At 38.2% G+C, this 72,089-nt stretch overlaps 1 protein-coding gene across 1 annotated transcript; it reads left to right on the top strand.

Moving 5' to 3' along the window:
- The first annotated feature begins 35,232 nt into the window (after window positions 1-35,232).
- On the top strand, window positions 35,233-71,791 carry tshz3b (teashirt zinc finger homeobox 3b). Its single transcript, XM_087784781.1, has 3 exons — window positions 35,233-36,142; window positions 36,380-36,779; window positions 66,635-71,791. Exons 2-3 carry the CDS (start codon window positions 36,740-36,742, stop codon window positions 70,276-70,278), a joined length of 3,684 nt encoding a protein of 1,227 aa, XP_087640907.1. The 5' UTR covers window positions 35,233-36,142; window positions 36,380-36,739; the 3' UTR covers window positions 70,279-71,791.
- Window positions 71,792-72,089: the final 298 nt, after the last annotated feature.

The following is a 72,089-nucleotide window of genomic DNA, read 5'->3' as shown; positions in this document are numbered from 1 at the left end:
TTTTTGCCTGTTAACTCTGCTCCACAGTTCCGTGTGACCGATAGTTCGGACGGAGCTAGGGTCCCGGGACCTGTTCATCACTGTTTCCCTAAAATATTTGTGCCTGTTCAGCTACAGAATGCTCTTTTTGTTTTTGTGCGTCATGATGCGCACCGCACACCACTTCAACCGCCATACGATGGACCTTTTAGGGTTCTTGAGCCAGGCCCAAAGTATTTTGTGTTGGACATGGGGGGCCGAAGAGAGCATGTGACTGTTGACCGGCTCAAGCCTGCTCACATGGTGGCTGATGAGATTTTGTCCCCGGCACAGGTTCCCCGTCGGGGCCGACCGCCTTCCAAGAGAGTGACTGAAGCTGCTCAGAGTGTGGACACTGGTGCTGAAGCTCACTCTTCAGCAGACGGACGACGCAGCCGTTTTGGGAGGCTTATAAAGGCACCATATAGACCCTGAGTTTTCCCTTCTGGGTGTTCTGGGGGGGGGGTAGTGTGGCGGGCACTAGGACCTGCGCGGTTTCATCTCACCCATCAGGGTGTTGTGTCTGGGCAAGACACCTGCAGTTGGTTTTGCTGAGTGAAGAATAAAGTTGTGTTCGACTCCTTCTCTGCTTCTTCACTCTTACCACAATGTAACCAATCTGAAAATAATAGGAGGGACCAAAAGATCAAATCTTTAGCCTAAGACTTCTTTTTTTAAATGATATTTAGTTTCTCTTTGCTATCTTATTCAAAGATGGTTACCCAAGCGCTCCAATGCCATTTAATACAACATTAATAGCCCCTGAAACTAGACAGATTTGACACCTTTAAATACCCTGAAAACAAATAATTAAAACAGCTGCTTGTATCTTCTATGATCGTTGCATAGAAATAATAGATAACATGTCATAAATTTGAATATGAGGACACCAGAAATAGTGGTAACAAGCCAAAAATTATCTATATTACCTACGTTTATTGAAAGAGTTGAATAAAGATCATAATAAATACATAATAAATGTAACCCTATGAGTGGGACATGTAAGTCCAGAGCTACTAAAAGTGAAAATGGACTGATCACACTTTCTTTCTTTTGACCTCTTTAAGTTATTACTTATTTTCTAGGACATGGTTTTGTACCACATTTTTTTTCACAACTCTGATATTAAGGATATATCCACTGCATGAGTTCATGGGACATCTTTGACCTCTTTTTACTCTCCAGTTGCCTAACTTTTGAATCTTCTGGATCATGTTTGGTCATCTTCTTCTTCTTCTGGAATCCATGTTTCCAAAGGTTTTGGTCCATTGATAGAGGATTCGTGCGAAAAGAAAAATCTCGAAAGATGTTTTCCATTGGTTGTATTTTTTTATTCAGTGAGTTATTTGCAGACACGTACAGTTGAAGCTTACAGTAAAGCTGCACATGGCTTTAATTCATTCGTAGCAATACCAGAAATGGCAACAACTTAGAACGAATTCAGAATTACTTAGTAGTTTTGCAATTGTTCATCAAGTAACTTTTCAAAATGAGTTGCTTGCATGGCTCTGGTAAACCAGTTATTAAGGATTTAAACCATAACAAAAGTATGCAAGTTGACTTACTCAAAAAGCGGGACTAAAACATATTTTCCAGATGTCAGTGGGACCAGTTTGTAAAAAGTGTCAGTCGACAAAGTCAAGATTTGTGGATGCTGCCTGCTCCCTCACTTAAAGCTCGCACATTCATTTTTAGGAGCGTTGACTAGAGGACATGTGTAGAGAATGTGTTTGCATTTCCACATAACTCATCCATAATGGCTGCATGAATGACCGGACACTTTAGTCGGTCGAGGCGACGGTGTAGTAATGCTGCGCGGGCGACATCGGCCCCCTTTTTTGAGTGCGGCGGCGCTAGCAGGTGATTTGTAGCCCAGGGAGACTAATGAAGTGGTTGCTCTGCCACCCTGCTTCTTTTGCAAGATCAATTCAGCGTCAAGGCGTGTACGGCGGCCACGCTTTATGAATGATGGAAACCTCCTTAGGCCATCCATATACCTGAATCCCTGGCATCACTGTGCACCCCACCACCCCACCTCCTCTCCAGGAGGCAGATGTTCAGCAATCTGTCTTATTTGGAGGGAAATGCATTAAAAGTCAGCCTCGTCTGCATCTACAAATAAACATAGTAGCTCAATTTCTTTGTCGAGAATTATCCCCTCCTAAGTTGGCCTCGTCAGTAAATGATTTGATTAACTTAGAGAGAGGTTGACTCATTCTCTGGGTGTCCAAGCATCAAACCAAACATGGCCTTCCATTCTTAATCATTTTTAATTACCTTAATAATAATGCTTTGTCTACCATGTACAAGAGTGAAGAACGGATGGAAAATCCTCTTTTTCTTTAACACTACATTAAATAACATGGAGATACAGCAGAATGTGTGTGAGACACAGGTTGATATTTGCTTGAGTAGAACTCCAAACTCAAAGCATTATTGTAAAATCAGATCACGTTAAGCTCTGAGGAACGTAAAAATTGAAAAAAGGTCACATCAAGAAATTAGATTCATTGAGGTGTAAGAAAATATCAACACACTGATACATAGTGATATTTGTTGGTCACGATATTGTATCGATATATTTTTTTTTTGGGGGGGGGCATCAAATCAGAATCAGAATCAGATTTAGAAAACTTTTAAAGCCAGTGTTGCAAACACAATGAAGGAAATTGTTGTGGTGACATTACAGAATATAAAAACGAAATGATACGAATGGAATTAAAGGAGATCATTCAAATAAATACATTACCATAAACGAAGTATAAATAATGAATAATTAATCCAAATAAAATACAATACATTGAATTAAACAATATTCATGATCCGAAGAGCAAACGGGTAGAAGGAGTTCTTGAACCATCATTTGTATCATAGTAATTATATGGTTATAATTACTAACTACACTTTTCTTTTTACAAAATTGTGAAAATATTCAGGGAATTTGTTCATTTGTGGCAATTAAACTACCAACCGCTAGATGGCAGCATTACGTTCGAATCTTACATAAACAATAAAATCCTGCAAGATCCCAACGATGACTGAGGATGAGAGGATACAGTCGACTCCAGCAGCTTTTAAAGCTGATGTCTGGACATATTTTTTTTTCAAAGCAAATGAAAGCAGTTACGACTTTGTCAAGAGTCATGTGGTCTGTAAATTATGCCACCCCAGAGTCAAGTACTTGGACAATACTTCTAATATATAATTGTTCCTACAGTATCACAATACATTGTATGGTTTCCCCTGTATTGTGTCGTATGGTATGGTATCGCCAGATTCCTTTCAATACAAACCCTACAGATTCATAATTACGGTGGATAGTCATAAGGCATCCAAGCATAACCTCCTTATCAGCTGCCATGTCTTACATACAGCCTCTTTGAAAACCCTCTGTGAAACAAGTGTAGCTTTTTGATCATAATGAGGTAGAGGTTAAAATTCCTTTGGTGTTTTCCCTCGGGGATTGTAACAAAGACGGCCCAACACTTTTGCAATCGGTCAAAATACAACCAACGTGCTATAAGGAATCAACATAACTACAGAGCAAATGTAGATCTTTGTCTGGCTTTACTGGACAATGGAATTGGTTAAGCATATAGAGGTAATAATTATTAGGATAGTCAAGCGACAGAGTAATACTACAAGGATCTGCCATAAGGATCGGCTGGAGATGAGATGTATTAACTTCCCTTTAATGCTAGGTCTGTGGTTGAAACTGAGGAAGAAGCTGGAGAAATTAAGAGCTTCAAAACTGTTCGGAAGAGTTTATTGTGGTTTATGCGAAATCAGACTTTTGAGAGTTAATTTGTTATTTGTCTCTGAGATCAACAGTTGTCTTGTTCTCCAGGACATCATCATCATCATCATAGAACAAGAGAAAGAGTGGTTTTTATCTAGTTAAATTATGGAAACTGAGAGCATTAGAATGGTGTTACATTGTCCATATATTCGAAAAAATATATATATCTACATAAAAAATTATATATATATATATATATATATATACATATGTGTATATATATTTGTATATCAAAATGTCTTCTTATTCTCAGATCCCCCTGCTTAACACGACTTAGATTATCATACATAAAGAAGGCATGTCGGGAGGCCTCCAGCAGGGAGCTTGAAAGGGAAACGTGGAGCGACAATAAATATATGCCAGAATTTACCAGCCTCCCTTTTTTTCATTGCTTGTATTAAAACAAGAGGATGAGGGTTTTGGTTTCAAGGAAGGATGTAAAGACAATATTACTGGTAGAAAAAATTGTCGGTAGAAAGGCAGAAACTTTTCAAATGGATTGTATCGACCTCCCTGCACATCAGCACCTGCCCTCTTCTTTATGATAATCTGTGTTGGAGCGGCGCAGAAGGGAATAGGTGTGAGGATGGGTGGTCTTTCCAATGAACTTGGCTGATAACCTTGCTCTGCCTCACCTTCATCCTTCATCTGCCGTGTGTGAGTGGAAGATGAGCAGGGGTGGTTTAATATTTTCCTTTGAAGCCAGACCAGAATGAGTTTTTTTTTTTTCTCCAGCAAAACACCAGGATAGGATTGAAGTTCATGCATATGATATTTTAGTTTGGAATAATAAGGAATTGTCAATATCTGAATTATGTCCACAGTTTTGTGTCAGGAATGTTATGATCTGATCTTTGTGACATGAATGGTGCGTTCTCCTAGTGAAAGTAAGCAGAAGCCAGTGAAAAATATCCCCCACACCTTTACACAACTACGGTAGCCTGAAGGCAGGACGGACCGTTCCTTTTTGTTTACGCCATAGTCTGACCATACCTAATGAGTGTTATCTCAAAAATCGTTGTCAAGAAACAATGCAACTCTAAATCATGACCATATTTTGTCCAATTTCTGCCAGTGTGTCCAACTTGATTCCTCTTTTTAGCTTACTGTAGTGGCACCAAGTTTGGACTTGTTGCTGCTTTGGACGGTCAGGATCGGACAGGTTATGTGTACAGAAAGGGCATTTTGCAGTTGTGGGGGTTTTTGAAACATTGTCATTATATTTAGCGCTTAGTAGTAAAATGAGACATGGTTCCTTTGAAATAGTGGTTAAGGGCCCAATCAATTTCCATTCTCTGTAACCTCTAGGTAAATGATAAGAACCAATGGTCAATTGTATCCAAAGTCACCTTTATATTTTATATGTTCTGTATGATTCTCGGTTGATTGTTGTATTGAACTTTTAAGTATATATTTTATTGGGTATTGTTTTGAATGTTTAAGTGCTTTGTGACCCTGGTCTGGAAAAGCGTTCTACAAATATAAATTACTTACTTACTTACTTATATTTGTGTATGAGGACACCGTTTCATGACCCTCTTCTATAGTGGGCCCATGAAGCTTCTTGAAATAGTGAGCCAATTTTAAGAAGTCATTAAGTGGAGCTCTTCTAAATACATTTTTGTGAGGATTCATCATAATATCTGTAAAAATAGTAGATTTAAAACCAGAGAGGGTCATCTATTGGGCTCTGAAAGTTAACACACTGCTTTATGAAGCTTCATCAACCATTGGCATTGTCAACCTTTACATGCCTGAATTCAAATTTCACTCATTTTCTGCTAACCCTCATTTTGATAAATGGTGGGATTGTTTTGAGAGTAATGCGTTCCTTTTTATAGTTATAGACAAAAGTGTCAGTCTTTTTCGGAACAATCCGTCACGTCAAGTTTTAAACACAAGATGAACATTACAGACGAGATGAAGCCTTTAATAGGACATAATGAAGTCAAACGCCGGCCTGAAGTTCTATGACAGAATTTGTACTTAGTTGTAGATATTCTAAATATTTTTTGCACAAGTAGCAAATAATTTTGAGGCAACTTCAAATATAATCTGGGCCAAAAAGGCCAGGCACATATATATTTAAATTGCTGTTCAGAACATTCTGAGTAAATGTATATATTTGTGTTTGGCTTCTACATTATTTTTCAAGTTCTCGTACTTCTACTGTATAGGTTCAAAGGTTGGTATGTCGATGATTCTTCCGACAGCTGTGATGAAACCAAATCAAATTCACTTCTTGTCACATCTGCTTAACCCTTCAGTAAAAAAAAAGACCCCACACTCTGACATCTAAATATTGAGGCTTAACCGCCTTAATCGCATTCTTCCTTCCGTTACACTCAGGCCCGGCAACTACATACATGTGTACCTTGAACCCTTTTCTTGCTGAGTAACGGCTGGAAGTCGAAGTCTGCTCCCTGTACAGCGGCGGCTACAGCAGAAGCTCTCAATCCATGTTTCCCCCTGAGTGTTCTACATTTATTTTTCCTTCATATATTATTCAAGTTCAAATAATTAATTCAGGATATCAAATCAAGATGTAGGAAATCAATCAAGAGCCTTTTGCAATCTGCCTTTCATTACGCCGAACCCCCGGCACTGGCTGAGCCTGCAGCAGAGCTGGCCCGGACTTCTATGGAGACAGACTGAAACACTTACGTGGCATCCCGTGCACTCGGCCATGCTGAACTACTTAGGCAACATCCGATTGGGTGGTTGGAATTATTTTTTTTAGCACTGATATAAAAAACGAACCACATGGCAGGCTGGATTCTAACGGTCCACTTCCATGGTGTCGTGAACACTTCCCTTTTTTTTCTGTTAATGTTCAAGCGCTAATTTTACAATAATATTTGTGGATGTATTAGAAATCCTCCTGAGTTTTAGAAACTTCAAATAAAACACAATCTAGTATAGGACATCAATAAAAAACAACAAAAAAAACACTCATTAGCTGATTCATGAAGCAGTGTCCTTATTTTCAGATTACACTAGGTGGCACTCTCAGCTCTATAATCAACTGCTTTGAGAAACTAATAAAACCTCACATTATAAGCACCACCTACCTACCTCTTCTACCTCCACGTGTATGCACCAAATACTGGACACCTCTTAGAATTTAGTGGCAAACATTTCAAATGGACGCACCAAGTTGGAGACCAACTTTTTAAAAAGAAGAGCACATCTTTCCTGCTTTGCAACATAATGAAATTAGGCAGGTATAAGTGGACTAAGCAAGCAGAATAGCCAGAAGGTCGACTATAACATTATAGAATAGGTGTCAGACCATCATTAATCCTCAATAAAACTTTAGTCTGTGTGGCTCAAACACACCCATTCAGAAAAGGATCAAGCTCTTTATTTTGATTTGCTGTCCACCCAAGACATAACAATAAAAGACAACATTATAAATTAATTATTAACATAGTTAATTATATAAAAAAAATTGAAACGAGAATGAAAAACGTGCTTAGACTGTTTTCTTATATTGATGTGATCTCTTGCAATGTATTTGCAATTACACAGTTAGGCAGGTTGGGCAGATGGTTAGTTGACAATCGTTCAAAGGACTGAGGTTATTGGAGTGATGGGAGATGAGCTACAAGTTAAGCCAGTTTTAGATATACCGCAGTTCGACTGATCTCCCTTTCCAAAATGAAGGGTTCCAGTGACCTAGCCACAAGCATTCTTATGTCAAGTAGCAGTGAAACATCATCAGTCACACCTGCTGTCTGAGCATGTCTCCTCTGGGATGGTTGGAACAAGGCAGGACTGAGTGGCGACTATGCAGGCGGGCATTGGATAAAATGCTGCCTTGGAGGCTTGTCCGCCCTGCAGGACCTGGTAGAATGCAGTACAGTACTCCAGAAAAGTTTCGGTCCAAATTGACCTTCCTTGGCCACCCCTGGTGTAATGAAGCACCTCTCTCTGGTGAGGGGACTAGTAGCTTCCTAGTTAGATCCACTTGATGAAATTGTTTCTGCCCAGCCAACAAGAAATGGAGAACTAAAGGTGACTCTGCCACAAGCCCTGGAAGTATTTTGAGTCGTTGAGATATGTTAAGTTTCTATTCTTTACAACACCTTGACTTCTAGATATTTTAAGTGAGGTTTTTTCCGTTGTAGATGGCTCAGTTTTCTCAGTTTTATAGATATTACATACATACTGATGAGTACAATAGAGGTCCATGATCAATTTAAGAGACACTTAAATCAACACATTAGTTTCCCTTTAAAGTAAGTAATTTGTGTTTATATATCGCTTTTCCTGACCAAGGTCACAAAGCGCTTAAACAATCAAAACAATACTCAATAAAATATATACTTTAAAGGTCAAGATAATACTGAAAACAACACAGGAGTTCCAGAAAATCAAGGAAAAACCTGCACAAATAAAAATGTCTTCAGATGTTTCTTGAAGGTGTCAGTAGACTTGCAGAGAGAGGAAGATCGTTCCAAAGCTTAGGAGCAACAGCCTGGGAGGATTTCTCTTCTCTGGTCCTGAACCGTGTGTGAGGAACCATCAGTAGATTCTGATCCACAGACCTCAGAGCCCGAGCTGGGGTGTTAGTCTGGATCAGATCAGTGATGTAAGGAGGAGCCTGACCATGAATAGCTCTGAAAGTAAGAACACAAATGTTAAAGTTGATCCTGAAAGAAACTGGAAGCCAGTGAAGAGTTTTGAGGATCGGAGAAATGTGAGTTCTTCAGAATTCTCGCTGCAGAGTTTTGTATTAACTGCAGGCGAGACAGATCCTTCTTGTTAAGACATGAAAACAACTGTAACAATAGTCCAGGCGAAAAGACACAAATGCATGGATTACAAGCTCCAGATCATGTTGTGACAACATTTTCCTAAATTCAGAGATTTTTCTCAGTTGAAGGAAAAAGTTTATGTTCAGTTTTCTACAGTGTTGAACTAGAAACATGTCTTTGTCAAATACAACACCCAGGTTTCTCAGGCTCAGTTTGACAGACTGACCTAAGTCACCCAAGTACTGACTTAACCCTGGAATCTTATCATCAGGAGCAATAACCAGAGTTTCAGTTTTGTCCACATTTAGCTGCAAAAGAAAACATCTAAAGAGAGCCAAACATCTAAAACAGTTGTGTTATATAACATCACAAGACAGATTTCCCACAAATAAGTTGTTTGAATATATAACCAATAAAACAAACAATAAAATAAAAACATTTAGTGAAAAAAGGAGTCAAAACTAATAAAGAAAATTTCGCTCTTTGCTTGTATCTTAGACCTTGAAATTAAATTATAGATTTTTTTCAAGAATAATAAAATGAGACCACATTGTCATTATTAACTGCTAAAAATAAGATGAACCTACAACAGTGATGTCACTAGACCCTACTAGTGTTTTTTTTTTTTTTTTTTGTCCCTGTCTGCAGTCATTTAGTTGCTCGTCGTTATGGGGAAACCGCTGAGCATCCGACTTCATGCTGAAAGAATCAATAACTCCGTTCAAATAACACCAAGAGGTGAAAGTCATCTCACCCTCTCTTCGGTAGACGTTCGGCTCTGGCGATGATACAGCGATGACTCTCCCATCTTGATGCAGACGCAATAATGCCACCGTTAAAGTGTCAGTCAAACAATGCGAGGTTGTGGACAGGTAATGTGTGTGTGCAGCGATAATTTATGAAAGGAAATGTATCCATGTTCTCAGAGAGTCACTGTGAGGCCCAGATCTCAATCGCGGTGATAATTTGCGGTTGTTAAAGTGACATGGTGTTGGTCGGCCAGGAATGTGGGGGCCAGACCTGACAATTAGAGCTGTGTATATCACACACACTCTCAAAGGATAGTTACTGGAGAGAGAGGGAGAGGGCGGGAAGGGTCGGGATGTGAACACACATACGCTCGAAAATATACTGTACCAGGGATTCTAAAGTACTCCCAGACTCTGCTTGGAAATATATCTTTTTAGCAACAAAAAAGAGAATGATCTTAAACATTGTTTTACTGAAGCTACGAAAAAGAAAATAAGTATGTATTTGTCATCCGGCAAATTTTAGAAAACTTAGGAAAAGTCCAAAAAGGACACAAGGGTTTATTTTTGATCTAGTTCTTACAATGTGCAGTTTCCAGATGACAGAAAGAAAACTTAATACATAGTTAGCAATGGTCTTTAGCAAATAGGTATGGTTCAGGTAGGTAATGATGTCTTATCTTTGGTAAATTTAGATAGATAGATAGCTGGTCATTTTCCAGGGCGGAACAAAAGTACACTTGTACACAGCCTTCAGTCAACAGCAACGATTGATGATAGCAAGGGGTAGGGCTGTCCCAATTCTTAGTTGGATATTTCGACCCCCTAACCCTCTACACTCTAAAAGGGGTAGACGAAGGGCTAAAGTCCGGTACACACCAACCCGATTGTTGGCCGTCGGACGCTGTCGGGCAGTCGGACAAGGTCGTTGACTTCCATGGCTCTGGTTTGTCCCCCTGCTGTGGCCAGTTGGCTTTACTTTTGGACGGGTTCACACGCAGAGTCGGGCAGTGTCCTTCGGGCTCAATGTCCAATCCGTCGAGTTCTAGCTTTGACTAGCGAATCAGTGCAAGATGATACACCAGAAGTGACGATAGTAAACACTAGATAAGCAGCGTTGGAACAGATGATGGCACCACACCTGGATCATGACTCTCTGGACGGAAACCCTTGAGGAGGAGCTGATCAACATGCTACTCTACAACATTGTTGAGAAAAAAAGTAGTGAAGGCGGACTGCTGGCGGCAAATAAATGAGTAGAATTGTGACCTTACCTTAAACTAGCCAGTAAGCACTTAACCTGTAGCTTTCAGGAGATTAAACTTAAAAAAAATGTTATACTAAAGTAAACAGTTACATTTAGTGCAATGGTTTTAATCTGTAAAATGTAGGATACTTTGAGCAAGAAACCTTCTCTAAAAGCCACATAAAAGAACTACAGATTCAGTACTAAACCAGGAACTGCACATCATTTCTACCCCGTGGTTTGGCAACCTTAACTGCATTTAAAGGAATGTATTTCCTAATACAATATGTATTCCAAGTCGATGGTCTACAGCTCTTTTCATGCCTCGATTCAGGACTACTACTACTTCTCATACTACTACTATTGTTTTATGTGCTGTCTCATTGCTGTCATTCCCAGCCCTAATAAACTCATTTCACTCTATTCATATTACATGAAGTGACAATAAAAAAATAAAAAAAAGTTTTAGTCCTTAATACCACACAAACCTGAACAGAAGATCCGAACGGAAGTTTTGCATTAGCAACATTGTGATCTGGGGTTGATCAAATTGTTGGACGGACTTGGGCACTTTAGAAACTAGATGTCCTTGTGAGCAAATTACATTATTAGGGAAATTTTGATTTGTTTTTTTGACAATGATGGAAAAAATACCACTGAAATAGATTAAGAAACTACCAACTATTTTTTGCAGGTATTGATAAACATTCCTGTGTGAATCTTTTAACCCAATAACTTTCCAGATAACAGCAAACAACAAAATACGAATAGATGGATGTAAAACTTCTCCCATTTAGGAGACAAATACATTTCCATAGTCCTGTTTGACCTAAAACTGTTATTTTTCCCTTTTATTTTGGCTTTACTTTGGTAGGTTGTTTGCCACTTCCTGTTTTTCCTTTTGTCTCCTAATGAACTTGACGAATGGCACATGGCTGGAACTGATTAAGCAATCTGCACTATTTCTAGCACCTGCTTCCAGACCAGCGCGCCTGACCAAAATGTTTTCCATGCATTTGTTAGTGTCTGTGTAGCTTCTGCTCTAGTCTGAGTTGTTTCTTTTTCCCTGAATTTTTTTCACCTTGCTTATTTTATATTCTACTTTCAGATCTTTCGTAGCCATTTAGTTTCCTTTTGGTGGATGTTTCGGTGTTTGACATTTTGTGGAGATATTGGTCTCATGGTTTCGTGTTAGACATTGGACTCTTTGTTGATTGTTTTGTTGGACTTTTTTATTAATATTAAATTTTATTTTCATTGTCTCTTTTACTGCATTTGCTGAAAACTCTTACTTGCAGTTAAATCTGGACACAACCAAATCTGGGATAATAATAAATAATAAATAGCTGGTCAGATACAGGAAAAGAATAGCAAATATTTGGTAAAAACAACTTTATTTATTTGAAAAACTTAAGAAAAATAACTTGGACAATCGCTTGAGAAAATATATTTACAGTACAAAAGCCTCAAAATGAATAGGAATTATAACAAAGACAATAGGTGTTAAAGAAAGAACTCTACTTTATGTCAAATTAAGTCAAAACTTATGAATATGATTTTTTTAAATGCTTTATACATTTTTTTTACTCTCTACTTGGAAACAAAGGGTTGGAAATAATCGATGAATACATAATTAATCTCTAGACCTTTTAACCTTAGACAAAAACTACCTTTAAAAAAAAGCTTTTTTTCAATTGTTCTCGAACATGTGTCTTGCATTGGCACACGGGAAACAAGAAAACACTTCCCAGGTAAGTGCAGAACACAAGTTAATTTAATTTCCTCTAGCTGCTCATTTTTAAGTCATGAAGCTGAGAGCAAATGGATTCATATCAAGTGAATCATGTTTTTACATCATTAACCATCACTTTCTCTGACACTGCCGCTATGTAATGTCGTCTAATTGGACAACAGAGGCCCCAGTACGCTCCGTACTCTACATAATAAACATTTTCTTTCCTTCTGCAGGTAACAATCTATTTTCATCTCCGACACTCAACAAAAAAGATCCCGCACATGCTTAATATACTTGCTTTATTTTCCCGTCGAGGCTTTGGGGCGCCTCGTCAGACAAGCGGGGTATGAAATCAACAGTCGATATGTGTCTGCGATATGAGGGTGAATAATTGTTGTAATTAATGACCTGTGGGTATTAACCGCAGCCGTCGGACGGACCTCAGAGGCTAATTGTGCAAGTGAATCTTTTTTGCTATTGGCCACATCATTCATGTCATCAAAACAGCATATTTAAGTGTTTTTGCAAAAAATGTGCAAACGAGTGTTTTCCCTCGTGAGTTCATCGCCCGCCACTTTGTTGGTCCAAACTAATGTTGGATAGGTAAGTTATGTTATTAAAAGTTCTTCAAATTAACCTTTTTCTTGATTTGTTAAGGTGTTACAGTGTTAATGTTGTACTTTTCCCTCATTTTCTGTTTGTCTCATGTATCTTGGCCTTTTAAAGTATATATTTTAATTGTGAAAGGTAGAGAGGCGCTTTAAAAATAACCATTACTTACTTACTAGGCAAAGCGAATAAGACAGTTGTCAGCAGATAGCTGTGTGGCTTTTTGCAAAAATGTTTGAACTTATTTAAACTCGCATGTTTCAAACTTTGAAGTCTTCCTCTCTAAGATGCAATAAGTCTCTCATCATGATGATGTTTTGAAGTTATTACTTTTATAAAGTTCTCCTACTGAAAATCTTGTTGAACGAGAGTTAACGAGAGTGGATTCCATTATGATGCAATAACTTTGATTATACAACGAGTCCCTTGGAGGTGGAGACATCAGGGATTGATGTCTTGCGAAGACGAACCTTGTTGTTTGACCAATCACAGAAGAGTGGGTGTGGTTATAGTAAACACTATCTCATCTCCAGAAAAAGGAAGTGTTTTCAGTGGGCGGGGCTTAAACACATTTTCTAATGTAAATGTTTCAATAAAAAGAGAGTTTAGTACAAACAGACACATACTGATGAGTACAATAGAGGTCCAAGATCTTTTTAAGACACACTTAAATCATCACATTAGTTTATTCATTTGGTTTCCTTTAATAGGGAAAATTGAAGTGGCGATGAATCTGTCTTGATCCACTTACCGTAACCGTAAGTTGAATAAAAAACAATTTCTGACTCAAAAATAAAACTTTGAACTTAAGTTTCAAAAGTGGATTTTACAACAAATACACAAGACTACTATCTTGCTGAAGTAACGTACTAATGAGCAATAAACGGTGCCTGGAACCTTTTCAATGAATCTTTGTGTGACAGAAAGTGAGTAGATTTAAGGTGCAAGAGAAATCAGGAATTAAACTAACAATAGAAAACTGTATCAAACAAGCTGATTTATTCCATATTTTTTCCTATATTTCTTTGTTTAACGCCAGAAAACACATTTTAAACTTTTAGGAACAAAAACCTGAGCCAGATATAGGATCTTTGAGTTTATACATTGTAACTTTGTAAAAAAAACATTTGAACTTGGTTGTTTTAACTTATTTAATCATGTATAGGTTATTATTTTAATGCTTCTGATTACACAATTATTTCCCCATTCATAATCATTTCATCCGCTTTAGAAATGGTATACATTTTCTTTTTTCTAATTATGATTCATTATTGCTTGAATTTGTTGGATTAGTTTGATTTTTACATCATTGAGTGAGCTTCAGGTCAAGACAGTAGACCTTCACCAATATGCATCTCTGACTGTATCACCCAAAGATCACAAAAGATAAAGAACTTCCAGGAAAAGTCGTGGCTCATTTCATTTTCAACCACTTACTCTAATTCGTCAGTCGTTCACTGCTGATGAAGCTGATAGGAGATGGGAGTGTGTTCAAAACTCAAGTCAACTCAAGGAACCCTTTACACAGGTTTCCAGCATTATTGTGTAACTATTCAATGCTAAATATTAAACACCAGAATTTCCATATTCTACTTTTTTCTCCAGATTCCTACAGTTTTATTATCAATATTAACGGGTGAATAGCCTCCAGGAGGCGCTCTAGCAGTCAGCCTAAAGGTAGACAGAAAGGTGGACGAGAAGATGTACACAGGAAGATACATTTATTTTTTAAATACTGTTTTATCTTGTGGTTTTACTGCTGTCTTACAAGCACTGTATTTATTAAAAATCCAAATGTCTGTGTAAATATTCTCTGCTACATCGCTGACCCCTGTGGCTTATAGACAGGTGCGCTTTGTAGTCCAGAAATTACGGTAATTCAATTGTATAACCTGCTGGACCATCTTTTTTGCAGAATATATTGATAGTACATTTGGATAAAAAGTTATGAGCTCAGTATCCACATTTCTTGCTTTAATGTATTTATACCATATTTTCAATCCCTTCCAATTTTGTGGATGCAGACGTCGACTGAAGATGTTTTAAGATAAGCATGGGTGCTTGGATTCCATGGATGTTCTTTTTTTTTTTTTATTTTATTTGCTGTAATTGGAAGATAATTCAAGAAACGTCAGGAGAAATCAATAAAGAATTAATGAAAGGAGAGGGGAGTCATTAAAGGCAATAAAGAGGGAGAGGTTATGATAAAGATGGCATCATGGAGACACAGAGGAGACAGACAGGAGGCGCATCTGTGTGTGTGTGTGTGCGTGTGTGTGTGTGTGTGTGTGTGCATGTGACTGTGTAGTCACGACAGACAAAGGATAAAACACAAAGAAACAATTTAAAGAAGACAAATTTAAAGTGAGTTACATGAATAATGACAATGATATATTTTTATGTTCTTCACACAGATGTGTAGAGTTTATTGTAATAATGATTGTTTTTTTCATGAATAAAATGTATTTGTTGAATACAGAACTAGCTTAAACATGTAGCTTTTAGCTAAAACTCAAAGTGTAACTTATGTGTTGATTTACGTGTGTCTTAAATTGATCTTGGACTTCTATTGTACTAATCAGTATGTGTTTGTTCAAAAATATCTCTTTTCATTGAAATATTTACATTAGAAAATGTGCTTAAGCCCCGCCCACTGAAAACTGTTTTTTTCCGGAGATAAAATCTGGTTTACCATAACCACACCTACTATTTTGTGATTAGTCAAGCATCAAGGTTTGTCACAGCATGTTATTAACCCCAAACATTGTGACCTCCAATGGACTCATTGTATAAACAAAGCAGGCGTGATTACAGCTGGCTGGAGAAGGAGTGAATAACGGGCTTCGCTCTCGTAACCTCTAGTTCGCCGAGATTTCAGACAGAGGAGAACTTTATAAAGTGATAAGTTTAAAACATGGTCATGATGAGGGACTTACTGCATCTTGGAGAGAAAGACTTCAACGTTTGAAACATGTGAGTGAATCAGGAAAGATGTTTTTTTTATATTTGGATGGTTTAATCCGGGACTTACTTTTTATCATCATTATCTTCATATTCTAATATGTAATTAGTTTAGTGTAAGTTTGTCATGTGTTAACTTCTGTTAACATGTTAAGGATCCACTGCCACACATTTAAAATAAACTAGATTATCATCATGTTTGATGTTTGACCAAAAACCCCGGTACCCCAACACAAATAAGTGTTGAAATAATATTTTTTTATTTTATTAATCAGTGATTGGTTCAGATACTTGATCAATAATTGAATGAATATAGAATGCACATAGTTTATTATTACCTACCAAACAGAACTCAAGTGCATGTTTCACATTCACACTGTCAACGTTTGTAAAGTTACCTTATGACAACACACACATAAAGTGATGAAGTTCTGCTTGAAGAATCTCGCGAGGGAGAATGTGCTTAAAACAAATTTTGACAACTATTTGTAGTTATTTGTAGTACAGATAATCTAACTCAGAGTTTCTGTTTTTCTTCTCCAGACTTGATTTAACTTGACTGCTTTGCTGCTTAAACAAGGGAATAGAACAGAAATGCTCATCAAATTAGGAGAGGAAATACAAACTCCCCCCCAAATAGTCGATCATTTATTGGGATTAGAAAGTTTGTAAACGTCGATCAACATGGGGAAAAAGTGAGGGATTTCTGTTTCTACGATTTAACTGATCTTTAAAAAAGTGAGTGAAGCAGAGAAGTCTGTTGTGCTATTGCTGCAAACTCATCTATGATACTGATCAATCCCGACAGAGCAGGCGTATTCAATACTAAAATGTATATATAAAAATATAAATATACTAAATGTAACTAACAGACGTGCTCCACATGGTACCAGTAACATTTAAAACAAATTTGAATTACTACTGTACACGGTAGCTGGCTGTTACAGTAAAACATACATTAATAATGAGTAAAATAATAATAAAGCAGAATTTTAAATCATAGATAAATTCACCACAATGATTGATATCTTCTGATTCCTTGAAAAATGTAGAAGACATTTTCACAAATGAATTAAAACGTCATAAGAGATGAAAGAGATAAGATAAGAGACTTGCTACTCTACGTGTTTTCTGTCCATTATCGTGGCTCGAGTGCCACTATAAAAATTGATAATTCCTTATTATTTCTTCTCCTTTAACACCATACCCTGCTCCGAATAGTGCGGAATTAAAAAGTACTAATTCTTCCCTGCTGCCCGGAGATTTATTATCCCCACTTTTATTCCGTCCCTCCGGGTGTGTCTCCTCCATCCATCCTTCAACGGTGTCATCGCGCGACACGTCTATGATCAAATAGCTGCGCTGCTCTAATAGGATGTGAGCCATTCTAGATCCGAGCTAAAGCTTCCACCGCTCATCTGAGTGCCATAAAGCTGCCAGAGGAAACAATACTGCCGCGCCGCTCACCGCCGAGGTTAATGGCAAATGGGGCTATGGCTGCCGGTGATATTGTTGGATAAATGATTATTGATTAGGTAAAGGTTGAGCTAATCATTAGGCTTCATCCATTTTACGGACTCTCGCCGTGACCTTTCTGGCTGGCCCTCTCGGATCAGGCTGGATTTCTTCATACAATGATTTGATCACCTTGCAAATGGACACCAGGGAGAGGGAGGAGGAGGGAGGAGGAAGAAATGGAAGGAGAGATGTTTGATCTTATTAAAGATTTAGCACATATATTGAATCTTTACATGATAGTGTGTTACAGCGTTATATCCGGACTTGAATCCCTCCGTCGGTTATTTCAATCCAGACCGGAGTGAGCGAGCGAAGCATGTCCACGGCAAACATTCGCTCCGAGACCTTGACATGGTGACAAGGAAACGCTTCGCTCCTAACAGCTCTATTTATTGAATTGTAGCGAATATTCCTGGCAGCAGGACTTTAACCCGAACCAGACTGTAGCTGACATCTGCAGCCGATCAGCTCGCCTCTTCCTCCTCTGTTCAATGTGTTCACTAAATCCCTGCTCCGTTTATTTGCAGGCTTTTCTCTCGACGACTGAATGTTTGCATCCCTGCTGAGGTTTGTACACATTCTGGAGAAAAAAAACACTTTTAATTGTTTACAAACGAATATACTTCAACTTTACTCGTTTAAGAGCTACTGGGTGATCAAATAAAAAAAAATAGAAAAACATATGTATAATAATCAAATTTTATAAGCAAAAATGTTCCACTGTTTTACATACAGTTCATTGTGCAGGAGAATGTAAGTAAAACAAAATAAAATAAGAGTTTTATTAAGCTTACATTAATTTTGAACAATAGACGTTTTAATTTATGCTTACATATTAATTTATTGAAATAAATATAGTGTTTGAAAACATTAGTAATGCATGCATTCAATTAAAAAAAATATATATATATATGTATTGACAAAATGGGCAAATATATATATTTTTTAAACCCCAAGAGAAGTAATTAAATAACCTCGATACCTTTTTCTATTATTATTATTGTAGGGTCCACTCACGGCTCTTTGACTGAATTAATGTGGCCAATTTATGATCAGAATATTCATTTAATGTTTGAAAATTCGAAATGTTGAGACTTTAATCTTAATTTTCTTTGTTTTTGTTTTAAGGTTTTCAATTTTTCAAAAGTTTATTTAAATAATTTCCATTTTTAAAGGTAGAGTTGGTTTGTATTGCTTTTATTTTGATAATTGACTTACAAAGATTTGATAATTTTCAAATTAAAATAATTTACTTTTTACTTTAATTTAATTTTATGTTCTTATTCTAATAATTATAAATAATAATAATAATAAAAATGCATCATTTGGAATCTGTTGCCTTTTAATTTATATATATATATATATATATATATATTATATTTATTATAAAAATGTTTGTACCAGATCATTCCAAAAGACGAGAGTTTCATCGTTTGAAATGTTGAATTCAACTATTCAATAAGATTTATTTTATACACTTTCAGACATGAGGTTGAAATTGGTTGAAATCATTGATCGCTGACATGTTAAAAAGACTAGACATGATGTCAATCAAGCAAAGCGGTGTTAGACGATGAGACAAATTCTTAAATCTATTGGAATTGATGGCTTTGAACTATTGACTACACCTGACAGTGAGAGATAAAGCTACATTCATGCCATAGCAACATCTTACACAACTTTTCAATGTCGTCGTCGATTATGATACATATTGAATTTTTTTTTTTTTTTAAATGTATGTCTGTCATTTCACCATTTACCGCTTCTCAGGGCAAATATATTTGGTATTTGTGACGCCACATGATGAAGTAAAGTAAAGACTACTTTGGTGTCAGTCCAAGAGAAACTCCTTCCTCTGTCCTGTCCTCCCTTCACCGCCCACCTCTTCCTCCTCCTCCTCCTCCTCTTCCTCTCCTGCCCCTGCTGCCGTCTCTCATTTAAATATTTCATCCCGTTGTCTTGCGGCTTTTGCATCTTGCCAAGTGTCATCTAGATCCCAGGGCCTGACACTAAAGTGGAGCACGGAAGTCATTTTCAGACGAACATGTGTGTGTGTCAGAGTGAGAGAAAAGAAAAGACAAAAAGAGGAGAAAAAAAAAGGATGGGGGGGGTGAGTCCAACAGGGTCTGAGACGTCGGCTGGAGATGAGAAGTGAAACGGTGGCGAGGACATGCGAGTGATAACTAATGTACTTCCTGTGTACTTCTTCTATGCTGCTGCCAGCCTCGCTCACACTCACTCAGCTTAAACATTACAACTGATGTGTCGTCTGGTGTGTGTGAGTGTGTGAGTGTGTGTGAAGGTGTGTGAGTGAGAGAAAGTCAGACACGTTTGACGTTAAAGCCTTGTGTGTGAATTGTAAATAAATGTGCGTTACGTGTCTGTGGGACGCACAATATATGTGTGTCTGCATCCTGACAAACACACACACGCACACACAGACACACACACATGCTTCCCAATCTCCTGCAAGAAACAGCGACGGAGGAGATGAGATTGCAACAATCTGAGTGTCCTCTGCATCGCACCGGCTCCAAGCTGTAGTTTAGATCTGGAGCTGTGAAAACACCGCCGCAAACACGGTTTGGCTTTTAACACCAACATTGTCAGGTAAAACAACCTTGGAGACGTGTTACGCCTTCAACGTTGTTACCCGCAGAATAGTCTTATAGACTTGTTTCATTTTTAGAAGAGTGGCAGCAGAGAATCCTGGCCTTGGAAAGTTTCTGTCAACAGACTTTAGGTCAGAAATACTGACTTTAAACACAATAAATAAGACATATTTATTGGGTATTACAACATTACATTCATCATATGCTCTCTAATGCCTTTATACATTTCACAAAGATGCGAACAAACAGTTACTGAAATTCTCGATCCACCAATTGTAGTGAAAATGTTTTGGTTTTATCATGAACCCACTACTTCACACATAGGGGGGTTAAATAAGTGAGACAATCGTTGGGTTAACGTGTCTCCAACAGTATATTACACTGTGGTCTCCATGTATCGTTTTTTACATTTGAATTTTCGACGTCAGATGGTGAAGTAATAAAAATGTTATCAATTACATATATAGTGTTTCTTATATAGTTAAGATAGATAGATTATAGATTATATAGAATAGATTTCTTAAATAAAATAACACAAAATTAAAGTTAAAGCTGCACAAAAATCAATTAAACAAATGTAAGAACAAAATATTTATCCATTTTTAAAAATACATTTAGCAAAGATGCTGAGTCAGCCATAATTGACCTCTAGGTGACCCCTGGCCATTTGAGTTTGAGACCCCGGATGTACGGGGAATCAAAAGCAATGTGTGGTTTTGCCCTTTGCACAACATTTTTCACTAAGAGATTTTAACGAATCAGCAATTATATGTTTCATTGTATTATCAAAAATAAAGCCTTTAAAACTGAAAACCTCTTCCAAGTCACTCCATTGGTCCAGCTTTGGAGCTTAGTTTTCCCTAAAACACTGCTAAGACATCTGGAAATAATGAATGGTCATAATTTGGTGTCACTAAAATACAAAACAAGCTCAGGATAACCAGGATTTCCATCAATTTGCTTGTTTTATGACTGAATTTAGTTTAAGAATCACCAAATATGACATCAATGTCTGTTTAAACGTGCATCTCACACATTCAGTTTGAGTGAATGCATGTATTGGTATAATGTATGTGTTTCTCTATTTCTATAAAATCTTGCAGGTGTGTACTTTTAATATCAGAACGCATGTTTGAATTAAACATCATTTAAATAACCGACACGAGCCTCAGCTTCACACGTTCATGCTGCAGTAATGACTTGAACTTTGGAACCAAACGTTACTTTAAATCTAAACCTTGTCTCATCCAAACATGTCTGTCTCCTCCTCCAGGACGAGGACGAGACAGACGGCAGGGTGAACTTTTAAATGTACAGCAAAGCAACTCAGATCAGCTAAACTGATGCTGCGAGCTGTCCTGTCATCCGTGTGAAAGGTCAAAGTGCCCAGCAGCTTTGTCGTAATGGAGTCTCAGCTTCACCAGTCAGTGTGTGTGTGTGTGTGTGTGTGTGTGGTTGAACGGTGTGTGTCCGGGCTTGCATGCACGTATGTGTGTGTGTGTGTGTGTGTATTCACATCTGAGCATTTGTGTGTCCATGAATGCACGTGTCTGTTTGCTGGACATTATTTTGCATGGAAAAAAAAGAAGAATTAAGTCTGGATCAGAGTGGTATCAGTAGAAAAAAATGTGTTCTGTCAGATAACAATTTTTCTTTGTATTTACTATTTTCCATTAACAATTTTTTGTTATTTTATAGGACCTTTTCCCTTTCTTCATCCCTTTCTTTGAGTAAATATTGAGGTACTATTTTTTAATAAAATTGTTTGTTATTTTTACGAAAGCGTTTTGGCAACGATTGGCATGTTAAGGTTTATTTTAAGTTGATCTTTTATCTTTACATTTCTTACTTTCTTTATCTTTTTTGTTCTATTTTCTATCATATTTTGACTCTTTAATCCTCTGTCATTTGTCTTATGAGATTTAGTTGCCCATCTCTTCTTTAAATAATGACAATTACCAACGTACTGATAATAAACGTGCATGTTTTTCAGTCTAAAATTGATTAAAAATAAAAATGATGTGTATATCAGTGAATCTGCACCAATGACCACCAATATCCAACGTTCAATAATCTTTTGGTTGCGTGTGGTTTTTGTTACACTTGCCAATCTGCTCGCTGACCCTCCCGCCCCCTACAAGTGTGTTTGACCTTTGAACTCTGCGCCTCCCTCTCTGGAGGAAGGGACTACCGGCTAATGCACACACACACACACACACACACTGAGACACACACACACACACGTTGTCAAGGGGCGACTCCACTCTGGCTTCTGGTCAACCACCGTCACAGATAAAAGGATGTATCGCTTCTCAGTGCGCAAAGTCTGGACGGCTTCACCAACACACACACACACACACACACACACACACACACACACACACACACACACACACACACACACACACACACACACACACACAGTCATGCGGAGTATCTGAGTCCCAAAGCTTAGTGCCTGATCCTCTCCGTGGGAGTGTGACACTTCACAAACCCACTCGGACTTGGAAGCACACGACGACGGCCCTTAAAACCTCGGAGGCCTGTTTATGGTGATCTGCTGGTCAGCGTCTGTTTACTGTCAGCGACGCCACTTCCTGCTCCCCGATCCGTCACTCATCTCTTACGCCGATGAAAATCCACGTCCGGGCGGCTGAGGTGGAGGGGACACATCGAGAAAATCACTCGGTTCGCATCCGCTTCGCCCAGGAAAAAAAAAAAAAAACATCAGCGTAAATTGACCTCCCCTTCCTGCCTCCCCCGAGGTCGGGGGAAACATCGCTAGCCGTTTGAGCGGAGCGCTAATGCGGACAGGCGTGCGGCAGCCGTGCTTGACGGCGTGGATGTCAGCTCGGCTAGCGTTCCCGTGTGGCCCGAGGGCACCTGATCGCCAGTTTGTAAGGGAGACGCAGTGGCCGTTGAAACCAGAGGTGACTTTATTTAATCCAGTGTTGACGACGACGGTTCAACGCAAGGTCACGTCAAGCGTTGACATGATGATGCGGACGGATGTTTCATCTTCCTGAGACGTCTTTGACACGACGTAGATGAATGGAACTGTATCAATAAATGAGAGTGACCATATTTTGAATCACCAAAAAAGAGGACGAGTGGAGTGAAGTGAAGTTGTCGCAAAATGAAAAAGGGTTTCTGAGGGTTTTTTTAAATGCTCTTCAAACTCACTTCTCGAATCCCTAAAAAGGCTTCTTGGAGAAAAAAAAGTTGTTCTTATAAACTAAAGCTAAATCAAATCATCTAAATCATTCATCAACAAAATTCTAAGCAAAGATAATCATTAATACCAAATAATTTGTCCTCAACAACATTTTGGTTTGTAATAGTACTAAATAAACACGTTTTTAATAAAATACAATATAATATCTGTCTGTCAATATGAAATAAACTAAATAATGCCAAAACAGAAAGAAAAAATATGAGATATGTATACTAGTTTATTATTTATTTATCCCATTCATATAATAAAGTATATTGTTATGACCAATGCAACATTATATAAATAATGTCTCAACAATGATTTAAAAGAACAAAAAAAGTTACCTATTGTTAAAGTTGTATTTTTCTTCAACCTTTTTTTCCCTGGATGGTCTGATGAAGCTTCATGAAGCAGTGTCATGTTGTTTAGAGGTCAGTAGGTGGCGCCATCAGTTTAAAAATGAGGTGATGTTTCATTAGAACAATTGAAAAAAGTCCAGAGACCGCCATCTAGTGGGCTCTGAAATTAAAGCCACTGCTTCATGTAGCCACTACTTAAAAGTAGTGAGTTTGTGATGAAGCTTTTAAGTAGTGAGTGTGTGATGAAGCTTCATGAAGCAGTGTCTTTATTTTCAGAGCCTACTAGATACAGTACAGGCCTGTATACTATTTTCTTTGTTTTAAACCACTGTACGAATGAAACATCGCATCATTTTTAAGCTGATGGCGCCACCTACTGACTTCTAACCAACATGACACTGCTTCATGAAGCTTCATCAGACCATCACTTCTTATAAGGCCTCTATCATAACCAGGTTATAAAGCCAAGTGTGGCGTGGAACGCACCTCCTTGAGATGAAGGAATTAAATTAAAAATGAAAGATTGGAAAAACACATCACACGGACACTGAGATCAGAAGAACCAGGATGTATCGTGAGATTGACTCCTCTCTGAGGGCAACAAACACAAATCACTCGCAGGCTCTCACGTCGTGTCAGCTCGGAGATATCTCAAGTGCGCTCGTTGTTTATCTTCACGCTGACATTCTCACTGCTGTAACAGCTGAGTTGATTTATTCCTCGTCCACCCTTCACGCCCTCGATCTTGTTCAAATGAGGGTTAATTAGAAGAACCGGAAAGTCAAGTTTAAGAAAATTGGGATTCGACCTCATGTCTTAGCATAGCCAAGATCACGGCAAAGTACCAGAGACATAATTGACTGATCCCTTTTCTTAAACAGTACAAAATATAACAAAGGTTTTATGATCATATTATTTCTGACGATATTAGGTATGTTCTTACCTGCAGGGGATTCAAACAAGACGGTGAATAATAAAGCATGGCTGAAACAGAGCATCCACCTGTTTAGCCTGAAAACATCCTGGACCTGATTGGTCCATAAAAAACATGTATTTTTAAGTTTATTACAATTTCTTGTGCCTCGGGTGATTTTAATGCGGGGATCCACTTAACAATTTCAACATTTTGCGCATGTATTGCCATCATTTTATTGACAATAATTTTAGTTAACGATCATGGGAATGATGTGTTTTAGCTTTGGGACGTCAGATTCCCTCGTCTTGAAACCGGAGCTATCCTCTGTTTTTGTCGCAAAATCTCCTCATGCAGAACACACTATCTTAGTAGAGTCAAATACTAATGTATACATCTGATCGTCAGAATCCATTAATCTAACCCCTTAAGATATTTCTAATGCATTCCGACCACTTTAAGGCACAGCCTGTGGAAGAACGCTATGTTAAAAAAAAGAAGGCTTTTGAGATTATCGTGTCAGTATCATACACATTTTTTTTTACAGAGATAAAAAAATATATATCTGTGTATCTATGCATGGACTCTACATTAGTGAGGTGTTAATGAGGCCTCATAAAACAGCTGATGAGTTATTATGTTGGGATGAAGCTTCATGAAACAGTGGCATGTTGTTTAGAGCTCAGTAGGTGGCGCCATCAGTTTAAAAATGATGTGATGTTTAATTTGCACGGTTGTTAAAAAACAAAGGAAACTAGCGCAGAGACCGGCATTTAGTGGACTCTGAAAATAATGACAATGCTTCATGAAGCTTCATCAAATCATCACTAGTATAATGATACAGTGTCTTCATCTTGAAAGGCCACTAGATGGCACTCTAAGTTTGAAAATGATCAAAGCCAAATATAAAGCAGAGAGAGCAGAGACATGGTATATATTGATGGGTTGATGAGGTTTTAGGAAACAGTAGTGATAGTCTGATGGAGCTTCATGAAGCAGTGTCATTTTTTTCAGAGTCCACTAGATGGCAGTCTATGCAATCTTTCTCTTTGTTTTGAACAACTGTTCTAATGAAACATCACCTCATTTTTAAACTGATGGCACCACCTACTGACCTCTAAACAATATGACACTGTTTCATGAAGCTTCATCAGACCATCACTTGGAAACAGAAAATTTGGTTTTATGAAACAAAAATTGTACATGTCAGATCTCAGTTGCCACTGCCATAGGTGTTTAAAAATGGGATTTCATTGGTGAGTAGAGCGCCCTCTGGTGTTTCATGAAGCCTTACCAGGACAACGTACTGTGGTCCATGCTAGCACACGTACAGACAACTAGTTACATACAGATTCCAGCAACACAATACTAATTACGCATTTTATCATATTTTTTTTCATTTGGATTTTGTGAACCAGGGCATAGAATAACAAGAAAAGACAAAAAGAGATTGTTCTGCAGCAACAACATTATTTCAGAAACTTCAAAGATCTCTTCTGTTTATTAACAAACCTACAGGGGGCAATTGACAGCAAAACAGCGACTCTCAAAGCAGCTGTACACTCTTTTTTTTGTGTTCTATCCAGTCTTTACTTAGCCAAGATAATTTAGGATTTTATTGCCGGAATAAAAATCTTAACAACTCGCAGATAATTAGCCTAATTAGCAAATTGGCACAGGACATAAAGTGAACAACATTAAAGTGTTCGGAGACAGTGTTATCGATGATCCCACCGCGGCCAAAGTTTACATACATAAAAACAAATTTCCTCAGGTAATTGTAAATAATTCCGCTTTTAGGTCCGTCGTAAACTTGATTTGTCGGCGTGACATTTTCAAATGTTTTACACCTGATCTTCCGCAGTACTCTTCTGATGATGTACAAGAGTTTTATTTATACATTCATCAATATATGTCGTTTTTTTTGCCGACGTAGCGAAATATTTCCATCTTCGTACCAATGCGTAGGTGACTGGTGCGTCTAGGAGAGGAGGCCAGTTGAAGCGACGCCCTCTTGTATTCGCGCCGAGCATCATTAATATAAGCCGGGTGTTCCAATTTAAGAGGCTGATTAATACAACAGATACATCACAGCGTGGAGCACGCCATCGCGCTGCCTCACTTGTCTCCTCATGCAGAGACGGAGAGGGAGCGTGGTGCTGTTTGGTTATGACAGAAAGTGCTTATCATAAATCTGGAGGAGACGAGCGCCAGTTTCTTTTTTTTTATTATTTAAGGGCTTTGTCGCCTAACAAACAATATAGTTCCGGTTTTATTTACCTAATTGGAAAAATGTTCTTCTCGGCTCATAAGAAATATTAATATTATAACATGAATCAACATGATTTTTGATTTGTCAGTTTTGATAAATGACAAAAAATACACATAAAATGGTAATACCAATACCATCTAGTAAATGTAGCCACTAGCATATTCTTTTTAGCATCTTCATCCTTCTTACTTCTTTTATATTTTATTTTAAATTAACATTGCTAACCCTTTTTCCAGGAGAGAATATGCTGATGACTAATGCTAATAACTAGTTAATGTAACAAAGGTAACACATGGAAACACTCGATACTGACACCGACTTATTCCAACAATCCACTGTCCAGTGAATCGACTTAGAAATAAAAAACTCACTCACTTAAAAAATCCACTCTTTGTGAGAGGTCACCATCGACAGCTCTCTTTTCCTTCCTCCAGAAAAAAACACTTGAATCCATATAAATGCCACCAATTTCTTATTAAGTACTAATTGGAACACACACGGTAATGTGTCTGTTTCAAAGATTTTCTCAATCTTTTCATAAATCTCAGTGTATGTTTTCCACTTAACACTAAAGTCACATATATACTGTATAAATGTATATTGTTTAATTAATAAAACATCACACTTTTTTCGGTTGCAGTTTATAACTTTATTATGACTATTATGGCACTCGAACATTTATATTAATCACAATAAAATATTTACATTTCAGTTGAAAAACACAAAGAAGGCAATGCATTGTGTAACATTACATTTATTGAAATTCAAATTTAGGGTATTAACATTTACGTACCATAAATTAAGAAACGGTTTGCATTATACAATAACAAATTCTTACCTATAGGCTACAGGTGACTTGGAAAAACCACCTGTAAAATCCTGCATTTTGTCATATTCGAAAGCGAATATCCTGTGCTAGAAGGAAGAAAATAAATAATTAAATTATATTTACAGTGTAGGAAGACATTCATGTTATCTGAACACAACAAGGGGACATATTCAGATGTTAAATAAGAATAAAACGATTTAAAAAAAAGTTTTCTCATCAAAAATATACATATATTTAAAGGTATAATATATATCCATATTTTTCACGCAACATATGATCTAATGGTTGATTCAATTCATGAGAATGACTGGTGAGAATTGTAAAGCAGATGAATGTAAAGTTAAACCATTGTAAAGTTATACTTGTATTCATTTGTTTATATATTTTAAATGTGAGATAAACTCACCAACACGGTGTGTCCTTGTCACATGTTAAGTGCTGCTTCACGTCGTTGTCGGGAGAAACACGTTCTTCTTTGATTGAATCTGTAGTAACAAGAGGAGAAACATCATGTTTATTTTTAAAATAAAATGGGACACAATAAGACGGCAGTCATGTATAGTGAAGTTAAAGTTCACCTCTGAAAGGTCAACATTAGTCATCATGCTGGTGTCGTCATCGAGGTCCTTGATACTCGACAACATTGACTGAAATAAACAACAATAACCATTAAATTAATGACTTAATTTCTTTTTTATGTTTAAAATATGTAAATATTTGTGCTCATAAATAATTTACACAAATGAAAATAAGGCCAGATTGAAAACGCTAAATTTCAAAAGGGAGTAGGAAGAAGTAAAATATAGATATTTTAATTATACTTCACTTTGTAGCAAATTGCCCAATATTTCTACTAACATTTCCATTAAAATACATACTATATAAGCACTCATAGTAACAATTATCTTGCCTTTTGTTATCTGTACTACGCAGTTTAACATGATATAGAAATAAATAAGCGTGTACTAAATAGATAACATACATAATATCTACATTTAATATTATAATACATTTGAATATATACCAGATGTATTAAGATGCATCCTTTCTCATCCTCATTTATCAAAATTCCTCTTCAAATTCTTATTAAAAGATTCTATTTTGAAGTTTTTTTCTTTTCATATTTATCGGAAACTTCGCCTTATTTAAAGTTTTTTTTTTACAATATCTTTTGATGATAACTTTGGTATAAAGCTTTTTTTTAACCTTTTTTGTTCATCATTTCGTTTTATCCCTTTGAAATCTGCTCAAACATATCCTAATGTTCAACCAGGTTTACTTTCACTTTCTGCTCCGGCTGATCTTCGGCGTCACTTATGAACAAAGACTTTAATACGCAGCTACGCACGACAATAGTCATAATACGGATGAAGCTGCGACACACAGCCGAGTCAGGACTTAGATCCCCCACACTTGAGAAGAGTCTAACCAATGAAGTACAGTAAGTGCAGTAGCCTCAAGTGGAACTATGAAGTCTCGCTAATGACTGTAGCACATGTGTGTCTGGTTTTTAGCCCTCTCATTAACGTCACTGGACACTGTACACCGACGTGTGTGTGTGTGTGAGCGTGTGTGTGTGTGTGTGTGTGCGTGTGTGTGAGCATGTGTGTGTGTGTGTGTGAGAAAGAGCCAGGGAGACATTGGTTACGTATATAGCAAGGCTTAGAGCACTCTGATGATCTCATCTCCTCTGTAGTTTAATGTGTTTTTACTACACACACCTACACTAAAATTAACACCATCTATTGGTGAGCGCCATAGTTCTTCTCTCTCTCTCTCTCTCTCTCTCTCGTCCAATCCCCTGAATCTGTTTTTCTCCTCATCCCGTTTATACTCTCAGGTGTAAATGTTTGGTAAATGTTTCTCTCTCGTTTTCTGGCTACAGATGTTGCATCGAATGAGACCTGTTTGTGTGTGTGTGTGTGTGTGTGTGTGTGTGTGTGTGTGTGTGTGTGTGTGTGTGTGTGTGTGTGTGTGTGTGTGTGTGTGTGTGTGGTAAACAGGGTGGTTTGCTCTGTGGAAGAAGGAATTTCCCCCAGCAGTCCCCATCAGTAATAGTGCCTGTAATGAGCTGCAGCTGTCAGCATGGTTTTTCACACACACACACACACACACACACTCACACACACACACAGACGAAGGAGGAAGTAGTGACTCACGCAGTGGCGCGCCGTCACACTGTACACTGACACACAGTGTAACTCATCAGACATGAGATGCAAACACAAAAAACGAGTCACCGATACTACATTGTCCAGAAAAAATACCTCCTAATTGTACTTTGTATGCAAAGATACTATCAGACGGCGGCGTCAGGTTTAAACGTTGTTTTAATACAAACAGGAAAGAGTTGTTGAATCGTCTTCCTGGACACTGTGTTCTACACAGAAAGTACTTGTGGGGCAGCAAATACAGAGTGTTAATACAGTTTTGGATCTCTTTGAAATGATCTTACAGCACACGTACATCACTGCTGAGGACAAAAGCAAGTTAAAACAAGTTTTAGAAAATGAAAACATAAAAACAAAGCTCAAAAAGTAGATATAGGTATAAGTAGGAATGTTAAGTAAGTAAGTAAGTAAGTAAGTCATTTTTATTTGTATAGCGCTTCTCCAGACCAGGGTCACAAATCGCTTAAACAATCAAAACAATACTCAATAAAGTATATACTTTAAAGATCAAGATAAAACTGATAACACAACAGGAGTTCTAGAAAATCAAGGAAAAGCCTGAACAAATAAAAACGTCTTAAGATGTTTCTTAAAGGAGTCAGTAAAATTGAAATATACTATGACACTAAATTTTGATGTGAGCTTGACACTTTTCATCTTTTTTGCAAATTATTGCACACATTCAAACCAAAAACTCTCCACAGTAGTGGTCATATCTCAAAATTCATCATTTTATATTTTTCCTGTACATGTTTAAGGGCAAAATATTTTTTAAGATATTGAGTAAATTCAATAATAATTTCTGTTATCTTGGACTGCATGCCTGTTGTGACGGTAAAACGTCAACAATTACAATTCAGTACTTATAGTAGTTGATGAATCCACTGACAACATAGATTTCAAATGTCATATACAAGTCAAGAGTGCTGATGTCACATTCTTCTTTTATACATCCTTCTGTTGGTGGTGAACTCAAGTTACAAAAATGTTTTCATCTTTGATCCCAACTATTTCAAACCATCATAGAACTGTTAATACTTGTTTAACTTGCATGAACGCACATAAAATTGTTAAATGATTAATACAATTTAAACTTAAATGCACTTTTGATATAGAGTTAGATTTATTACATTGTTTTCGTGGCCTGTCATGCAAATATAGTCTTGTATTATTTAACTATCAATTTGACATTGAAAGACCATTTTCCATTTCACAAGATATATATATATTTAAATATATCATATATATGTGGGTAATCATCATTAATTCATAATGAATCACAAATTGCAATAAAGTACAAGTTTAGGAAATTATCAGCCATCAGTTGCACGTAACATTTTTGTTTTATTTTTCTATAGGTTACATGTTAAATAATAAATAAATAAATGTTCAGAATCATACTAGAATGAGTGGATTCAACTCTTTCCCTCTCCTTTCAACATCAGAAAAAATGGATAAACAAAATTTGAGAAAACAATCATGAAATGATTCAATATTGAAGTGGTCTTAAGTTGTTTCTATGGAGGTAATGAAAGCCGGTTGACCCTCAAAGGTGAAATGAACTACACCTTTACAAACCACTGATTAGTGAAAGCAGCTGGTTGCCAGCGTTCGTGTTTGAAGGTCCGTCGGGCCTCGGTGACCTCTGCCAATTTTGATCTCATTTCACTCCAACTTTTGTAGATCAGACTTTAATTTTGAGGCGCGGACCTCGGGACAGTGATGAATAGGCTACATCAAGGAGGGCTTAAATTACCCCTCTCCCAAGTGGCAACTCTGACCGCAGGAAGAGGTGTGTGTGTGTGTGCGCGTGCATCTGTTGTGTGTGTTGTGACCTAGTAATAGCAGACAGAGAAAGAAAGAGGGCTGGTCAGCACTTGCCCTCCTCACCCTGCCCGCTCCAGAGCAGCCGACCAGGCAGGAGGGATCGAGGACACATGGGAGGAAGAGGACGTCCACTCCATCTTTTTTTTTTTCTTCTCCTGCTTCCCCTGTCGATGGCTCATCTGTTTTCATGGGCTTCTTTGTTGCGGGGTGTGTGTGTGTGTGTGGGGGGGGGGGGGGGGGTTAGTGGTGGTTTCAGGCCCACCGAGGGACACCTGCATGCAAATAGACGTGTCCCTTATTATTGACCACATATTAAGATAAGAGAGTCTTTAAAAACCCTCAGTGACACGATCATTATACGCAGATAAAAAAGTATAAAAATCGTGGAATAGTCCTTGTTATGTTCCACTTGGGTTTGTCCTGTAATTGCTGGAAAATCTTTTCACCTCATGAATACGTCAATTTTGGTTAAGATAACAAGAGCATTACGGATTTAACGACGACTTCCTGCGTATGTACGGCACATTTCCAGCAGCGTGTTGCACCCGCACGAGTCCTCATGTTTTAAGCACCGTAAAAATGTACATAAAACATATTAATACACAGACGAAAAACACACAATCAATCCGAGGAAAGCATCTGTAAAAGCTACTGAAACATTTCCTTTGATGCTGTGTGTGGAGACCATTATTACTTTCTACATGAAATGAAAGATAAAATAAATGTTAACTTCAGTCTACATATAAAATACAAAATCACTTGTTAACCTTAAAATCAAACTTTCTTTATTTATTCGTGCTGTGGTCCTTGAAAAAAACTAGAAAGAGACAAAGCTTGGTGACTTGCAGAACTAAATACTAAATGTAAAAACTTTTTTGTTCTCAACAAGACGAACACGTTCTTTGTGCTTTTTGGGGTTTCGGAGAAAGATGACTACAAAATAACTTGATTTATGCATCATTGTCTTCCTTGAACAAAGAGCAGGAGCTGAAAAAGATAGTTTAAGGGAATTTATTCAACACGTTAATGACGCTTTATTGGCCAGGATTTCTCCCTCTCTCTCTCTGTGTGTGTCTTTATGTGCATGCAGGCATGTTTTTTTTATGTCTGTGTGTGTGTGTGTACGTGCGTTTTTTTGAGTACGTGTGTTTGTGAATACAATTCCCACCGACTGATTTTCAAGTCGATGACATTCTTGATGAAAATGCCTTTTACTAATAGTCACTTTGTTAAAAATTACATGGAATATATTACACCTACTGAAAACATGTCTTGAAATATTTAAAGAGACCTAATATTTTATTTGGATTAATATGATTCACCAATATGTAAAGGAGCAACTAATACTATAACTATATATTGTGTATATGGCTGATATCAAGTCAAGTTTTCTAATCTTAAAATGTTTAAAAAAAATACACTTTTAATCAAGATTTAGTATATAATAATATAAATTTAAGAAGTTAAACTCCCTGTCTCTCTTCTCACAGCAGGAGGCTGGCCGCATTACGTCTGGTTATGCTTAAGATTTCTGCCTTTTTAAAGCAAGTTAATTCTTGATTATTGTGATTCCTGGACAGATGAAGTGTCCTGAAATAACTATTAAAATAACACTGCATTAAATAGAGAACTTGTTGTTAAGTAGACTTAAAAAAACAAACATTTTGTGCAACTTTTCTATTAATGTATTTTATTCCGTTATAGTAAGTTTCTAAAAAATAAAAGTTGCACATTTTTCTCTTGGTTTAGAGCTACTTTATAGACTTAACTGAACTTAGTTTTGCATTAAATGAACAAAGAGATACATTTCCATTCTGAGGTAACTTATTTCAAGCCTGTGACAGAACCCACGCTATATTTCTATCAGATACTTTATTTTTTTTTTTGTTCCTGATCCACGCCGCTCTGTGTGGACTGTCCCTCCCTCTGGCTCTTTATCCACTCTACTAGAACCCAGTGTGCCGTGAAGCCGGTGCGCCGCCGCCTCTCCACGCCAAAGTGATCATCGCGAGGGGGGAGAAAGCAGGGGGGTAAAATAAAAAAAAAAAAAGAAGGGAAGAAAAGAGGAAATCACGGATTGTGTCGAGTGGAGCTTAGAGATAAATCACAGTAGTTGTTCACTAAACCTCGATACTATTCACTGGATGGGAGAGATGCGTAAAATCACTTTAAACTGTGAAGTTAATCTCGTATTTAAATATACATAAATAAAAAAGGATTTTTTTCTCTTTTTTTTTGGATAATGCTTAAGGTTTAAAAGTATATTTCCGGACTTGAAAACAATTAAACTCCTGTTCAGAATCACAAGGGGGCCACCTTGCTTCGCCACACGCACTCGCATAGCGCGCACGCACACATACGTTATTACCAACGTTAATGTATGTAACATAAGTTTTCACATAGACAGCGTGGCAACAGAAAAAAAGCACTTAAGATGACAAATACTTGGATTTAAAACATGGAACAAATCTATATAAAAAAAAGTGGATTGAGCCAAAAACTCAATACATATAATTTTCTTAGATTATAGTTAATATTGACAGATGAAGAGCGATTTCAATTTCACTTTTTTTATATTATTAAATAGCGTAAATAATCTCCTGAAAGTAACTCTATTGAGTCATACTTTGAATATACTAAAATGTGTGTTTTAGTTTAAAATAAATGCAATTAAATTCAGTCAATTATATATTCAAATAAATGACATTAACAGAATTACTCTTAACCTAAACCTTAGAACATTAAACACAGTTTAAAAGTAAATTAAAGTGGGAAATACCGCCTCATATTTATTAGATAGAAAACATATCATCGCCTGCATTTTTTTTAAGGAATTTAAATGTATCTCTAGAAAAATACAGAAAAAAAAAGTCTCATAGTAGAGATGAAGGTTTTACCGTCTCGGATGAACTTTACACGCAGAGACACACACACGCTTAAAAGTGACACACATCCTGTTGAAGTCATTTTTCTCCTCGTAAAATTCAAACCGAAAAAAAACATCAAATAGAGAACTAGACTACTTTTTTTTTTGGTTTTAATTTGGGACAATTTTCTACTCATCTCTCACATCTTCTCCGAAGCATCCATCCGTTTATAACGGGGGTCCATCAACAGAAAAAAAGGGGGTAAAATCATATGAAAGTCACCTACGTGACTCTGGAATGTAACACGTGAAGCTGTAAAGATGACGTAGAATTTAAAAATAAATGTTAATAACACGCTCTTCTTGTTTTCCTAAAGTCTCAATTCGCGTCTTAAATATGTTTGCAAACACATCTTATATTTTCTTAACCTTAATATCTCGACTATCATCCATAAAATGTAACATTTAAGTAAAGTCATTCATTAAAAAAAATAAAAAATCAACTTTTTGGGTGTCCCATTACGCGCATTTCATAAACCTTTGAAATAAAATGTTTAAGAAGATCGTGTTTTTAATAGTTTTCCCTACGAAGTGCTTCATAAAATGGACTGAAATCGCACCGTTTCTACTTATTTCTTCTCCCAACAGTGTCAGTCACAATGAGCTCTCCATCGCCCGTCGAGCACGCGCAATCCAACGCGCGTGGAGTTTGTTTGAGCGCACACTGAAGGGGTGGGAGGGGGTTATAGTAGTCAGGTCCGCGTGTGTGTGTGTGCGCGCGCGCGGGCGCGTGTGTGTGTGACACTGATGGATGCGCCAATGGAGAGACGGACAGATGCTTGGGCGGATCTAACGGCATGCAGTGGTGGAGCGACGCGCACAGTCGCAGCGAGAACCGGCCGAAAAACATCCTCCGTGCGGCGGAGAAGGAGACGCGAGGACACGGAGCTCGAGGAGTCTCGGGGAAGACCTGACTTGGATCTTGTTCCCCCCTATATTTCTCGGCAGATGAGAGAGGACCAGATCTTACGATTTTTTGCTTTTTTTTGACCAAAAGAAGAGGCGCGTCTGAGAGACAGCTGACACTTGGCAACTTACCTTTTATCGTGCGTGGACAACAAAAAAAAAAGAACTTTACATAAGAAACGCGGACTTTTCTTACCTCAAAAGTTATTTATTCCGCTTGCTCGTGGAGGGGAGACACTCCGACGTTTAAGGACGAGATCATCGGCCACGAGAGTTTTTTGGCGAAACAAGCCTCATCCGTGCGCTCCACGCATCCAGCCCGCGTGCATGGGAGCCGCCTGAGCCCACCCCTGTTCCTCCTCCTCCCTCCTCCTCCTCCTTCCTCCTCCCTCCTCCTCATGAACATTATTACAACAAGGGAGACCCAATCAAGCACGTATCTCATCGATCCACACGCACACACGCACACACACACAGTGGGTTTTTGGATCGGGGTCCTCAGTGGATTCTTTAAAGAAAAAAAAAAAACCCACGTCCCGATCGTCACCTCCTTTTCTACCACTGCATGTGGGTTTTTTTTGTGTGTGTGTCCCTCCCCACACTTCACCTCCACTGGACTTGAATGGATCTTTTCTCGTGCGTGAGATTTTTTATTTTTCTATCATTACGCATGAGGGAGTAAAACACCCAAAAAACATGGTGCCGAGGATAACAGTGGGTACGTATTTGCTCTGTTTACAAGCGAATGAATGACAAGCAGTGGGAAGGGTGAGACACTCTGAGAGGAGAGAAAAAAAAGGGGGAGATATATAGTGAGAGAGAGAGAGAGAGAGAGAGAGAGACGTGACGCCTATCAGCCACGGGGAGGTAGACGAGGCGCTCCGGTTGATGCGCGCTGTCCCCCTTGTTTGCGGACTTTTGACTGACGCGATCATTCTGGTTTCATCCCCTCCAGCTCGCCTGTTGCAGACCCTCAAACGCAGGAGGACCTCCGAAGAAGAAGAAGAAGAAGAAGCGTGATTTTTTTCTTTTCTTCTTTCTGTCTCCAACGGACCACACCGGGAAGACACGCGCGACAAGAGAGAGTCGCGCTGGTCCTTCTTTTTTTTTTTTTAGAATATATATTTTTTGGCTGTTTTTTTTTGTTGTGTGTGAACAACAACAACACGCCCACTCGTGTATCGATGTGGGAGCAGTGACACGGAGAGAGAGGGGGGACTGTTAGCGAAAAGGAACCGCGGACCCCCACGGGAAAGCTCCGGATCGGCGGCAGCGGGGCCTGACAAGAACTCCCCGCCGGAGCTCAGCAGCCAGAATGCCGCGGAGGAAGCAGGAAGCGCCGCGGCGCGTCGCAGGTACACGCTGGAGCTGACTTTTTGCATGGAATTTACCTCTCGACCCCCCCACACCCCTTTAATAGCTTCTATATACACCCCCCCACATACACACACACACCCTCCCACCTCGTCCTACACGCACTTCTCTCCATTCACTTACCTTTTATTGATAATTTCACACACTCCACTGAAGATAAACATTGTTTTAAACTATTTATCCTCATCTTTTTTTTTCTATTGGATCCACGCATGGATGTTCAGAATAAGTATCGCTTCATCGATCACATCATTTGATTACGATTTCTTAATATGCAGGAGAATACGTGTACAAATACAGTTGTATATGTATCTTTATATTTGCTATAAGATCCAGCTACTCATATATCACTTTATAAAAGTTCAACTATAGGATGTCAATCACAAATACTTTATGCTCACATCATAACACTTTCAGTGCTCTAGAGTTGGACATTTTAACATATGCTTTTCTTATTTTCTTGCACTAATAAGTTTTCCAAAAATTGAAGGATATTGGTTTAAAAATTCTCAAAACTTCAACCTCCAATTTCTTGTTGTATCATAGTCACTCGTTTTTGTACATTTATATACATTTAACTATTTACTTTTAACTGCCTGTAGACCTGGAATATAATATAGATATTTGTCATGCTGATTATCCATTTAAATACCGAGTTATATGTCTGTAATTATTAAAAAATACATTTGCTATGTATTAGCAACAAGTAAAGGAACCTTTAACGGTGAATGAGCAAACTTCTGCAGTTTTGAAAAATAAATCCAGACTTGCTGTTTTGAACATCCATAAATCTTTATTTCAAAGATGAGCTCTTTCAGTTTAATAGTGCGCTCCTGAAGTCAATAAAAGTTCAGAGCATTAATCGTCTCCATGATATACCGGTAAACTTAAAACATATCTTCACGTTTAACCTTTTTAATTCCATATATTGATGATACTTTTATCTTTGATTGAATGGGGGGGAGCGGAAGAATGCCTTGCTAAGAGCAATGAGGGGCTTTTGCCCAGGAATACCTCATCTGCGCACAAGAAGTGAGCCATCCACAGTTCTTATAAATCTCTGCTACAGTCTGAAATAAAAACTCAAACTGCTTAAATCGTCTTCTTCCAGAAAGTAGCGACAAATTAAACTATTTTATTAAAATAAAGTAGTATTCAATTGTATACACTCTGATTTTTTGGCGCATAATCTTACAAATCCATAAATCTTTTTCACTCATTCTAAAAAGACATGGTCAGCATAATTGCATCGATAACTGTATCAATATTTGACAACTGTAGATATATTTCTGACTAGAGTCAAGTACCTACAAACTAGAACTACTTCCCTATGTCCTTAACTTTTATCTTATTTACTCCTTTTTAACTTCTAACGCTGGATATCGCTCACACATTCAGTTGAGAGCATAAACAGATGTTCACAAATCAAAGTTTTGACTTATGATTAATAACTTTGTCTTCTGGCTGAGTATTTAATCCATACGAAAAGTCCATAAATCAAACCCGTAGCCGTAAATCCTTATCAAGTCCTGGCTCTATAGCTTAAGTCTGGTCCACATCATCGTCGCCTTTCTTATCTTTTAGTTACACTTATAGTGGCTTTTTCTTTTTTTTACAATGAAGATTAATTTAGCTTGAAATATAAATAGTTTTAAAAAAAGGTTTCGCTAAACACATTGGGTGTCGTTAAGCAATCAAGACGTATAAGCTCCGCCTCAAATGGAACGTGTCACCTATTAGTATTTCTTTTAGTGTTTTTTTTTTAACACATCAAAACTTCAATATGCGAGACGTCTCAATAAACTTTCATTTAAAGACACGCAATATGCTGATCGGCTCATCATTTCTACATTTTGCTCTGATTTATCAGCCATCTGCTTCGTGTTCAAGACAGCTGTAGGCTTGGTAACTACCGACGGAAGGTGCTATACACGATTCTTATGAGGATATTTTTTTTGTGTGTTGAGGAAAGTTGATAGTAGGCTGTGGACGCTTACGTCGTTCACGTATGGGCAGCCACTGAGTTGGTTTGAGTCGATTCTTTGTGGTTAAGGTCGTCAGAACATGAGGTGATGTTTTTTTTTTCTTTTTTTTTTCGCTCTAATGTTTGTTTGTATCCGTGTTTTGAATCTCCTTTCTTGTTGCTATGGCGAGACAATCCACATCTCACAAACACACACACACACACTCTTTACGTAGCTCATGTGATGTATACGCTCCGTGTGTATTTATACCCTTAAGCACATGCACAGTGCTATGAAAAATGTAACTATTAGCCTAATCGGGAGGCGGAAGACTGGTTTGCTCCATCAGAACGACCCGTCAGAGCGACTTTGTTTCATATTTGATTTAATTGTCTGCCCTCTGACAGCCACATTCATCAATGGCCCTAATGGTCAATCAGAGACTGGCACACACACACACACACACACACCAATAAATGTAGGGGAAAGAGGCAGCAATGTATTCTCAGCCCAGGGGCCCCCACTTGATCAAAATGTTTTAACTCTAATGGACAACGGGAGGAGGGGGAGGAAGGGGTGGATGGACAGATAGATGGATGGTCGGATGGACGGCGCGAGAAATTCCCTCTTTTTTTTAAATTCAGCTGGAAAAATCAAGACCCGACGGAGAATGAGGCATTTATTTTCTGTAATGAGGACAAAAACTTTTCGGAAAAACTTCCTCCTCTGTTCTCCTCGCGCAGCTGCAAGTTATAAGGTTAAGAAGATGGCACAGAGCGAGTGATGATAAATTGATTGCGCCGCAGTCCTGGCATGAGTTGTGGGGCGGATGGCAAATGATGGGCCTTGATTGGGAAACAGGGGTGTGTGTCGGTGCGAGTACAACAGCCTCAGTTTTTCCTCTTCTGTGAGCGCTTTTTCAATCAAGAACGCCGGACATTAACAGAGATGTGTTGACAGGACTGAAATAATTGATGGCGACTTGCGCTGATACTAATGTCAAAAATCCACGTATACCTAAGTATTTTGTAATAATTCTGATTGATACTCATAACTGATATTTTCCTTCAACATATCGTCCTATTTTGTCAGTTGTGATCGTACAATGTAATGTTTATTTAGAGGAAATACACCCATAAAACAAGAATGTTTCTTGCCAGTTTACTGATGCCACAAGATGGATCCATACTTCCCTCTTAAGTGGATTGCAGGACATGCCACATAGATTTTTGGTGTAGAACTTACACGGCTTTAGCTTTTTAAAGTTATTATGAGTGAGGATAAAATACGGAACTTAACTTGTTGGGTCTTAAGAAGGACATTACACGCTGGATTATCAAGGACCGAGAGTCGCTGTCAAGAGAAAGACGATCTTTGAAATGTAAACAAGAAATGCGATATTTTAAGCAACAATTTCTATCAATATTAGGACCTTGCTTATGATTGAGGAGACTGAAATGGCCAGCGTCACTGATCAAAGTTTGTAAGACGACACTAGGGGTGTGAAAAATGTCAATACAGCGATATGATGCAATGTTCTTTCTTCCCCGATACAGTATCAATATTCAACAGTACTGTATCAATTTGTCTTCTTCAAGAACAAAACCCTTTTTTTTTATATTGTTTTTGCTTTCAATTTATATTTCAGTTTAATCGTAGTTATTTTGGTGGTTTATGTTTCATTAAAAAAATACAATTTTCGTATTTATTTACAAATGAATTATAAACAATTATGTAAATGTTGTTTTTATTTTGTTCCATTCAACTTCCGGCCGCTAGATGGCAGTAGTTATTACATCCCGCACAGCGAAAGGTACGATGAAACCGCACGAGATCCCGGCGATGACTGAGGACCAGAGGATACATTGTTTGGCTACATATTTTGCTATTTACAGTCTGTAAACTCTGCAACACCAGACTCAAGCCCTCAAGACAATACTACAAACAAATAATTGTTCTGACAGTATCACAATATATCGTATCGTAGCCTCTGTATCGTGATCAGATTCTTCTCAATACAAAGCTCTAGATGACACTAATTTCGCATTTGACTTCTCTTCCTCTGCTCTTTGAGGGAAAAATAAAAAGTCAAATCCAAAGATATCCATCGCCGACGCTGCCAGCCCCGAACAATAGCTCGAAAAATGTGGTTGAATCTGCTCTCACTAAAGACCAACCAGATGTTGACGATTTGGCCTAAAAAGAAAAGCTTTTTTTAAAAAAAAAAAAAAAAAAAAAAAATATATCTCCAAAACAATGATTCAAGCTTGAACCCGATTTCTATTTCCATCCCGGCGATGGAGCGCGCTCAGCCGTCGGAGGATAGGAGTTGTTTTGCCAGCTTCATTAGCGTTCTTCTAATTAGCCGAGCGTCTGATGGATCTCTGACAGGACTAATGATTGGAGATGACAAGCTCCGCACACTGTCACGCTCGCCAATTAGGCAGAGTTTGGGTGTAATCAACGAGATCTAACGCGTCCTCGCGTGCCCCCCACCACCCCGACCCCCTCCTCTCGATCCACCCCCTTTTAACCCCTCCTCGTGTCACCATCATGGAGGTGAAGGTGACGGCGACGTCCACTTCTTTGGCTTTTTTTTCTCGGAAAAAAACACATTTTCCAGTTGGTTGTTTGGCAGGAAGAGACGGTGAGCGACAGGCTTTTGTCTTCAAAAGCTTCAGCTTGACCAAACACTCATTGTTATGCCGAAGGAAGCATCAAACATTTTTTTAAGGCTGAATTATTTTGTATTTTTGCAGCTCTATTGTGCACAGCTGCAGCTCGGATCACACGTGTGTTTTTGTTCTCCAGATTGATGACGTCGATGCCGGCCATTATTAGCTACTGAGTGACGTTTTTTTTTCGGATTTTTTTCCACCTGATTTCTCCGGGAACGGCTATCATCAGCACGCCGTCCAAAGAGGCTAAGCATGATTTATGTAAATATTAACATCAAGACAGATCTGGTTCTGTCTTGACACCAGATAGATGGCAACCAAGGAGGAAAAAGCAGCTGATTTCTGTGATTTCTCTGCTTCCGCCTGTGTGTGTGTGTGTACGTATGTGTGTGATTGATTGTAGATGAGAGCGAGAGATTAATCATGCTTGATGCATGTTAACGTTGCACTCGTGGAGGATCTAAGTCAAGATGCAGTGGCCCATTTAAATACACACACACACACACACACACACACACACTCTCACAGACAGAAACACACAGACATTTTCTCACAAGGGCGAACAAATACACGCTGAGGATTGTGCTGTAGAGACACAGTTTGAACTTTAAACAATATTGATAAAGAATTGTCAAAACAAAAGCCTGGGAATCAATAACAAAATGAAGGGAATGGTTTCATCTAAATGATTGTATGGAGCCATAGAATACCTTGTAATACCAAAGAGCAAGATTTTATATTTTAGCTTCATGCATTCCTTTGACTTGTATCGCTTCACAATAACAGTAGTTTTTCCACTTTTCTTACCACAAAAAGAAGTTCTCGCATAGAACATTTTTCTGTATATATTGATTTAAGGGGCATTTTTAGAAGAAAAAATGACTTCATGTTTTTGCAAAAGAACTGACCTCGGTAAAATGCAGCGGTCGGTATTTATGTTATATCGGGTCACAGTTAAACTAAACGAGTTAACAAAGTATTTTGTTTTGCACTTTTTTGATCTGTTCCTCAAGTATTTCAAGATAAACACTTTTGATTATCTTTGAACAAAAGTGCTTCTATATGTTAAAGGTTTTTGTTTTGTCCATAGTTCCCCTATTTTTAATTTAAGTTCTTCAAATTTAAGTGACAAAAAGGACATTTTGGTGTGTATTTATATAGGTTCACCATCTTATGAATATCTATCCATCCAGCCATGGATATTTAAAATACTTACATATTTATTTGATTGCACTATTCAAACCAAAATTGATTGAACGTGCAAACCATTGATATCCTTTGGTACATTATGGTAAATAACAGAAAGGAACAAAATCTCATTTTTAATTCAGTCCATGTCTTTTTGAACATTAAAGCACTATCTTGTTTGTTTCATCTACATTTATGACAAAAGATAAAGAAAATATTGAAATATCAAAGTATCACAATGTCATTTTTCTTAATACTGTGTTGACATTCAACAGCACTGAATCGATTTTTATGTATTTATCTATATATTTGACTTGACTTTTCTCAGTTCTTTCATTGTATTTGTTTTACAATATTGTGTACAAAGTACAATCATTTTTAATGTACAATTATCATCCAAATATTCACTGCAATTTTTATTTTATTTTTGTGTTACTATTAAACTTCCCACCTCTAGATGGCAGCATTTAAATCCTGCAATGACAGAGGACGAGAGGATACAGTCGACTCAAACAAATTGTGTGTGTGGTCTGTAAATACTGCAACACCAGAGTCAATTCCTTGGACAACGCTACAAATATATCCTTGTTCCTACAGTATTATTGTATTGTTGCCTCTATATGGTGATACAAAAAAGTCACAAAAAAAGCGAATCTAACCTGTTAAAACATACTCAAAATACTCAAGTGATGTTGAAGTACAGTAAACGTTTATTCACTTATTCAAATATTCTTTGCGCCTTTAAATATCGACCGCTCCGACATCTACCGAGAGCCTTTAACAAAGATCACATCTACACATCCCTTTAAGTCAGGGCAATCTCAAGACGTTTCCACGTTGTGATCACCCTCAAGTCCTGCCTGCCTGTCCCACTTTGTGCCGGCCCGGGTCTTTCCCAGGCTGCTAACTGACACTGTGATTAGTTATGGCTTCCCTCTGCTTTTCTTAGTGCTCCTGCCCCGCAACGCTCCGCTACAATGAACCGGGAGACAGAGAGAAGACGGGAGCAGTTGCATAGTTAAATATTCTATCATAGGCCAAGACAGAAAGGGAATGAGATTGTGAAACAGATTATGTGCGGGAGAAGGAGGCAGAGAATGAAAAAGCAAGCAAGTAGACAATCAGAGACGGAGGAAATGGGAGGAAGAGGGGGGGAGGCGAACCCTCACCCACGCCCCTCCCTCCCTCTCTCCCCCCCCCCTTCTTCCTTGAGGATAAGTGGCTGATGGTTTATAAACAGTGTTTCTTATCCCCCTGTTCTCGCTGAATCTTCCGTCATGTCTCCCATTAGGTTGACAGCTGTCAATTAGAGCCCCCTTGGTCGGGCGCGCTGCACTTTATTGCCGGCAGTTGATGCTGTCATTTCGCTCCCAGTTTCGCCTTGAGCGCTATCACGAGCGCTCAGTCAATAGCTGATGCATCAGCAGTTATTTCTTAAATTGGCTCACAAGGCTGCATCCTTTCCTCATTTTTTTTTTCTGCCTCCCCATCATCCCACAAACCTCACCCCCACAATTCCATCGCTTCTACTTCACCTCATAAAAAGATGTTTTTGTAGCCATAAATGAGAGAGCGGCAGAGGCAGAACACATTATTTGTGAGTGTTTTTTTTTCTTTTTTAATTTGGAAGAAGCGTGTCTGGGTTCATCAACGTAAAGCCAGACGAAATAATGAATATAGAACTTTTGGATTTGAGTTTGGCGACAAAGAGATGTGTGGCTGTGAAGAGCATTCAATACAACCACATTTGATCTTCTTTTGAGTGTAGTTCTCTCCATGATAGATAACAAAACAGGGCGATTGAAGAACCCAAGGGGTCACATTGTATATGTGAATGTAGTGAGGGGCCGTCAAACCAAAGAGACATAGGAATTATGAAACTAAAACAAAATAGCAGATATAACAAATAATGAATAAAGTTTAATGTTTTAGACCAGTGGCGGGCAATTCAATTTCCTACAGTGGGGCCACAATTTATACAGTGACTATTGTGAGGGACCATCAAAAAAACATCTCTGAGAGAAAAAGCCTAAATATAATGGAAACACTAAAATAAATTATAATTAAATCAAGCTAAATCGGTTTTTTTTCCTATTGTATTTTATCTAACTTTAAATAAAAATCTAATGTTCAAATTTGTTTATCATCCATCTTTTTTGAGGGTAAAATGACCAATTACGAAAGAAAAGAAATCCTAAGATATATATCAAGAATTATAATAAAACAAAATTAAATATATATATATATATATATATATATTCTAATAAATATTAGAATAGTATATGTATAATATATTTAAACATTGTCTTAAAAAATATATTTGTGTTTAAATAATACATAAACAATGTTTATTAATTATATAAAAAAAAGTACAAAAATAATTGTTTACCAGGTTTTCACTAGTTGCATATCACTATGGCATTTTTTTTAATTACAGTATTATATACAAATATTTTATAATTAGTAAAAATAAAATGCATTTTTACCACCTCAGGACTTTTTTTTAGAGTAAATACCCACCCGGGATGGCTCTGACTGACCTGGTATGAAATAAAAAAATAACTACATACATTTTTTGTTATTTTAAATATTAAAAACAAACATAATGAATTGTTAAATCCTCTGTATTGTCTCTTTTAAGCCCTCCTAAAACCTATTTTTAAGATACAAATCTATTTTAAAATGTTCTTCTAACTATTATTGTCTACAATTTCTGTTTTTGTTTTTTTTATTACAAGTACGTGTTAATCTGGTTTATTATTTTTCCTTGATTTCCTTTCAACTGGCCCCAGTTTGTCAAGTGTTCATTTATCACTCCACATTGATTGAACACGATTTATTCTCTCAGTCGATCTGAGGAAGTTACTATCTTCAAAAGTGTGTGTGAAGAGAACGGGGGCATGGATTTTAAGTAACTGCCAGCTAAGTGAAGGTCGAGACAGTGGAGGACAAGGTGTGTGTGTCATCTGGGCCGAGGTCCAAGTCTGGGTTTCTGCTTACCTCCAGCAGGAGGGGTCGGGGCGGTGGGTGGTGGGTGGGGGGGTCTTTATGTCTGCAGCATGTGTGCCTGTGTGTTTGGGTGCTCGGTCTCACAATCAGGGCCCTTTGCTTCCCTTTCCCACGGCAGCTTTGGCTGCATCGCGATGAGACTGGCAGCCATCAGTCCGGTGTGTGTGTGTGTGTGTGTGTGTGTGTGTGTGTGTGTGTGTGTGTGTGTGTGTGTTAGTGGTGGTGATGAAAGGCAGGGGAGCCAGCGAGGACCCGTCTGAGGGCCTGGTAATCAGGGCCAGCCTGTGCTGACATCCTTCTCAAGTTGACAGCATCTTCCTCTTCTCTTTACACACACATGCATACGGCTGACTGGCCACTACTTATTCGCTGCCGGGATGAAAGAAAAATACAGACTTGCTTCTGATCCTTCCTTTTCTCTTGGTTTAGTTTCTGATGAAAAGAATTGTCTGCATCAGACTTGGACCAAGTGAAGCCAGGGGGCCCTTTGACTGTATTTATGTGGCCCTCATGAGGTCAAAGATCATTGAGACACTAGATATTTTATTTTGTATTCGTCTGTATTATCAAATTAGACTTTAGGGATTTGGTTTTAGGATTGATTTTGGCATTTTTCCCATCAGAAATATTTAAGTGAATATAAAAAAATATTTGGAACAAAAGTGCTTTTGTAAAAATGTAATATTAAACACAATAAAAAAAATATTTAGCTTGATTTTATAGTTTTCACACAAAAGCCACTGTGTACATGTGGCCACTGAGGAAAATCTTATTGCCCGCCACTGGTCTAGATTGACCCCAATACCAAAGTCCAGTTCACAACTGGCTCTTTTACATGTCCACTCATCATGAAAGTATGTCGTCGCACCAGCGATGGCGGTTTTGTTTATTACCTCATTTTTAATAGATCTCACACAAAATAATTTTTAGTTTATCACATCAACATTCCTTTTGCATTCTGGTAAAGCTTCACGAAGCAGTGGTATTGTTTTCAGAGCCCACTAGATGTCGGTCTCTGCATTATTTTCCTTTTGATTCGAACCACTGTGCTAATAAAACATCACCTCATTTTTAAACTGATGGCGCCACCTACTGACCTCTAAACAACATGGCACTGCTTCATGAAGCTTCACCAGCCCAATAAGATGGTAACAAAAACATTACGAAAGAAAAGTAGTTCACTAAGGAGTAGTGGTGTAGTACCATATATATAAACCTAAATACATACATTTTCTTTTAATCATTTTTAAATTATTAGTTTTTATTTAGTTTTTTGGCTTTTACATCCTATTCAATTTCATCATAGTTGTCATTCTCAATAAACATCTAAATACTTAATGCTTTTGTTTTGAATTGCAATGAAACTTCCAGCCTCTTGGTGGCGGGTGTTAGTACGTCCTCCGCAGCTAAAGGAACAATGAAATCCTGCGAGATCCAGGCGATGACTGAGGACGAGAGGATACAGTAGACTCTATCAGATTTTTGTTTCAAAACAACTGAAATAAGTTACAACTTATGTAAGTTATGCAACAACAGGGTCAAGTCCTCAGACAATACTACAAATATATCCTTGTTCCTATACTATTGCGATATATCGTATCGTTGCCCCTGTATTGTGATACGTAACAATACACACCCCTAGTAAGTAGAGGCTTAAAATACGTACAGAAGGCAGGAAATGTTTTGGTAGTCCAAGAATGATGAGGTTGGTGCAGTAGCTCTTCAACACTGATCTTACCTGGTCATGTGTCAACTTAAAAGTCAACGGTGACTTCACGACTGACCAGAACTGCCAGCTCACATTGATTCATGCCCTCGCAGAAAGGTGAGCAAATGAGAGAGTGTCGCCCGGAGAGAGGAGAGCCAGACGAGAGAGAAGGAAGGCTGCTTTATTTTATACCACGAAGGCCTGTTGCTAATTAATGTTTCTTGGTTGCTTTCTGTCGGAGCTGAGTAATGTTTTTGATCTTTATGCCTGATAACTGCATACCTAATGAGATTTCAAAGCTGGTGGAGATGGGAGTTGCTGCTCCCTGCAATTATTGACAGATGCCTTTTCTCCACCACTGGCTGCCTCGCCATAAATCCTTCCTCGGTAATGAGCTTGAGAAGTGCCACCCTGCCAGTGAGCTAATGAAACTGAGCAAGAGAGGGAGGGGGCATCTGTGTGTGTTTGTGTGTGTGTGTGTGTGTGTGTGTGTGTGTGTGTGTTCAAAACAGTGCATCGCACTCCTCTGACACATTTTTTTCCCCCTTTTTAAATGCACTCGGCAGATGTCAGACACCCCATGACAAGGGGGAAAGAGGAGCAGGAGAAAGATGGTTACAGGAGGAATTAAAAATAATCATTTTTTGTCTGTCTATTTTCACGGTCCCCTGGTTCCTCCTTGAAAAGCTATTTGTTCTTTTCAGCGCTTTTTCATGACTGTAGACTCTACTGAGCCATATTTGATTTAACAACATGAAACCTTTTTTTTTTATTTCATATTTCTTGCAGGCATTGTTGGCTACCTTTTGATGCATGTTTGAACTGTTATCAATCAAAGAATGCATTTGTTACTGTGACATATAAAAAGGTGGAGACGTCTTATTGTACTTTTTGTGCTTTTCTTCAGCAAAAGAAATTCTTACAGAAATGGTTCTTGATCTATGAAATAAATCTTAAGAACAAAAGGTCAATATTCAACCAAGAAAAATGATATAAAAACTAATCTTACAGTTTAAAAAATGTCTTTATTTATGATATAAAAAATATTTCAACTGAAGTTTTTGTAAAATCAGTCCTATAGACTCCTCTAAAGTCTGGATCCAAGATGTACAATTACATTTTCTTCAAGGGGCCACATTACAAAATGTGACGAGGGGCCATTAATGCCAAATGAAACGATAAACAACAGCAATGAATCCATTTTTACATTTATTAATTTATTAATTTATTATTAGAATTTGATGTACAATTAACATCAAATTATTTACTGTGTTTATTTTAGTGTTACAATTAAACTTCCCGCCCCTAGATGGCAGCAGTTAAATCCTTGAGCAGGCGACTCCAGCAGCTTTTAAAGCTCCCGTTTTTGATTTCAAAACAAATAAAAGGAAAGTGAAGTGAATTGTCACGTGGTCTGTAAATTCTTCATTTTCTAATTTAAATAGCGGGAAAACAAAATGAATATATGAAATAAATATATAAATATACAGTCATGGGAAAAAAATAATTTCATCAGCCTTAGTGGTTATTAGGAAGTATCTCCTTTGTGACTTGCAGACATCAAATAAAAAGCACTTTTTATCATAAAACTTTACAGCTATTCAAGAAAACATAAGAAACATAGTCACATCAATACTTAAATTAAACTCTAACCCAAACACAAATATTACACCTTTAGTCAGACACTAAAATAAACAAGACATTGAAGAAAAAAACACACTAAAATATTAACAAAAACTACAAGTGTAATCCGATCCTAAAAGTTTATTAAATTTAGTTGGCTTCAGTTGTAACTTCAAGATAAGATAAGATACACCTTTATTCTTCCCACAAGAAATGTAAGTTGTCACCGCAGTTAAATAAAAGTTATTAACCAACTAAAAACAATATAATAAGACAAAGTAAAACACAAACATATAACAAATAATAATAAACGTATAATGTTACAATACAGTAAAACATATTCAATTAATACATTAAAAATAATACAATAAATAAGTGAAATAATAAGTAAAATAATGACAAATATATAAAGACCTAAGAAAACATAGAAGTACAGAAGTATTGTTGTAACACACTAATTAAAAACACAATATTTTCTATTAAATAGATATCAAAGGGAAGAAAGAAACTTGTATCTAGGTCTGTAACCAAACGTCAATAAAATAAGAAACAAAAACCAAGTGGAAATGCACTCTTTAGTGGAGTCTTTGATCAATAAAGCCACCCCCCTTGCTTTGCCAATACCGTGGGTTGGATTTCCAGAACTCTTGTTTTCTGTAACTTTGAGCTCTTAAGTTGTTTCACTTCCCATTGATGTGGAGAGGGGTTTGTGTGCTTGAAGTATTTTAGGGAGGTTTCCAGGAACCTTAGGAGGCGAGCGGCGAGCAGTAGTCGCAGCGCCAAACAGTCGATTTCCCCTCTCTCATCGTCCGCACCATACATCACAGACCAACCCTTCTCTCCTGACACACTGACGTGTGTCATTTATCAAACGAGGCCTTGCCAGGGTCTAGTCAGTGTGTGTGGAGATGCTTTGCAATGTGTGTGTGTGTGTGTGTGTGTGTGAGCGTCCATGTTCTTCCTCCTGCATCTCAGGTCCAGCCCTCCGGGGCAGGAAGGAGGGGGTGAGGAATGAAGAGTTAGAATAAGCAAAGTGAGGAGGGGACGGGGGGGGGATTAGACTCTTTTCAATGACTGAGTATGTGTTGGAGAATTTTCGGGAGAAGCCGGAAAAGACGCCGGAGTTACACTTGCGTTTGGCCTCCCCTCGTTCTCTCTCGGGTGATCTCATGAAATCAGCGTGATATCGATACTATTTTAAACACAATTACTCACATGTGCGTCACGAATGGATTGTAAATCCGCCGTCCATTAATCTCGCCGATGCCCACTGGAGGTGTGCGCTCATGTTTGTGTGTCAATAACAATCTGTGTACGTCTCTTTTCACCGCCCTGGTCTTGTGTCTTGGGGGCTGCGAGGAGGCGCATATCACTCACGGTGTCTTATCACAGACACATAAACTCACACACTACACTCCCTAGTGAAGTCTTTCCACTTTTTTTTCTTTTTTTTTCCTCCCTGTCTGCCTGCCGATTCAAAGAGAAACCTTACGGAAGATAGATGCTGGTTACAAAAAAGGAGCCCATTGATGGATATGAATCTGGCCCTGCCATTCATCACTGCTGTATTATTTAGACTGGATCGCTACAGAGCTGTAACCAGAGCTACAGCGCTGGAGAGTGTGTGTATGCGGTGGTGGCAGGTGAGCGGGGGGGCGGAGAGGAACAGCCCGGGTCTTGGCATGGGAAGGTAATGGTCAGGAAAAGTGACTGAAAGCCTCATAAAAGGTCGGACATAAAAGATAAAAGAGGGGAAAACAAAGCTGTGTGTTTTTTCTGGTAGAGTCTCTTTAAGGAATTGGATAAACTTCTTAACAACTTGGATTCACTAGTAAAAAAAAAGTATATTCCTTTAACAGGAACATTAAGTTACCGTAATTCAGTGAGAAAAAAAGGTTAGAGAACTATTGAAATTGTTTTTTTCCAATAGCCAATATTTTGTTATGATTGTAGTCAAGACCGTTGAGATGAAGACACGTCTATAGACTGTTGAGACGAAGACAAGTCTATAGACCGTTGAGACGAAGACAGGTCTATAGACTGTTGAGACGAATACAAGTCTATAGACTGTTGAGACAAAGACAAGTCCATAGACCATCATGATCAAGACAGGTCCATAGACCATTGAGACGAAGACAAGTCTATAGATTGTTGAGACGAAGACAAGTCCATAGACCGTTGAGAGGAAGACAAGTATAGAGACCGTTGAGACGAAGACAAATCTATAGACCGTTGAGGCGAATACAAGTCAATAGACCATCAAGATCAAGAAAAGACCATAGACCGTTGCGCCCATTGACTTTTTAGACCAAGACAAGTCTATAAGCTGTTGAGACCAATAGAAGACCATAGACCATCAAGGCTAAAACAAGTCCAAAGGCCGTTGAGACCATGACAAGTCCGTAGACATTTAAGATCAAGAAAAGACCAAGGACCACACAGACCAAGAGAAGTCCATAGGCCGTTGAGAAAAACACAAGTTTATATACAGACCAAGACTAAATCATAGACTGTTTTTTTAGCGACTTTTGTGAAAGTGAACACTCTGCAACATATGATGTACGTTTTTTATCATATCAAAGAAGGTTAACATAGAGTGACACTGGCTCAAAAAGTTCAAGGTGAGTTGTCTCGCTTTAAAAAAGTCTGCAACATTCACAACTGAGAAAGAGTGGATTTCCTAAAAACCTTTTTAAAAACACTTACTTCAATTCATTCGAGCGAGCTTCACATCAGGATTATTTCAAAGCACTAAAACATTACTACACATGCTTTTAAACAGATTCTAAACAGATTATTCGATAACAGACTGTGTACGAGCCAGCAAGATTTGGTTTAAGTGACCCGATAAAGCAAACTAAATGCGAACTTGGGAAGATTTTTTAGGTGAGAGGTCGTGACTCGACCAGGTAGTGACGCCTACGATGCATTTGAATAACAAGTTAGTTGACCAGCGATATCAAAGACCAGATTTAAGGTAGCATTTGAGACCAGTCGTTGATTTTATTCATCAGACAAAAAACCTTTAGAATGTATTTTATCGTGCTATCATGAAGTCAGTTTTCAGGGTAGCATTGAGTTCTTCTCAATTTCTACTCGCTTTCATCTACTAGAATTTCAGTCCCCCTCACTTTTCCCAGGTTTCTATGGAGCTCAGGCAGATGTGGTGATTTATTGTGGCCATCCATCTCTCCGACTCATCCATCACCGGCTGGTTGCTAGGCGATCATGGCAGCAGCTGTTTGCTTTTGAGTTCGACAGAGGGGCCGTCAGTCAACGGCGGCAGGTGAAAAGCATTACGAGCGGGCTGTTGTCAAGCCGAATAATTAATCAAAGGCGGGAAGAGATAATTAAAAAGATATGATCCGTACCGGCTCTTGGTCTAGGGTCTGCCTAAGGAGAGGAGGCAGGAACGAACGAGAAACAGGAAAAGAGAGGAGATGAAGGGGAAATATTTCTGCGTCGTTTTTTTTTTATGATGACGCCTTTCTGATAATGGCAGACTTTGGTGTAGCTTTAGACTTCCTTTTATTTGTTCCTTTCTCTCCTGCTTCCATCGCTCTGCTCGACAGGTTTTCAGGGGGATTGGGGAGAGGAGTGAGTGAGTGATGATAAACCAGGCTATTCCATTTGATAGTGCCACTGGTCTAATTAATTAGGGGAGATCGGGCGGAAACAAAAGTGTTTTTTTTTGTTTTTTTTAGGGTGAACTGGCAAGGGTTCATCCTTCTTGTGGAAGTAACAGATAGGGCTAAGAGGTTCTGTAACCCTTTGCCAAACTCTGAGATTTGAACAGAGACACAAAACCAAAACAGTCAAAGACCTTAAAATATAAGATGGTTGGAAACACATTGAATTACTGTAGATAGAGAAACATTACATACATTCCATTCTTACAGTCTCAATATGTTGAAAACACAACCTTTCTTAAATAATAAATGGGAAAAAAAACATTGTAACATATTGTAACCAGAATCAGAATATTCTGTCAAAATGTTGCTAGTTCAGTTGATAGTCTAGTGCTGTTCAAAATGTGAAATATGAGTTTTTTACATTATTATTATGCAATTTCACAGTTAATGAATTACGCAATTTTTATAGTTAATGACACAAATGTCTTGCCAAATTTAACGGTAGAGTTTGGGCAACTACAGCTGCTGGTATTTTACCATTACATTTTTTTTTTACAGTGCAGTAGGCATGCAAAAAAACGCATCTCAAGATATCTTGCATTTACTCGCACGAGCAAAATAATACGTTTTTATTTGTTGTTATTAGTTATTGTTGATTCATTATGCATCAGTTCCTCAATACATCCATATTCTTTCAGTCATTTATCTAAAGTCCTACACAATAACCATGATTAGACATTCATATATTATGGTATGTACAGTAGACTGCTTTGATCTACTTGATTTAATGAGTGCCAAGTGAATTCATAGGCAAAGTGAGAGTATGATAATATTTTACATGTTGACTGAGTGTATTTTAGAAAAAATATTTGATAAACATCAACATATTTTTCAGGAATGGTTACCTCCATTTAAGTCAGAACTGATCCATCCCTAGAGAAGAATACTCACAAAAAGCTAAACTTTGCTTTGGTGTCAAAAAACTGTTTCAAATATATAAATCTCAAGTTTGCTAAATACCCACTTTTTTCTTCCCATCAAATAGAGATGAGGCTCCTTTTAAAGCAGCAAGTAGCTTCTCCTCATCTGTTGATCCCACGTGGCTTCCATGCCACACATCTTTTTGACATCGCCACAATCACAGGTTCCCAGGATGTTTTGACATCCCAGAGTTTTCCCACAGCGAATTTATTATCTGGAGTTTACACAATCCTGCGGAACCAAGAGTTCTACACACAGATCCAGACACAATAACTCCCTCAAAAGAGAAACACCTTGGATTGTTTTCCTTGACAAAGCTTGTTATTTTTCTATTTTTTATTTAATTTTCTGGTTGTCCGAAAGTATAAAAAAAATTAAATTTGGCCTTTATTTCGCTTCTCAACATTAGCCTTTAGCTCAGCCCAGAAGTGCCTGTTGTCTTGGATGATCCTTGATTTTTGCTCAACTTAAAAAACACTGAATCTAAATCAGATAAAGCTTCCATTAATTTTCTTGTCCTGTAAGTCAGTTGATATATCCATTTAGTTGTTGTCTTATAGCTGCTTTGAACCAAAATAATATATTTTTTAAGAATTCCTGTTGTTTTTAATGTGGTAATAACAGTCATCTGGGCTCCATTAGTTTTGGCTTGAAACTTTCATCAGTCAAATTGTTGCTCTATCTTTTGCTGTTTTGTCAGCCGTGTGGCTTGATTTCAAAAGTTTAATTTGCACTAACTAGTGTTCAGTATACATGTTTAGTAAAGTGTTATTATCTTACTGTAAAGTAATTTTATACCAGTAGTAGAGTAGAGTACTGCATAACAATAAGTCATTACCAGGATATTGTACCTCGAAATATTGTTACATTTTATTTACATACTTTAAGACATACATAAGTATTTCTCAATCTAAATCCAAAATAGAAAATGTTCGATCGTTTTTACGCAACTAAAAGGGATGGTGTTTGTTTTGTTTGTTCTGCAAGAGCAGATAGTCGCAGGAAGGTTTGTGCAGCGGCTTCCAGGCGACACGTTAATAGTGACTGTGTGTCTCTCAGCGCGAGCAAGAAAAGGAAATGGGGATGAGCTTGTTAAAGGAAAAACAACTTAGTCAAGGTTCCGTGTTTATGAATTCCTCAAGCCTGACACACACACACACACACACACACGGCTCATGCATGTGTGCAGAACTTTGTGAAGGAGAGAAACGCTGTAAATCATACTAATCAACTGTGGCCTGCAGTCAAGCTACAGCAAACATGGCAGTGTCTGTTTTACATTGTGTTCACTGTGAACGTGTGTGTGTGTGTGTGTGTGTGTGTGTGTCACATGATGTCCGGCACACAACACTCACAAATCACAGCTAAGTGACACAAACCCCACCATGGTGTTTTTGTGCAGCTCTTAAGAGTCCATTATTCATTAGTTTATGTTTCTATACCTTCACGGATGATTCTAAATAAGCAAGAAACACATTTAATTAAATATATTTTCTTGTTTCTATGTATCTGTTATGTGTTAGCTCTTAGTTAAGTGGCTGACTTTTAAATAGTTTTGAAGATATGATGATAATAATAATTTAACAAATGCAGAACACAGTACTTTAACACCATAAACTTCTCCAAAATTCAATATATTCCATTACTCAAGAGTCTATAAATTACTAATGGTATTTAAAATTGAAACAAGTAGGTTGCGACTTATAGTTTTATTAATTGGTTTCAGAATTTGTTTTTCAAGATTTTGTTAATTATAAAATAAAGGCCTTTTATTGACTTATATACTGTATACATATCATATGTTTTTATAATTCTTTCATTCATATAAATACATATAACTCAAACAGATTTTGATGCAAACTGTCCATTTAAAAGTCTTCCAGAACTTTTTCGAGACGTGTTTTATCTTCTCAGGACACACAACAACAACGAAAATAAGATTGTTCTTGAGAGTCATAACCGTTGTCGATGATTCCATAAATCACACAAAGTATAATCATACTCATTCATTTGCTTAAAAAATATGTTTATCCTCTTTTTTTGTTCTACTTTCATCCTGATACATGTGCTCTTTTTTAAGCACGCACACATTCACGTACACAGCGAACAACACACACACATCAGCACTGGAACCATTTTGACATAGTCTGCAAGACATAAAAGACCTTTCTTCTTCCCCCTCCTATGTTCTTCGGGCCTAATTACATGATTAAAAATGGCCGTCTCCTTCCTGACATAATTCATCACTGTCCTTGCGTTTACCACCATGCAGGAAACACGCACGCACACATTCCCAGGGATGCTTTGAAACGGAGTACTAGTTTGTTGAAGGCACACACACACATGCTACAACTACACAATCCGGAGGAAAAAGGTGTCGATGACCTTGGGGCTATTGGTGCGTCACGTGATGTTGTTTGTCTGAAGCTAATATGCTATAAAACTCCTTGTTATGCTAAGTGTTCATTAGTTACTGAAACCAAAAAAGGACACTTTATAATATTCAATAAAGTTATTATATATTATTTAATTAAAGTTCTGCAGTTCTTGTCATATTGATTTTTATATTCAGCTCATTTGGATCATAGATCTCTTTATTTACTAACATCTGGATTCCAGATACCAGATGAGATTTGTACGCACAGTGGAAAAATATTTACGTAAAGACAAGTTTATGGTACTTAAAATAATAGGATTTTTTTTTTACTGCTGTACTGTTTTCTGCACGGTAGACTTGACATTTTTCCATTGTTGTGCGAGAGCATTTTAATGAATTGCCAGCAGCACTCTTTTGTTCAGCCATTCTGCCAACAAAGTAGAATTATTATTTTTATTATTTTTAGCATTGTTTTTATTGTTGAACAAATATATTGACGCTCTACGTCAGACCTGGGAAACTGTGGCCCTTTTGTTGTTTTCATCTGGCTCTCATTAGGTCAAAGGTCATGTAGAAACTAGTTGTTTTATTTTTTCATTTAATTATTCAATTATTTAATAGTCTCTAAATATGACTTTAGGGTTTTTGCTTTAGAACTTGTATTTTTGTGACTATTTATTGCCCTTCAAAAGTTTTACGTAAATATAGAAAAGTTCTGATTAAATATTTAAAAATATAATCATATTTAGTTTGATTTTATTACTTGATTTCAGACTTTTTACTCCTTCATTTTTTCTTGACGGCCCCTAACTGTCACTATAAAATGTGGTCCCTTTCGAAATTTGATATATGTTAACTGACCAACTGTTCATTCTGTCTCCGCTCTTATATATATAAACTCATCACGGCTTAACACTATCCCGTCAGTTCCAATAATTTTGCAACTTTTTTTAAATTAAGGAATATCTCAAAAATTAGGAATTCTTAAATCAGTGTATCATTGTGATCTTGCATTTGATTCACATTAATCAATACATACAATACATATAAATACATAACTTTACTTAAGTATTTTCCTAAATCCTCCAAAATTATGAAAATATACAGTATAAATAGATAAATCAGCTCAAAGCTGTCTTTTTATTTAAACATGTCAAATGTCAGATAAGTTATAATGTCTGTTATTTAAAAAACTAGCAATCAATTTTAAACCAAATTCGCACACACACACAAATCCACACACACACACACACACACACACACACACACACACACACACACACACACACACACACACACACACACACACACACACACACACACACACACACACACACACACACACACACAGCTCTGTTTTTGCTCCTCACTTCCCTAAAACATTTGTTCCTAATAAGAATAAGATTTCACTTGTAACTCAGACCGTCGCCCTTCCAGCTGACCTCATCCGCTCTGGAGTCTCAAACATCCCGACTAAGATGACAGCGAAACCTTATGTGTTTGTGGACACGGAGTGAAACTTTGTGTGTGTGTGTGTGTGTGACACGCGTGACTCTAAGCCTCATTAAATAAGCGTCATACATGGCTTGGTGCTGTAAACATGCTAATATTTCTTAATGGCACTCGCCCACATTGGTATGCATGTGAACTCTGGACCGCTTGCTTCTCCATCACCCCCCCGCCTCCCTCCTACAAAGACCCCCACAAGCTTCCTGCCATCCCCAGACCCCCCCCTGTCCCTCTGTTTTCCCATTAATATCAAGTGATTGAGCGTAACATTAGCAGATAAAGCGGAGAGTAAGATGACATATATGCTGTGGATGCAGGAATTAACGCCTAATATAATCACTCGGCTTTGCACAGGAGGGAAGAGCCACCTCTCATCTCTGTGGCGTTTTTTTATTTATTTTTTATTTCCAACGTTTTTTTCCGGCACCGTCAGCAGAAGCCAGAAAGAGATTCTTTTTAAATAAGCGTGTTACGCAAACACAAATAAACACACGTATCGATCAGCGATCCGACTGTTGGGCGCGAGCGGGCCGATGTTTCGCCGGGTCCGGCTGGTTATTTTCAGCGTCTTCATCAGCTTTTATTATCTTAATAAATCACCTTTGTTGTCAATCAAGCAGCAGAGAATAATTGGATATGGTTGAAGCCTGGCGTGATGGATTATAAATCATTCAAGATTAAATTAAAAGATAATGCACAAACTTAATGGTTTGTGTTTTGCAGTCTAAATTGCCTCAGAGCTGAGCTGTTTTCCGTCTTTATTGCCAGACGTTTTTTTTTCTTCTCTTGTTCCTCTTAAACACACACATTTCACACCTTTTATTGCCTGAGCTCTGCCTCCTAGATTTGGATTATTTCCTTCTCGCAAAAGTATTTTATTTTGGGGGGGATTGTGGCTGCTGTGTGAATATATCATTAGGCTTTTTGCAAACGAAAAAAAAATAAGGGTATTATTAATTCAATAAAATGAGAAATTATGGTATAATCAGATTTGATCGGATTACAATTAAATTGATTAAACAAACATGTTAAAGAAACACTCAAATTCATTTAATATTGAGACGGACAAGGACAACTGGTGATTATATTAAGAGATTTTGAACATTAAAAGCAATACTGGACTTAAAATATTTTTTTTGTATCATATCAAATACTAATCTAAATTATGAGGGAGTAAAATAAATTAAATATTCTGTAATTTATATGAAGAATATGGCAATACAATACATATCACATTACAAGGGCAACAATATGATATACATTGTGCTACTGTAGTAGCAAGGATATATTTGTAGTATTGTCGAATACTTGACTCTGGTTTTGCAGAATTTACAGACCACATGACTCTTGACTAAGTCGTAACTGCTTTCATTTATTTTGAAACTAAATATCTTCGAAAATAAGCTTTAAAAATTGCTGGAGTCGACTGTATCCTCTCATCCACAGTAATTGCCGGGCTCCTGCACTGGGCGTTACAACACCTGTCATCTAGTGGCCAGAAGTTTAATTGCAACTAGGGATGGCAAAAATGATTAAACACTGTGAATATTTGCATGTTAATAATGAATAAAACACACAATTTTTTTGTAGTATACACACGTTCTTAAAATATCAACCATAGAACAACTATTTAACAAACATTTTTTGATTTTATACCAGACAACTATAACGTTATATTTTAAACTGCAATGTGAAAAAAAAAAGTTTAATTGATTTTCACTTAAATTGATCCAACTAAGATAAACACACACTCACCCTGATGGCAGTAGGCCGCGACGCGTCCTCCAGCTCAATCTTCAGGTGCAATCGCGTGTTTTTACACAGACGCAAACAACATAAACACATCTGGAGCTGGGATTTCGAACCATCAACCCCTCCATCACGGGCCGACCCACTCCGCCGTCTCCCATGCCGTCATACATGTTCAGGCTCATCAATAACCGTGGACGTTCAAAGCATCTCTGACACGGCCATGTCATATCTCAAAGTGATTTAAAAGCATAAATCCGTCTCTGACTGACTTTTATATGCTTTCAATCTGTCGTTAGCAGATGCAGCGAAGGATGTAGAAGCATTACAGCGGTAGAGGAATACTCTGAGTGTAGCAGAAAAAGAGGGAGGGGGGGAGAGAGAAAAAAGAAGGGCAAAAAAAAAAGAGCTATATCATGTATATTACACTGTGGCCGCTGAATTTAAGTGTGTCCGTTTGCGTTGGAAGCAAGTCGGCGTTATCATAATCGCCTCCTGCCGACTTGACAGGACCTTAAAGTGATCCTGTCATTTTATTTACACCCAGACCACTGTTTGATTTACTGGGAAAAGGCGCGCTCGCACACAAACGCTCCCTCGTGCTAACTTCCCCAGCCAGCTCGCTCGAGTAGGTCGGATGACATCTTTTGATCAGAGCTGTCCAAAGAGATCAGAGCGGACTGGCAGGTAATAGATACCCATGAACCAACCCTGCCGGTACCGTGTGTGTGTGTGTGTGTGTGTCTTATATAGGCACAAATACAAAACAGATATTTGCCTTTCAACAAATCAAGGGAGTTTCTCTGGTGCATGTTTTACCAATACCACGTTGGGTACCCACTCCTGGCAACACTGGCACCGACCTGTTGCCCGGACGGAAGGAAATGAGTTGCAGACGTGTGCGTGTAAGCCTGAATAAGTATGACGGAGAGAAAGAGAGGGGGGTAAAAGGAAACGGGGTTGTAGCACAATAGTAGCGTTTTACTTCGGGAAGTGGGAACAAATGGGAAATGCTGGGGATGATGGATCTTGCTCAGCGCTGCTTGGCTAACTCCTCACAGCCTGCTGATTCCCTCTAGGTACACTCAGAGACTCACACAGACTCACACAGACTCACACAGACTCACACACGCCTCCCTCGGGGAAGAGCGTTCATGACCCGGGCTTGGCCTCTGGACTTTGAGGCGGCAAGTGCAAGCTATCTGAATAATAAAGCGGTACACAAACTCTCATATCTGTGGGATTCCAGGAGTCTGAGTAGGACCTAAGAATGGTCCAACGAAAGTTCTACATTCGTTGCCTAGTTTTTAACGCTCAAATGAGCGTCTTGTTTGACCCCTTTAAGATTATATCATGCCCAGGTTTATCACCTCAGAGGACCAGAATTGGACGCTGGAAATGGAAAGTCTGATTCACTATGTGAAGGAAATAGTGTCAGTCGTTGTCAGGGTTGTTGTCTATCCAGGAGTGAATAAACACTGTGGGAAGAACGCAAGAGATAGGTTGGTTAAGCAAGGTTAGTGGTGTTGAAGTTCAGTCGAGTCTGTTGGCAAGTGACATACTCAAGGTTGCTACTATTTGATCTATGATGTCTTGATCCAGTCGATCTCTTTAAAAAGTTCCTGGAATACATGGCTTTGTGGTGAATTTAGCCTCAATTCTAATGCTTTATATCCAAAAATATATATTTTCATTCTGTTGTACTTAAAAAATGTAGACAAATATAGTTTAAGATAACAACACGTTGAAATCTACTATATAACTATAATAAAAATAACATCCATACAGTGCTGTTGAATATCGTTACAGTATCATTGAAAAAATGTATTATGATATATTGTTGGATCAATACTTTTCAAAACTCTACAAACAAAAAAGTATATTTTTTATTTAGTTCATTCACTTAGAAAAACAGGTAACTTTCATTTTCAAACAACATGTCAGTAGCAGAAAGATAAACACAATAGTATCTAATGCACTGTGTTTGTTTGGGGAGCAGTGTGTAGTCTTGGCTGTGTAAAAATATATTTACGTCTGGTCTGTGTGTGTGTGTGTTTGCGATGCCAAAAGTCAGACGCAGCAGGGGAAACACTGACTTGATAATTAGCTGGCATTGAGTTTTTACATTTTTCCATTTTTACGTTCCAGCATGTAGGAAGACAACAAAACACACACACACTAATGCATCAGTGAGTGTGTCTTACAGTAAAACAGCAGCATGTAAATACACTGTCAGCAGCACACCAGCTGAGTGGCATGGGGAGATGATTAGCTGGGTTAACACAACTCACACACACTGCATTGACACAACATGTGTGTGTGTGTGTGTGTGTGTGTGTGTGTGTGTGTGTGTGTGTGTGTGAGAATAATCGCACTATTTCAGTATGTACCGATTCTGCTCTAGTCAAAGACAAATACAATAACTGTTGCCACTCCAAATCTAATCTCTTCTTTCCTTTGCCATCGTCTCCACTATGTGCTGTAAATGCAAATATTATCTTTAAAAAAAAACACATTTTGCATATTTCAGAAGGATCCCTGCGTTCATTACTACTTATCAGTGACAGACAGGGAAACAGATTTAAAACAGGATGAACAATTTCGCAAGAAAGAACAAATTGATTCGAATGATATATATTATTTCCTTATATATAATGAAAAAAGATAAATTAAACACATTTTTGTTGATGCTTCTATTTATAAAATTGATAAATATGTTTATATATTGATTTATACTATGACTGAATCATGTAATATTAATATAAAAGTCATTTATCCTAGTAGTTAATATATATATATTTTTTCTCTTGTTTTTGTTTTTTAAAGTAAATGTTATCTTGTTTCAATACTTTTTTCTGATAATTGTGATATTTTCTTTATAGACTATTTATATGTGTTATTAAAGGACATTTGTGTCTTAGTTAGAAGCATGAGAAACTATTTTATTACTTCCATTCAACAAAAAGAAACCAATAAACATATTAATCAGAAAAATATATTTCTGAAATAATTACCACCAGAAAATAATGACTCAGACCCAACATATATTTTTATCAAATTAATCCATAAAGGTCATATGTGACAGGTAGTAAGGTAGATTAAAGGTCATATGTGACATTGTTCACGACTATAAATGCATATGAATAACAGAAAGTATTCCAATTGAAATTCCATAATTACAATGAATTAATTTGCTTTAGTCAGCAGTTTAACATTTAGAAGCCTCTGAAAAAATGTCGAGGCAGAAACATCTTTTTATTATTTTCATCTTGTTTTTTGACTGCTCAAAACTAACGCGTCTGTATCCAATTATTCCGTGAGCTTACTAACAGTCCAGTGAGTTCTGCAGCATCTCTATTCGTCATGTGTCCGGGTCGATCAAACACTTCTTAGGAATCGATGGCCGTCCTCGCCATTCCTGTGTCTCCCGGAGCAGCCGGCCACATACCTTCATCCCTACCACACACACACACACACACACACACACACACACACACACACTCACACACACACACACCACACTAATTTGTTAGTGCATGTCAAACCACAATAATTAAGTATTATTGATCTCAGATTCAATTAACTTCATTAACATTGGTTGTACAGTCAATGGCGGGGAGAGAAAGTGAGATGGGGGAGATGTGATCTCATTAAGTGGACGCCATGAGATGTGCTATACTTGCGTCTTATTCAACAGAGCTTTTGCTGTGAAGTAACTGTTTTAAAAATTCCAGCTTTCAGACAGGAAAACTGAAGTGATGCTCTTGAACTCAAATTTTACTTCACCTCCGTCTGACACTTACTATTATTTACTCAAGGAGCGATTTTGTTCTGAAGTCAGGAAGGATTAAAAAAAACAAATCCAGCGTCGGCTGCTTGCAAAATGAGATGGAGCTTCCGTTCGCCCCCTGCTGACTATTCATCTGGTGCTCTCTCCGGCTACTAATTAAAAAGAGCACCTGCACTCTTGGTGTGTTTGGCCCGGTGTGTGAAATGTGTTTTTTTCTTTTCTATATTTATCTCAGCGTCCCGGTTCATGGTGTTAGTGAGGCTTGACCGAAGTCTGTGTCGAGTAAAACTGCAGTTCATCAAGTGTCCACTTGAGGCTGGCTGGAGCTAAGAAGGTTTACATTATAAAAGACACATTTCTCTTGGTTTAGCTATATTTGTATAATAAGGGGCGTGGTTTACATGATTGACAGGTTAGCCATATACGCTTTAAATAGATAAGATGGTTTCATCGGCCAATCATAATTCAGCACGCTTAACCTCCATCTCTTTGCTGGAGTCCGAGGAAAACCGTGTTTACTAGATGGCTCTATATAGCTCTTTAAATGTGATAAAGGTTGCTAACCCCTTAACTAAGATAATAACTGAGGCTTAGCTCAAATTGAGAGATTCAGTTTCTGCAAAGGTTTTTAAAAAATATATGTTTTTATTGCTTTTTACTACTTCTGTAGTGTGTGCATGCGTACTTATATTCATTATTGTTGATGTATTTATCTTTTTTTATTGATTATTTTGTCCATCATTATTTATTATTATTATTGTTGATATATTTATCATTACTTGATATATTATTGTGTAAACTCATTTTATGATATTTATATATGTATTTATTATTATGGTATTATTGTTTTATTTGCTAATGTTTTCGTTATTATTTTGAATTTGTGTATTGTATGTCGTAATATAATGTGAATTAATAATCCTTTTTTGTAATGATATGTAATGTAATGTAGCAAATTCATTTAAAAAACTATTTTTCTCTATTTCAAATACACATGTTTAATCATGTTTTCATCATTAAGCCAAGCTACTGGTCAGCAGCATTAACAGTTTATCTTTTAAATAAGTTGTGTATCTAAGAGATACATGTAGAATTCACAAGGATTCCTCAGCGAGCATCTGTAGGTCCGCGCCTCCCACACCGGCAGGTACACAGATGTGTGACACACACATGTTCTTATCACATAGAGACAGCTCATTTGAAAGGGGGGAGCATGTTCAAAGTGATTTAAAGTAGATTTCACATTGATGTTTGGCCTTGATGAGAGCGTCGGGCTGCTGCGTTCAGCTGTTTCCTCAGCCGGAGCATTGTTCTCTTAAACAGCTGTCGTTTTGGCTGATTCAGAACAGATGGCATGTACATGTGGGCTGCGCTGCACGCTTGCACGTATGTGCGGGTCGCTGGATGTTGCTGTGAGATGTGCAGCGGAGGAGGGGGGAGTCAATAGAGTGAAAAGATACCTCTAATAGAGAACAAACGCAATAAAAACAGAACGTCCAGAGTTGTGTTAAGAAACCTTCCCAATACATACGCATGAAAATCAGAGGATGAGTTGATGAAGCACTGTTCGATTATTTAGAGCCCAGTAGGTGGCGTACTCACAATAAAATGATTTGTTTCATTCAATTTGAAGATTGTAAAGCCGAGAGTTCAATTTAGTCGCTGCTGAAGCTTCATGAAGCATCATCAACCCATTTCTAATAAAAGGTAAACCTCAAATTTGGCCATAGTTTGTAGGGGTTTGAGAAAAAATGGATACAGTTGAATGACCCTTTTTTTTCACGATACCAGATTGATATTCAATAGGATGTTTTTTTCCAAATAAATCAAATTGTATAGGGTTTCTAAAATAAAATCATTGTATTTTTATTAACAAATAACATGCAAAAATACATGTCTTTTGTTCATTTTTATGTTGCAATTGAACTTTGGGTCGCTAAATGGAAGCAGTTATTATGTCCTCCGCAGCTAGAGGAATGATGAAATCCTACGAGATCAGGACATTGACTGAGGACGAGAGGATACAGTTGACTTCAGCAGCCTTGAGAGCTGCTATTTGAACATATTGTCCCTGTACTCTGATATGTATCGTATCGCCAGATTCTTGCCAACACATCTAAAAACCCCAATAGGTTGTCAGATCATTTCTCAATGTTATAGTAGCAGAACTTGACCGTATAAATGTTATTATACGATGGCCATTAATTAGTTACGGTGTGTGTAAAAACATAAATTGGAAAAGGTTGCTCACAACAAACCTCGCAAATTGTGTTGCAACCAAAGAAAGGTACGAGAGGTGGAAATGTGTTGTTTAGCCAAGCAATTCAGGATGAAAGTGCTCTAGGGCGACGCAAGAAAAACATCATATGATGCAACATAAATGTATGGAACATAGTTAACTTTTTTTCTTATCTGCTATTAAAGCTTTCATGAAAAGACATCCCATTTAAGATTGTTTCATGTGATTTTTGCTCGTATGAACGTCGAGTGAATGTACGCCAAAGAAGCTCCTGAGAATGCCTGAAGGCAAAGATATGTTCAACCGCAGCAGTTACTGTATAACTATGTGTGTGTGTGTGTTTGTTCGTGTGATGGGTTGTGGGATATCAGTGCCTCGCTGCATCTGTTTAACCCATGTCGAATCATCGCCAGTGGCAAACCCTGTAGCCTGACAATCACGTAGACTTCAGTGTTGCTGATGCAGTCGTGGCAACACTCACAAACAATGGGTGAGATTGGAGTCAACAACAGTTTGGCAGCTGTGTGTCCGCGTGTTTGATTCAATACTGTATGTGCTGAGCCAGATCAGTAGATGCCCCGGTGTCTTTATTTGTCATTTACACCAGGTTAAGGGAATGCCACACCTATGGACAGCGGTTGTGAAACACAAACTGAGCAATGTACAAAGAAACGCTACATTTTACACATAATCATCTTCATCATTCTAAACACATTGTAAATGTAGCATCACTTCCATGTAAATCACACCAGTCCATTGTGTTCTTCTTGAACGAGGAAGATTTGAATATAAATTGAAAGCCTAAAGCCCACTCCCCGAAGCTAAACTGTAAATAATAACCCTAAACATTTTTCTAATCTCGGGTAATTGAGGCAAATGGGTTCTAGCGGGGAGAGATTTGTCGCCGACGTACATACATTCATTTTTATTTACGAGAAGGCAAAGGCTGAGGAGTGTAATGAGTGAAAATGCATGCTTAATTTAAATGGCGAGGGTGTCTGTTAGGGAATGCATTAGAGTCTGCAGAAGAAACGTAAGACATATTAATTGACAGACAGGAACTCCTGTCTCCGAGGTTGATACAAGTAATTTATTACTTCAGAAACGAATGCCACCGCCGGAATGTGCTTCATTAATTTCAAATTTAGTTTTAATTTCAAGCTGTTGCCCCCTGAGAAGAATAAGGTGGCAAGTTGTGTTTGAAGAGTCATTCCCTTTCCCTTCCCCCCCTACATTGTTCTGTTTTGATACTCTCTACTTGCGCCTTAAGAACAAAGTGTGAAAGATGGAGAGTAGGCGGAAACTTCATTGCATATTATGAAGTATAAATAGGTTGAAAATGTAACATTTTCTAAAACATTTCTCTTTCTTGTGTCCTTCTATATGCAGCGTATGCCACTGAAGATGAGAAAGAGACAACCCTCATGGATGAGGATCTGGACGGCGAAGACTCAGCGCAAGAAGGGGACGACATTTCTTCTAAATTCCTGTGCCAGGAGAAAGACTTTCTACTTAAGGACAGGCCAGGGTCTACTGGCTTTCATGAGTCTCCCAATCCGGCCGAATTTTCAGGTCAAGAGCTGGACAGTGAGTCCCACTTGAGTGAATCCAGTGACCGGATGTCTGACTTTGAAAGTTCTTCACTTAAAACTGAAGAGGATGTCCTTCTCTTTAAGGACCCAAGCAACCTTTCATTGTCTTCCACTGCGGCCATGATCGCTTCCACCAACTCTGGGGCAGTAGTCAGTGGAGAGGATGCGATACTAGCCACATCCGGGTCTGTAGCTGACAGTCTAGAGAAAATGAAGGCAATATACACTTCCTTCCTGACCAACTCCTATTGGTCTACTTTGAATCTGAACTTGAGTCAGCCACCTGCTGAAAAACCTCCACGCAGTCACAGTAGCAGCAGCAGCAGCAGCAGTAGCAGTAGCTGTGGAAGTGGAGGCTATGACTGGCATCAGACGGCAATGGCGAAAACCCTTCAACATGCCTCGCAGAACCACCACAACAGAGTAGGAATCGTTCACCATCCTGCGGTTGCTATATCCACAGCTTCAACAGAACCCAACCTCTTCAGTACGGTTCAACTGTACAGGCAAAGTTCAAAGTTGTATGGCTCTATATTCACTGGTGCTAGCAAGTTCCGTTGCAAGGACTGCAGTGGAGCCTATGACACACTAGTAGAGCTGACGGTGCACATGAACGAGACAGGCCACTACCGTGATGATAATCATGAGACAGAAAACGAGGGTGCAAAGCGGTGGTCTAAACCAAGAAAGCGTTCTTTATTAGAGATGGAAGGAAAGGAAGATGCGCAAAAAGTTCTCAAGTGCATGTACTGTGGGCACTCCTTTGAATCCCTGCAGGACTTAAGTGTCCACATGATCAAGACAAAACACTACCAAAAAGTGCCTCTGAAGGAGCCTGTAACACCAGTGGCTGCAAAGATCATCTCCTCTGCTAGGAAAAGAATTCCTATTGAACTTGATCTACCCAGCTCTCCTGACTCCAACGGAGGTACAACCCCTAAAGTTACATTACTCAACGACACAAATGATGCACTGCAAAAGGTCACCAACCCTTATATCACACCAAACAACCGATATGGACACCAGAACGGTGCAAGCTATGCCTGGCAGTTTGAGTCCAGGAAGTCACAAATACTTAAATGCATGGAGTGTGGGAGCTCCCACGATACACTACAAGAACTGACTGCACATATGATGGTTACTGGACATTTTATCAAAGTGACAAACTCTGCTATTAAAAAAGGCAAACCTATTTTAGAGTCACCCTCCCCAGCCCCTGTTATAAATCCCACAAATGAAGAAAAGTTCCAGTCAGTACCTCTGGCTGCATCAACCTTTTCCCCACCACCTGCTCCTGTTCCCCCACAAGCCTGTATCTCCCCGTCTGCAATGATTGTGGAAATTAAAAAGGAGGAAAAAGAAGAGGAATGTACTAAAGAATCAATGTTGAACCACAATGACAGTGAAAACAAAGAGAAGAAGGCATTCAGCGAAGAGGAGAATGAAGATAAATTTGACATCTCCTCAAAATACTCCTATCTGACAGAGGAGGACCTTGATGCAAGTCCTAAAGGTGGTCTAGACATTCTCAAGTCTTTGGAAAACACAGTGACCTCAGCAATCAACAAAGCCCAGAATGGTGCCCCAAGCTGGGGTGGATATCCCAGTATTCATGCTGCCTATCAGCTGCCAAACATAATGAAACTTTCCATCGGGAATACTGGGAAGAGCTCTCCTCTAAAATACCTGTTCCCAGGTGGAGATATCCTTTCTCCAATGAGTAAAAACCAGCCGCTGATGTCCCCCCCTAATCACACCTCCCCATTATCCAAGACAAACTTCCATGCTATGGAGGAACTGGTCAAGAAAGTGACAGAGAAGGTAGCAAAGGTTGAAGAGAAAATGAGAGAACCAAGCGGTATTGCAAGGGTGTCACCTGTAAGACGCACAACACCCTCACCATGTAAAAGTGATGCAGGCAACTCTGTGAAAGGAGAGTCCCTGAAATGTAATTCCACAGTGGGGAACAAAAGTCCAGAAAGAAAAATTGGACAGGAAAAGGTAGACATGGATGCATGTGAACAAAGTCATGAAGATACCAATGGTGAAATTACTAAAAAAGAGCCAGTTGAGAATGGAATAGAGGCCACTGTTGCCACATCACTACCTGGTTCCCTAGTTGGTAGCACAGCCATCATCACAGACCATCCCCCTCCAGAGCAGCCTTTTGTAAACCCCCTCAGTGCACTGCAGTCAGTTATGAACGTTCACCTTGGCAAGGCTGCTAAACCTGCTCTTCCATCCCTTGACCCAATGAGTATGTTGTTCAAGATGAGCAACAGTCTGGCAGAGAAAGCAGCTGTAGCAGCTTCGACACCACCAGCACACACCAAAAAGTCAACAAGCGACCACTTGGATCGCTATTTCTACCAGTCGCATCTTAACAGCGATCAGCCCATGGATCTTACCAAAGGTAAGAACGCTGAAAAGAACACCAATGGTTCATTGTGCTCCGCTGCTCTGTCCTCTACCACATCTACCCCTTCCTCTATTTCCCCTGCTTCAGCAGCCACAATGACCAAAGCCTCAGCAGCTGTTGCATCCTTTATGTCCAATTCACCATTGAGAGAAAATGCTCTCTCCGACATTTCTGACATGCTAAGGAACCTGACAGAGAGCCATGTGGTTTCCAAGTCATCCACACCGACAAGCATATCCGAGAGGTCAGAAATTGAAGGTGCAACGCAAGACGAGACAGAGGACATTTCACCAGCACAAAAACGTAAAGGCCGGCAATCCAACTGGAACCCTCAACACCTTCTTATTCTACAGGCCCAGTTTGCCTCTAGCTTACGTCAAACAAGCGATGGAAAGTACATGATGTCTGACCTAAGCCCACAGGAACGAATGCATATCTCCCGTTTCACTGGCCTTTCAATGACTACGATATCCCACTGGCTTGCCAACGTAAAGTACCAGCTGAGAAGAACCGGTGGCACCAAGTTTCTGAAAAACCTGGACTCTGGTCATCCAGTGTTCTTCTGCAGTGACTGTGCTTCTCAAATCCGCTCACCTTCCACATATGTAAGCCACTTAGAATCCCATTTGGGCTTCCGTCTGCGCGACTTGGCCAAACTGTCAGGGGAGCAGCTTTTAAGTCAGATCTCACATCACCATCATCATCGCCAAACCAAAGTACTGTCTGAAAAACTGTTCTCGAATCTTCTCCCATCCAGCCATCCCCTCCCTTCCTCGCTAGCTACAAGTATGTCTTCCCCCTTACCGATCTCACTCCCGTCGTCCTTGAACACTCCTTTGCCGTCCACTGAATCTTCATCTCCTTCCCCCGACGATGACGACAATGTGGGGTCTGTTCACAAGTGCAAGCTTTGCAACCGGACATTTGCCAGCAAGCACGCAGTAAAACTTCACCTGAGCAAGACGCACGGGAAGTCCCCAGAGGACCATCTCATGTATGTCTTGGAGCTAGAAAAGCAGTAGCAGTGGCTGAACTTTTGTAAGATTTCCTGAACTACTGCAGAAAGTCACGGACTAAACGTTCAATAAGGACCATATATGTGACAGAACTGCACAATGCCAAACGTGGCTGAGTTGTGGCACGTTATTTTTGTGTCACAGTAGTTTGTTGCCACTTGACTCACTGGCACGAGACAGTTTTTTCTTCAATGGCAACAGGTTTGGTGAGCGCTGAAGAAGATACATTATATGAAGAATTAAAAAGGGGGGAACAAAAAAAAAGATATTCTAAAAATGAAGTGATGTGTATTTTGAAACTTGTGTAAAATGAATTAAGTTCTGTTATATTTGGACATCACTGGGCTGTGATGAGCTGCATGCATAAATGAAACAGTTCTGTTTTATGACGAAATCTGGTGCACTTTTCATGAATTATTTTTTATCGAAATATTTGTTTATTCCGATTATTGTTCACTGTCTTCTTTTGCCCCGTTCTGGCGTACTACTGCTAGAGCGAGCATTTATATTTAACCCTCTGAGTACGTTTAAGCACTTCTAACTCAAAATGCACGACTGACTATTGATTTCTTATTTTGGACATTTGTCTCCATAGACAACTGTCATGTCTGCAGTGTGTGTTTCAAATATTTGTAATGCTGTAGACAAAAAAAACAATTTCTTTATTCACTTTAAGGTTTTCACTTGTGCTTAAACAAATAAAACAATTAATATAATCGTCTCTGTTTTTTATTTTATTTGGTTAATCAGGAACCATAATCGATTCAGGTCTTGTAAAATATGTATATGAAAAAGTAACTCATGTCTAAATTATGCATTGTTTCTATATTTTTAATTTAACTCTGACTGCTGGTGAACAGTATACGAAGACATTAAAAATGTTTTGCACAATAGTTTTATAAATGTGTTATTTAATCAAATGGTACAGATGGCAGACAGCGAAAAAAAAAGAAAAACAAGAGAAGTTTTCCCAGCTCGTGCTCAAAGGGTTAAAGACTCTTCATTTTTCTCAACATGTGCCGATGTATGAACACTTAAAAAAAAGATATTAAAATCATTATGGAAAAAAAGTCGCTTTATTAAAAAAATTCACATCTGTTATTTATAAGAACTATTATTTGTTTCATATTGTCAAATGCCTTTTTTAATGTCTTGGTTGTTTCTGATTACTCAACACTGCAGTTTTTTTTTTGTTGCATTATGAAAGGTAACCATGGTTACACTAACCTCATGACTGACATGTTCTGCTACATTTTTGGCAGTCAATTTGTCGGAGTAACTGACAGCTGCCAGTGTATGTAGAGGAATAATGAAGAAAAAAAAAAAAAACTGTGTAAAAAATATCGGCATGTAAATGGCACAGAATCTGTGATGCATTCTGTGCAGTAAATCTTTTCATTTTCTTTTTTTTTTTTTTTGGTTTCTGTTGTTGTTGTCCCTCACAATGAACCCCCCATTATATGACTTCATATAACCTTGTTTTCTACTGCAGCATTAAAAAACGAAACCAGTTTTTTTTCGCAATGATGTGTGTGTGTGTGTCCTCCGTGTCATGCTATTACTTCTGTGTGCGATGTGCTTTCCCTAATGAGCACATTAGACTAGGAGTGTTTTAACGTCTGTTGGTGAAGAGCTGCAGACTAGTTTAGAGTGAGTGGCAGCAATGGCGGATATGGGTTAAAAATAAAGAGACAAAACACACACAAATTCCCACTAATAACAAGTGGTGTTAAAATCGGAATTTGACATGAGATGCAGAAAGAAAAACACCTAATGGTAATGGTAATAATACAGACAGGTGGTCATAACATGAACAT

Source organism: Callionymus lyra, chromosome 2 (genome assembly GCF_982586985.1).
Source record: "Callionymus lyra chromosome 2, fCalLyr1.hap1.1, whole genome shotgun sequence".
Classification (NCBI taxonomy): Eukaryota; Metazoa; Chordata; class Actinopteri; order Syngnathiformes; family Callionymidae; genus Callionymus; species Callionymus lyra.
Note: the sequence above shows the minus strand (reverse complement) of the source record. Positions and strands in the feature narration are given on the sequence as shown.

Coding starts and splice junctions, on each gene's coding strand:
- tshz3b (XM_087784781.1), top strand. CDS start 36,740: ATGCCGCGGAGGAAGCAGGAAGCGCCGCGGCGCGTCGCAG. Junction 36,780..66,634: donor AGCGCCGCGGCGCGTCGCAG/GTACACGCTGGA, acceptor TTCTATATGCAG/CGTATGCCACTGAAGATGAG.